At 38.9% G+C, this 72,089-nt stretch overlaps 2 protein-coding genes across 2 annotated transcripts; one reads left to right on the top strand and one right to left on the bottom strand.

Moving 5' to 3' along the window:
* Positions 1 to 19,532: 19,532 nt before the first annotated feature.
* LOC121795615 (trafficking protein particle complex subunit 8-like) lies at positions 19,533 to 38,956 on the top strand. The gene is made up of 28 exons (XM_042194156.1): positions 19,533 to 19,868; positions 19,962 to 20,056; positions 20,381 to 20,480; positions 21,046 to 21,150; positions 21,290 to 21,452; positions 22,005 to 22,125; positions 22,197 to 22,259; positions 22,342 to 22,422; positions 22,504 to 22,598; positions 22,701 to 22,851; positions 23,250 to 23,336; positions 23,766 to 23,885; positions 23,959 to 24,087; positions 24,168 to 24,265; positions 24,354 to 24,477; positions 25,257 to 25,364; positions 26,205 to 26,346; positions 32,784 to 32,894; positions 32,978 to 33,041; positions 33,135 to 33,210; positions 34,363 to 34,548; positions 34,676 to 34,786; positions 35,937 to 36,101; positions 36,195 to 36,353; positions 36,636 to 36,878; positions 37,393 to 37,560; positions 37,993 to 38,105; positions 38,225 to 38,956. The coding sequence occupies exons 1-28, from the start codon at positions 19,706 to 19,708 to the stop codon at positions 38,766 to 38,768; spliced, it is 3,885 nt and encodes a 1,294-aa protein (XP_042050090.1). The 5' UTR covers positions 19,533 to 19,705; the 3' UTR covers positions 38,769 to 38,956.
* A 781-nt stretch (positions 38,957 to 39,737) lies between these two features.
* LOC121795622 (syntaxin-121-like) lies at positions 39,738 to 40,903 on the bottom strand. Its single transcript, XM_042194166.1, has one exon. The coding sequence runs from the start codon at positions 40,668 to 40,670 to the stop codon at positions 39,750 to 39,752; it is 921 nt and encodes a 306-aa protein (XP_042050100.1). The 5' UTR covers positions 40,671 to 40,903; the 3' UTR covers positions 39,738 to 39,749.
* Between the last annotated feature and the right edge of the window lie 31,186 nt (positions 40,904 to 72,089).

Below are 72,089 nucleotides of genomic sequence, written 5' to 3' on the forward strand. Positions count from 1 at the left end.
CAAAAGAAACCCACATACTAAATACCCTACCATTTGTCTTCTTCCCTCATTTACAAACACAATGAAAAACAGCAGCTTCTCCCTCCTCTCCTACTCGGCGCCGCCACCCGCCCCCGCCCCCTCTTTCTCCATCTTCTCTCTCCCTCTCCTCTCTTCTCTCCCTCTTCTTTCTTCTCTTCACCGCACCGCCGCCGTTGTCACTGCGGATCCGCCACCGCCGCGGATCCTCCTCCACCGCCGTCATGCAGAGGCAGCGGCTTCGCCGCCCTCCTCCGGCAGTCCGGTCATCTCCGGAAAACGGTAGATCGGTGCTCCCTTCCTCCTCATCTCTCTCTCTTCTCTCCCCTCTTCACCGTCGCGCCGCCATCCTCCTCCTCCGTCGGTCCAGGTTCGCCGCCGCCGCCGCGCATGCACGGGCTGCGGCTTCGTCGCCCTCCTCCCGGAGGTCCGCCGTCGGTATGCTCCGTCTTTCTCTCTCTCGGTCAGCCTCTCTCTTTTCAATATATATATATATATTTTTAAAGATTTTATTACTATTATTTTTGATAACTTTGTTATTTGCATTCAATTTTCCAGATTTTTAAAGATATGGAAACAGTGGCTTTCGGAGCAAGGGTCGTCGTTGGTTGGCGTCGGAGTGTCAAGCTTACTGCCGGAAACCGGCAAGTTCATAAAGATAAGTATTCGTCCCTTTTCTAGTTGTAAAAGCAGTAGGATCCTAATTGTTTTTTTTCTTTTTTTATCTACAAATTTTGGTGATTTTGGTGAACTAAGAGTGTATGGTTGCTATGTGGATGAATAAGTAGTGAAGGTACAGTATGATTGAAATTTCTAGGGAGGGCAGATTTTAAAAAAAATGCATATACTTGTATGTAAAAGTAAAGCAAAAAGGATGGTTTGAGATTCACCTTTTTTTGTGTGCAAAGATGTTAGATTGTAATGAAGAAGTTGTGCAATCTCCTTCGTACTCTTTATCTTTTGTGTGGGTTGTGTGTAGAGAAATGGGTTGTATATTTGAATATACAAAAAGTGGCAGCAACCTGACAAATCTAGAGATGTTATCTCAATTTTCTTTTATTATTAATATTTTTTTTTGACAAGGAATGATTGTCCTTTAGAACTTTGGTAGTGATGTTGCAGCTTTAAGTGAGGTGTAGGAAAATAATTAAGCCCTTTTGGTTGCAGCATTAAATGATATGTCGGAAGTGACACATTAAGCCTTGGGACTTGCCTCTCCTTTTAATTATTAATATTACATATATATGTATATATATGTTTATCATTTATTTATTTACTTGTTTATTTGGTGTAGGTATAATCGGCTCAAGTTGGTGGCCGACCTCGTTGAAGTACCCGATTTTCTCAAATCGTAGGATGTTATAAATTCTGTTGGATGTATCGGACATTAAATTTTTAATTTTTTTTTTCTTCTTTATTTATTTGTTTTAAATTTATTATATTTATGCATATGTAATATATCTACGTGTTCTATTCATTTACTTGACGTCAAACAAAGGACGATGATTTCGTAGCTCGGATTTAATTACATAAAGGTCAATTATATATGTAATCAAGCTAATAATATTGTTTCTAATAATATCGGCTTAGCGGGTCGTTACATACTATCCCTCTTAAAAGAAATTTCGTCCTGAAATTTAGGAAGTACTTCAGCAAAAAGTTCGGGGTACTTCTCCTTCATTTTCTCTTCTAGCTCCCATGTTGCTTCTTCCTGTCCGTGGTTTTTCCACAAAACCTTCACTGTAGTAATCGACTTATTCCGAAGCTGCTGCACCTTTCGATCTAATATTTCTACCGGCTTTTCTTCGTAACTCAGATCAGGCTCTAGAGCGATTTCTTCATGACGGATCACATGTTTTGGGTCGAATACATACCTTTGGAGTTGGGAAACGTGGAATACGTTGTGTACGTTCCCAAAGTTGGGAGGTAAGGCCAAGTGATAAGCTACTGGGCCCACTTCATCCAGAATTTCATAGGGTCCAATGTATCGTGGTTTTAGCTTACCCTTGAGTCCAAATCTGGTTATTCCTTTGGAAGGGGATACTTTCAAAAAGACCTTCTCCCCGATGTTAAATTTCAATTCCGTTCGACGCTCATCGGCGTAGGATTTTTGCCGGTCTTGCGCTTCCTTGATTCGACTCCGGATTCGTCTCACGATTTCAATCATCTCCGCCACTGATTCCGGGCCTAATATTTTTCTCTCACCCACTTCATCCCAATAAAGTGGAGACCGACATTTTCTTCCATATAGTGCCTCGTAAGGCGCCATATCGATGGTGGCTTGATAACTATTATTATAGGCAAATTCTATCAGGTGCAAGATAGATTCCCAGTTTTCTCCTCTATCAAGTACGACGGCTCTCAACATATCTTCTAGGGTTTGAATTGTCCTTTCGGATTGTCCGTCGGTCTGGGGGTGGAATGCGGTGCTGAAATTTAATCTCGTGCCCAATTCCCTTTGCATGCTTTGCCAGAATCTGGACGTAAACTTTGAGTCTCGGTCTGACGTGATGGATACAGGCACTCCATGCAGGCGCACGATTTCCCGTACGTATAACTGTGCTAGCTTCTCGTATCCATACGTGATAGGGATTGGGATAAAATGAGCACTTTTCGTGAGTCGATCAACGATTACCCAAATGGCAGTATTTCCACGCTTGGATCTGGGCAGGCCTATCACGAAATCCATGGCAATGTGTTCCCATTTCCATTCGGGAATTTCCAAGGGTTGTAACTTCCCGTAAGGTCGTTGGTGCAATGCCTTGACTCGTTGGCAAGTTAGACATCTCTCGACAAACGTTGCGATGCTTCTTTTCATGCCGTCCCACCAAAATTTTCGTTTTAGATCCTGGTACATTTTTGTGCTTCCAGGGTGAGCGGTATATGGGGTATCGTGTGCCTCGATCAATATTTCGTTCCTTAGGTCTGGGTCGGCTGGTATACACAATCTTCCTTCAAAAGTGAGGGCATTGTCCGCCTCTTCCCTATAATTGCTTTGCTCACCGGTTCGCACTTTCATTCGTATTTTCTCCAGAGCTTCGTTGTGTCTTTGGGCATCAATTATTCGTTTTCTCAGGTCGGGCTGCAGCATCAAGGTTGCGATTTTAACTTCCATCGTTTCCGGCGCTTGTACTATTTCTATCCTCATCTTGGCGAAGTCATGTATCAGTCCTTCCTCCCGGGTAACCAGACTAGCCAGTTGTGGAGACTGTCGACTCAGTGCATCAGCTACCACACTTGCCTTGCCAGGGTGATAGTTTATGTTGCAATCGTAATCCTTCACCAGCTCGAGCCATCTCCTCTGTCGCATGTTCAGGTCCTTTTGTTCGAAGAAGTACTTTAGACTCTTATGATCAGTGAAAATCTCACATTTAACCCCATAGAGGTGGTGCCTCCAAATTTTCAGTGCATGAACTACGGCTGCTAATTCCAGATCATGGGTGGGGTAGTTCAATTCGTGGAGTCGGAGTTGTCTTGACGCGTAAGCTATCACCTTCCCGTTCTGCATTAGGACGTACCCGAGTCCATTTTTCGAAGCATCTGTGTAGACCACGTAATTTGTTCCTGGTTCTGGCACGGCTAACACGGGAGCGGTAGTTAGTTTCTCTTTTAGCAGTTGGAAGCTAGCTTCGCATTCAGGGGTCCACACAAACTTGATGCCATTTCTGAGTTGTTGTGTCATTGGCCTGGCAATCTTTGAGAACCCTTCGATGAATCTTCGGTAGTAGCCAGCTAGTCCTAGAAAACTCCGAATTTCAGTCGGGTTGGTTGGTGATTTCCAGTTTTGTACGGCCTCTACCTTTGCTGGATCTACCCGAATTCCTTCTGCCGTTACTATGTGTCCAAGAAAATTAACCTCGTTGAGCCAGAATTCGCACTTGCTGAATTTAGCATAGAGTTTCTCGGTTCTCAATGTTTCGAGGATAGTTCTTAGATGCTTAGCGTGTTCCAGTCTATTCTTCGAGTAGATGAGGTCGTCGTCTATGAAGACCAGGACGAAATTGTCGAGATATGGGTGGAATGTGCGATTCATCAAATCCATGAACACCGCAGGGGCATTGGTCAATCCAAAAGGCATTACTACAAACTCGTAGTGACCGTATCTGGTGCGAAAAGCTGTCTTGGGTACATCTTCAGACCGGACCTTCAGTTGGTGGTACCCGGATCTTAAGTCGATCTTAGAAAATACACTGGCCCCCTTAAGCTGGTCAAACAAATCATCTATCCTTGGCAATGGGTATTTATTCTTGAGTGTCATCTTGTTCAATTCTCGGTAGTCTATGCACATCCTCAATGTCCCATCCTTCTTCTTGATGAAAAGTACAGGAGCTCCCCATGGCGACACACTGGGTCGGATAAAACCCAGGTCTAAAAGTTCTTGCAGTTGTAATTTGAGCTCTCCCAGTTCCTTTGGGGCCATTCGGTACGGCGCTTTTGAGATTGGCGCGGCTCCTGGTTCTAAGTCAATGGTGAATTCCAGTTGTCTGTCTCGGGGTAACCCAGGCAGCGAATCAGGAAACACGTCTGGAAATTCACGTACGATTTCCACAGCTTCAATCTTCTTTTCTTCTTTCTGTTCTTCGCATAAGTAGACGAGGTAGGCGGAACACCCTTTTCTTACAAGCGCGGCTGCTTGTAGGACCGAAATTATGGATTTGCGCTTATTCATAGTGATTCCACGGAATTCAGCTTGCCCTTCTCCTGGAGTTTGGAAGGAAATCTGCCTTTCACTACACTTGATTGTGGCGTGGTTCTTGTCCAACCATTCCATCCCTAGTATAATATCGACATCCTCCATTTTCATGACCCCCAAGTTATTAGCAGTAACCTTACGTTCCCCGAGTATGATTTCTAGGGTCGAGCATTTTTGTGTGATTTCTATAGCTCCCCCTACTGGTGAGGACACCGTTACTCTAGGTTCGGCTGGTTCTGGTATGAGTTCTAAAGTGCTTACACACGAAGTTGATATAAAGGAGTGCGAAGCACCAGTATCAAACAATAGGACAATAGGTATGTTTAGTAGGGTGCCCATACCTGCTAGGTTCCATGGTTATTGCTCTGCTGGTTTCGTCCCAATGCATATGCCCTGGCTTGTGTTGAGAGGCTCGGGCGTTGTGGATGCGAGGCCTGGTGGTCCTAAGTGCCTGACTGTAGAGCTCGCAGTTGTTGCCGTTGTACTGGCTGATTGGTTGGTGCACTTCTTCCCTGAGGTCCATTTCTACAATTCCTGGCGATGTGGCCATACTTTCCACAAGTATAACAAGTTATCTCTCTGGCCCTGCAGATTCCGCTGTGGGGTTTGTTACATTTGGGACAAAGATTAGGCCTTGGTTGAGTAATTCCTGTCGGTTTAAAGGTAGGCTGCCTTGTAAGGTTTTGTGGGCAGGGTGGTCCATGTCATGGCTTCTTTTGTCCCCACTGGTTCTGGTTCCCTTCCCACTTCCTTTTGTCCCTTGGGGCTTGGGAGGAGGTCTGAAATGACATATTTGTAGGGTTGGGTGTCAGTCTTTCTTTTGGCAATGCAGCTTCGATATCTAGGGCCAGTTTTAGAGCTTCGGAATATGGTAGTCCGCCACGGCTAGCCAATGCTACTCTTATTTCGTGGCTCAAGCCAGCACAAAATTTCTCGGACATCTTTTCATCCGTGTCCACTTGATCGGCTCCATACCTGGACAGGTCAAAGAAGGCGCGATCATATTCCATCACTGACATTCGTCCCTGTTTCAAGTTGTAGAACTCTGTTTCTTTTTGCTTCTTATAGCTCTTGGTGATATACTTGTCATAGATTCATGTCTTGAATTGTTCCCAAGTTAGGCCCTCTAGCTGATGCAGGGTCATTGTCTTTTTGCGGGCCTCCCACCAGTAATCTGCTGACCCTGTTAGTTGGAGTGAGGCAAAAATCAAGCGCTCATCATCTATGCACTGCAGTAAGTCAAACAGGCGCTCTAGTGCTCGTATCCACGATTATGCTTCAGCGGGGTCGCCTTTTCCGTCAAATGTTGGTGGTTTCTTTTTCAGAAAGGTATTAACGACAGTTCTATCTACTGTCGGAGCAGGTGGAGGCGAAGGTGATCGAGGTGGGGATGGTGGCGGAAGGTTTACACGTTGTCCCTCGGGCTCGCGGTGCGGCCCTCTACCACGTCCTCTTCCTCGGGGTCGTCCAACTATCCTTGGCTCCATTTTCTATTGATAAAACAATTTCTTATAAGTTACTATTATTGGAAATAAATTTAACAATTAGGAGAGTAGAGAATTTTAATTTATTTTAAACAAGTATTATCAGACTCTGCTAGAGACAGAAAGTAAAACATGTATATATTCATATAAAAGTTTATGTACAGGGAAAAATTGCCTCCACCGAGGACTTTCGTACAACCAGATGTAGCAAAATATCAGATCTGTTACTAAACAGATCTTAGTCAAAATATGTCAAGCCACGGAACACTCGCACGAATGTTTCCGTGATGTCAAAATACTATAGCTAGTCAAAACATAATCCAGAACGGTCTCATAACGGATCCGTTTCTGGGATACACACATATATACAAAGCTCACATCCCTATCTAGTCAACGATCAGGCTGATGTCTCTGTGGTACTCGCACCGGTCCCCGGGTCCCCCTCATCTTCCTCTGGCTCCTCTTCGTCCGAACTCTCATCTAGGAGAATAGCTGACTCAATAGTGCTACCCGGAGGATGTGGTCCACGGGTCACAGCTCCCCAATGGCGTACAACCCGTGCGACGGGTCCACGCTCTGGTGATATAAACTCGTGACGACTAGGAATGGTAGGAATCGTCGCTCCTGGCAGTGCGTCGGAAGTTGTCTCAGAAGGAATAGGCAGTGGCTGTAGGCGACTGGTGCCTACTATGATCTTCTGCTCAACTGACTCGTCCTCATCTGAAGGAGTGGCGGGGGCCTTGCCCCTCCTACGCCTCTCGGCTGCTGCAGCTCGTAACTCTCTCGCCTCGGTGTTAGCCAACCCTACTTCCTCTAGGCTCGGTGCGGGGTCGGGGATGGCTGAGTAGGGGTCCTCCTCCTCTCCCACAGGGTGACGAGATGGTCCCACCTCAAACTCTCCGCGAGCTCGACGCCTCGGCGTAGAAGGCCGGGGTGGGAGGATCAGGTCGGGTTGAGGATCTACTGGCTGCGGAATGACCAGCTCGGGCTGAAGGTCTGCTAGCTGCAGAAGGACCAGCTCGGGCTGAAAGTCTTCTGGCTGCGGGACTCCTGGGTCTCCTACCGGGACTAAATCGCCTGGTCGCATGTATGGTCCCCTCGGTGCCTGGCCATGTAGGATAAAACACGAGTGAATTTCCCCGATGAACTCGGGAAAATCACCATAAGAGTCGAAGAAAGGGGCTACAGAAAATATATAATCACGGGATCGGTCGATGACAAAGCCTACCCAATCCGAGGGTAGAAGCTTGATAAGTCGCTGGATACCGTCATAGTGGGTCACTCCTACTGGGTGCGCTCTCTCCCAAAGCCACCTAAACTGTGCTAGAAATATCCCAAAATCCTCTCCTTCGACCAGTACAAATGTGAGGTACTCAAGGAGAATGTCCTCGTCTGTAGGATAAACCATCTACAAGAAGGCATGTCGATCAGATCCTCGTATCCCCATACATAAATACGCGTATAAAATAACACATAAAGAAGTAAACGTGATGTGATGCAAATGCTCGGTCATTCCTACTAGTCGTATCCAACTATGTTACACTTCGATACTAGGAGCAGTTCCTAAAAGTCACTTCTACGTCACCTCATACATGTTCACTATCGTTCGGAACTACTTGTTATAACGTTTTTAGTATTGTTTCCTAGCTTAGGAAACTGTTGGCAAATTTACGATTACTGTTCTATCAAGGCTGTGTATAAAAATTCAATACACAATTCAGTAAACATAAAATACACACTTGCGTTCAAATTATAATCAATTACCGTTGCTTTGGTTTAGCGTGTTGGGGGTGGGTGCTGGGAGTCTCTTTTGTTAGATGAAAAGTCTAGCGGAACAATGCTAAACCCAAGATTTTCAAAGAAGACTCTCGGGTTCAGAGCGAGAAGGAATGCTCTGATACCACTCTGTCACGACCGCAGTTAGCTAAGGATAGCATAACCCGGGAAACCGTGACTAAGGATGGATTATAAGAAGCGGGGATAGAATTTAGGGGAAATAAAGCCAAAGCAGAGCGAGAAACACAAAAATGAAGTCAAGCAGGGAAATTACTTATAGCAAAATACACTCGATTATACATAATCGAGTGACTGTTCATACAACTCCTGTTTATCAGAGTCAAAAGTAAAATAGGCATTCCCTTTTTATTTGGCATAGCGGAAACAAAAGAACACGGTCCATGTGTGGAGACATGAACCTCCGAGAGTTTTATTCATAGTTAGCTACTAGCTTGCTCTTCACAGCACTTGTCCCTCCCCCTTTCCACGACTCAACCTGCACATTTAGAAATATATGCAGGGCTGAGTACAAAAGTACTCAGTGAACACATTGCCGAAAATTACACATATACATTTGAAAATATTGTCAAGCCATCATCACAGTAATACTCGGGGCTTTATTGAAAAGACCCGAGCTTACTAAAAATATTCACATTGGGCCCTTTTTTCTGTACTTAGTCGTATCTGATCACATTGTGCCGTCGAGATGGTGTTCTCGCACGGTCACCTTCTCTGCCGTTCACGGTCAGAGGTTCCAAGTAGGGACACCATCCTACCAGGAGTCACAATCGAATCGATTCACATATATCATCATTCATAATTCACTTGGCCTTAGCCAAACAGATAGGCATCATACACAAAACATTTATGGCAAGACAACTTCTTTAAAGATCACGAACACGTGTTCGTGTGCTCATAAATTGCGATTTGTGTTTTAGTATAGGAAGCTCACCTTGTTCGTTTAGCTCTTTTAACTTGAACCTTTCATTCCAACGTTACTTGCGAAGGTAACCTTTTGAAAAAAAAATATCACAATAGGAAATACTAATTTAGTTTTAAACTGATATAATTAAATGAGAAAGAAAGATCTTAAGGTCTAACCCTATTATTATTACTATTATTATTATTATTAGTGGGATTATCCTTCATTAAGATTTTTCTTACATTATTTATTTTTACTTTGTTTGCAAATTCTATTCCAACTAAAATTGGTGTTCTATACTTTACTAATTATTTTAGCTTAACCATTTTATTCTTAGGCTCACAAATAATTAAATTTCGAAATGGGCTTCAAAATACCCTATGCATTGAAATGCCTTGAAGCCTCTAATTAAATTGAAGTAGTTGGGCTCTAATAAATTATATGGCCCATTTAATTAATTCATGAGCCCACAAAAGAAACCCACATACTAAATACCCTACCATTTGTCTTCTTCCCTCATTTACAAACACAATGAAAAACAGCAGCTTCTCCCTCCTCTCCTACTCGGCGCCGCCACCCGCCACCGCCCTACCAGCGCCGCCGTTCCGGCGGCGCCCCTTCTTTCTCCATCTTCTCTCTCCCTCTCATCTCTTCTCTCCCTCTTCTCTCTTCTCTTCACCGAACCGCCGCCGTTGTCACTGCGGATCCGTCACCGCCGCGGATCCTCCTCCACCGCCGTCATGCAGAGGCAGCGGCTTCGCCGCCCTCCTCCGGCAGTCCGGTCGTCTCCGGAAAACGGTAGATCGGTGCTCCCTTCCTCCTCATCTCTCTCTCTTCTCTCCCCTCTTCACCGTCGCGCCGCCATTCTCCTCCTCCGTCGGTCCAGGTTCGCCGCCGCCGCCGCGCATGCACGGGCTGCGGCTTCGTCGCCCTCCTCCCGGAGGTCCGCCGTCGGTATGCTCCCGTATTTTTAAAGATTTTATTACTATTATTTTTGATAACTTTGTTATTTGCATTCAATTTTCCAGATTTTTAAAGATACGGAAACAGTGGCTTTCGGAGCAAGGGTCGTCGTTGGTTGGCATCGGAGTGTCAAGCTTACTGCCGGAAACCGGCAAGTTCATAAAGATAAGTATTCGTCCCTTTTCTAGTTGTAAAAGCAGTAGGATCCTAATTGTTTTTTTTCTTTTTTTATCTACAAATTTTGGTGATTTTGGTGAACTAAGAGTGTATGGTTGCTATGTGGATGAATAAGTAGTGAAGGTACAGTATGATTGAAATTTCTAGGGAGGGCAGATTTTAAAAAAAATGCATATACTTGTATGTAAAAGTAAAGGAAAAAGGATGGTTTGAGATTCACCTTTTTTTTTGTGCAAAGATGTTAGGTTGTAATGAAGAAGTTGTGCAATCTCCTTCGTACTCTTTATCTTTTGTGTGGGTTGTGTGTAGAGAAATGGGTTGTATATTTGATTATACAAAAAGTGGCAGCAACCTGACAAATCTAGAGATGTTATCTCAATTTTTTTTTATTATTAATATTTTTTTTTTGACAAGGAATGATTGTCCTTTAGAACTTTGGTAGTGATGTTGCAGCTTTAAGTGAGGTGTAGGAAAATAATTAAGCCCTTTTGGTTGCAGCATTAAATGATATGTCGGAAGTGACACATTAAGCCTTGGGACTTGCCTCTCCTTTTAATTATTAATATTACATATATATGTATATATATGTTTATCATTTATTTATTTACTTGTTTATTTGGTGTAGGTATAATCGGCTCAAGTTGGTGGCCGACCTCGTTGAAGTACCCGATTTTCTCAAATCGTAGGATGTTATAAATTCTGTTGGATGTATCGGACATTAAATTTTTAATTTTTTTTCTTCTTTATTTATTTGTTTTAAATTTATTATATTTATGCATATGTAATATATCTACGTGTTCTATTCATTTACTTGACGTCAAACAAAGGACGATGATTTCGTAGCTCGGATTTAATTACATAAAGGTCAATTATATATGTAATCAAGCTAATAATATTGTTTCTAATAATATCGGCTTAGCGGGTCGTTACACTAACTCTAGTGACTATCGAGATTTTAACAACTTGCTTGTTAAATAGCTTGAAAGTCAAGTAAGTCTGGTTGGATGCACTATAAGTTAGAATCCGTTGGTGGTTCAAGGGATTCAGAATACTTATAGAGATGCAACATAGAAACACTAACAAGTCTCAATGGTCTACACCATAGGAGATGAGCAATGAGTTAAGATCAGTAGTGAGATTTAAATCTAGTTGACTGCTCCAAGCATTCTTCTAAAGAATGAGATAGTCATATAAGAAGATATATAAGTCCCTCTAAGACGAGTTCGATAAGTGAACAACTGTACTCAATAACACCTTATCATTGATGGGATATACGTTGGAAACAACGAGTTATACCTTAAAGAAACTACCATAACATCAGTACCTTCTACAACACACGAGTTGTGGACTATAAACAAGTCTAGTCCAACATATCTCAAGGTATGGAGTTATTCCAACATATGTTTTGGAAAAGGTATCCAAGTAATTGGAGTTGCGTACTGAGGTATGTTTTAAGGTTATCCCGAATGATAGAAAATGTAGATTGCTAGATAGGTGTTTATTTACACGAATACTAGATTCTTGGATGAAGATTATGAGAAGAACTACCAGCCTAACAAGCATGATAATTTTCAAGATAATGAGAATATCTATTTTCCATCTTAACCAAGAAGTCATACCATTAGATACTTAAGCACTAAGAAAATCAACATTTGTACCTAAGATTGTAAGAGTCATGTCGTAGTGGGAGCGTTCCTTGCGAACATAACAAGTTCATAGGTCTAAGAGAGTCTTTAGACTCAGTTTTAGATCACCTTGAACCTAATCCATGTAACTACAATGACGCATTGGCTCATTCAGATAATCATTCTTGATAAGATGATAGATTCTGAATAATAATCTAAGATAGACAAGAATGTTTGCAAGACTTGCGATACTACCCATAGACTATTTTATCCAGTGGAGCTTGAGGATCTGCAAGTGTGAACGTAGATCTTAAAAGGCTAGAATAATGACTAAGGGTTATACCCAAGGAGAATAATATTCTCACCTACTATTATGCCCAAGACGATCTGCATCATATTGTCTATTGTAGCTTACATAAATTAGGATGTATGTATTACGATTGTCTAGACAGTTCTCTTTAGTAGAAGTTTTGAGGAGATCATCTGCATGGAACATCTTAACGGTTATGTAATGTCGAGCAAGAAACACGTGATTTGGAAGCTTATGTAGATCATTTATGGTCTTAGGCAAGCATCAAAATCATAGAACATGTGTTTCATCCACATTGTCAAATCTCTTGAATTTGACTAGTGCCCTTAACATAGCTACAAGTACAAGAAAATTGAAAGTGCACTATATATGGTATTCTTGGTACTCTACGATGATGATGTCTATAAAAGTTGATAAACAACTGAGAGGATTATCTAGCGTAGGACTGGTCGTCTACCCAGTTTAATGATGAAGGATTTAAGATAAACTAGTTACATTCTGAGCATCTAAGTCTTTAGATTGCTAGAAAAGAATGTTATGTTTTCTTAAAGAATCCTACATCTACACAATACTTAGACATTTTAACCTTGAAAATTCCAAGAAAAAGTTTTACTTTACTGGATGGAATTATCTTGTCTCTAGTCAAGTGTTTTTCAACACTGAATGAGATCAAGAAGAATGAGACAAGTTTCATAATTGGAAGTCTCATGTATCCTATGATGTGTATTAAGTTAGATATTAGCTTTGCTATTGGCGTAGAAGCTTTATATCATTTTAATCATGGCCAAGGACATTGGATTGGGTAAAGAATAGACTATAGTACTTGAAAAAGACTAAACGTTATGTTCAAGTTTACCAGATATCCACGTAATGTCTTTTAGGTTACACCGACTAAAGTGATCGGTGATCGAGTTATCCTTTGACTATGTGTTCACTTTAGGAGTTGAAAACTAAGTCCTAAATGAGTGTGATTACATCACAGGCTCTATCATGATAATTATAAGTGTGGTTTCGTTAGAAACTGCTAAGGTAGTTGTTACTCTCAGTAACTTCCTAATAGCTTTGACCGTGATTCCGAGTATGCCTATGAGTATTTTATATTATTATTAGGGTTGGAACGGTACGGTATACCGCGCCAAAATGGCCATACCGCATACCGTACCGTGCGGTATGACCAAAAACCATACCTTTACCGTACCGCTTCGAAAGTCGGTATACCAAAATTTAGATATCGTTACAGTACCGCTTTTGTCGGTATACCGTATCGTGATTTCGCGGTATACCGTGATTTTTGGTATATACCGCAATTGCGGTATGATGCGGTATAACGCGGTATACCGCGGTATATACAAAATGCATACCTTTACCTTACCTAAAACTGTCGGTACGGTATGATACCGTACCAAGTACGGTATACCAAAAATTTAGTATTTTCGGTAGTTTTTCGGTACGGTAAGTGCGGTATTTTGGTATTTCAGTATTATTTCCCCAGCCCTAATTATTATAATTACTCTAGTCATGTGTCTAACGCAAGGGAAACACGATCTGATAAGGCTAAGCAATCACATAGAGAGGAAGTATGAAATTAATTAAGGATTAAATGCGCAGCGATACATTATGGTTACCAAGATATCATCAGAGAACAACCTGATAGAATTTTTTACAAAATGCCTATATGGCAACATGTTTTACACATGAGGTGAAAAGTATGGTAGTTCGATGTATCATGGTCCGAGACCTGCTTAGAGTATAAGTGAGAGAGTTTTGGCAGTGGGTATACTCAAAAGCATGATTTTGAGTATAAGTGAGAGATTGTTAGGATTGATATACTGAAAACCATATTTCGAGCATGTTGCACGGATAAGATGTAATTTTATCGCATTGATATTTGCTTGTGCATTTATAAGATGTTTCTCAAACATTTAAATATATAAGAAGCAAATAAGTCTAATTCTTCTACATAGTAGACTGTTTGTGAACGACGTTCACAGAAGGTGATGCAGTCGGTTCTTTGTAGAAGAGAAATAGAATTTCACAACCTAGATAGGCTTTGGCTACCTATCGTGAAAGGTTGCAGTGTCAGTCCGCATGTTTCCTTACCTTAACAAATAAACGACACTGGTGTGGTATAGCACTGAAGGATCTAACAGTGGAGATAAGTGTTTCTTGCTATTAACTGAAAGACGAGGTCTCGGTGATTGTTATTTCTTAATCATTGTTGACATAATATTGAGCATACGATATTGATTATGAATTACTTTGATTTATCAAATGATGCGGATTTTTCGTAATTCAAGAATCCTGATATCTTGGGTAAAGGTGATCAATGTCTAGAGGTGCTAGTATTGTTATTGCAATGAATCGTGTGCTGGGTGAGTCCAGTTTGATAATATCCTCAAGAGGTGTTCAAAAAAAGTTTTATTATTCAGAAACCCGGCCGGTTGGAATTTATTCCAGAATAATAGATAAAGATTTTGAACTAGACAACTCTAGGAAAAAGATATTAATTAATTAAAGTCAAATAGAAGACTTAAATTAATTAATGGATATTTATATCTTAAACACGGGAAATAATAAATTAAAGAGGTAAAGCCCGGATTACTCGTAATCTGGGATTGGACGGGCAGTCAATATTGTTATACTATAGTGGATGATAATAATATTTTGTTGGACTTGTATTAAATTGGGGCTCAATTTAATTAGTAAAAGTCCAGCAGATTTGACCCAAGTCCAACCTCCATGGATCCCTAATCTGGCCCATCATAACTCTATATAAAGGAGATTAGGGATAATACAAATTAATAAATTTTTATTAAAAATTTCGTTCCTCTCTCTCTCTGGGATTGAACGTATTTTTCAGTTCTCTAAGGAACTGAATTTTTGTCTTCTTCTCTAATTAAGTCATTTTAATTCTGACAAGCTTTGCCCACCCAAATAGATTCTTAGTTCGGGATACAGATTAGAAGGTTCGTGGTTGAGTACGAAGAACATCACGTGGAGAAGGCGTAAGCAATCGACGATTCTTTGGAGAACCAGATCGTTAATTCTAATCCGTAGGAAATTCATGTTTTAGGTTTTAATTTCTTTTACATGAATTATTTGCGTTCTTGTATGCAATTTTGTGTTTAACATGTGTATCAATTAATCCCATAATCGGTCAAATAGATTTGTAGATCTGATTTATTTGTATATGCATGACTTTCGCTGTGCAAGGGGCACCAAACCCCAACAATGGCAAGGGCTAAAGAACAACGGGCTGAAGGAACAGAGAACTCGGATCCTGAAGCCATCAAAGTCCAGAAGCTACGAAATGTTGGCCAGCTACCGCTAACCTTGTCCAGTGGACCGCTGGGAAAACGCGGCACATGGAATTCGCTCTATTTTCTCTCCAAGACCTAACATACTATGCTGAAAAATTGTCATATCATCATACACGACATGGAGACTATAAATACCCATAAAGATTCATCAATGGAACCTTTTGCTGCATATTACACCAGAGAATAACATTTGAGAGTTCCTTCCACCGTTCATCATCGTTTTCAACCATTCAAGGTGTTTGAAACGTGGATTGAAGAGAAGATCAAGGCTACGCGATTTAACCTTTGAGTTTTATTGTCTTAGTATGTTTTCTATGTTTTCCCTACAAACTATGGGTTTAGTTTATTTGTCCATGAGTAGCTAAATTCATAGAATTCTAGGGATGTGTTAGTAACGATTTTGGTTTATACAGTTCCTATTTATTTATTATTCGTTTTGTTCATTATTTGCTTCATTATAAGTGTGAGATAATGCTTCATGTTTGAGTGACACATTCTGTGATGATTAATTATTTGCAAAGTAATTGAGAGAGGATTTGCATGTTCAAATAACTTAGTTGACACTACAATTATTTTTCCTTGAAATGGTACTTTTAATTGAGAGTGAGAACAATAGGAGTCTTATGTACTTTTGGGAGTTACAAATCTAGGATTGACGACCCTAGTGTGTAATCTACTTTGTGCCGTATGAGCAATATTTATGTGACTCGTTCTAGTAAAGTATGAACTGTGATAGGGTGTTGTAGTTGGAACTTGTATAAACCATAACTGTGAAAGCACATCCCTGGAATTCCCTTATCTCATCTGTTTTAGTGTTTTTCACCAAAACCAACTGTGTCTCCCTGTTTTGATATCCGGTACTGACCATTAGCTATACTAGATCTACATTGTATACTTGCAGGTTTGTTTAGTGCTAATAAATAGTGCATTAGTTCACCAGTTCGCAGAGTACCAACAAGCACTTGGAAATTACAAAAAGAAAAATGCCAACGAAGAAAATATCGACCACCTGAAGTGCTCGATAAAATGGGATATACCGAGCATTTTCCCCTTTTTCTAAGCACTTTGGTGCCCTAGTAAACAACTCTTTTTTTGTAGTGAACGCCCTATATAATGGGACAGAATCAACCCCTTACCCTTTATTTTAATTTTTCTTTTGGTACACATCATTATTAGTGTTTGTTAATGATGTAAGTATTTTGTATCCATGAAATAAAATACAGTATAAGGTATAATAGAATGTTGGATATTACTCCCTCCGTCCCGCTTTAGGAGCCCCGATTGAGTCGGGCACATGTTTTTAGAAAGTGTTTGAGTGTGTAATAAATAAATGTTATGGTGGATGTTGGGACCCACTTTTAATTGAGTGTGTAATAAATAAATGTAGTAGTGGATGTTGGGACCCACTTTTAACACCTTTTTACTTACTTTGTAGGCATTTTTTATTAGTTTATCCCAATCGGTACTCCTAAAGCGGGACGCCCTAAATTGATCAACCGGAACTCCTAAAGCAAGACGGAGGGAGTATTATTTAGGTCCATAATTCTGCTTTTTTTTGGTAATTACCAAGGATATCCACCGGTGAGCATTATTCCACGTGCTAATTTTGTAGGCACCTCGATGGGTGAGACAACTAGCTCAAATATTTAAGGCTGCTCCATATCTAAAAGCAAGAATCAATCTCCTGACCATTTGGTTAAGAATGAACGAGTCTCAAGCCACTCGATCATACCCCTTGTATTTATACTTCTGATTTTGATAAAGAATCATACATTCACATTGTTAATTAATACTCCATGTGTCCCTACTAAGTTGAGTCAAAACTTTTGGGCACAGAGATTAAGAAATTGTGTTGAAAAGTATAAGCGATGAATAAAGTATGAAAGATAAAGAGAGAGTAACGTAGGTGATGGAATAAAGTAAGAGTGATTGGATGTTTTATTTTTTATCAAAAAAAAAAATAACTGAACTTAGTTGGGATATCCAAAAAAAGAATACAACTCAAACTTAGTGTGCATGGAGGGAGTACATACTAGCTTAATAAATATGTCACGTTATATTGGAGTTATGAGTGATGTTATTTTTGGTTTGATTTAGGCGGATTGACCCACGTATCCAAATTTTTATGCCATCTTAACCCAAAACTCTATCACAACCAAATAATTAAGATATGTTACTTTATGCATTGATAAACAATGCTGATGATTTGATTAATTTTAAAGAAAGACATTGCGGTAAGCTAGCCTTGCTATTGGCGATACACGCTAACTCAAGTGATATTAATGTTAATCCTAGAGCATTCATGTAGATGGGTTTTACCAAAAATTACTTATACATCTAGATCAAATTACATAAAAAAATTACATAAAAGATAGATGATCACATAAAATAGATAGAAAAAGAGATGATAAAGAGTTGTAGTATGAATTAAATTGTCCTTGGAAATCCTTGGCTCCATCCGTCCCATAGAAATAGACCATATTTCATTTTTCGGCCGTCCCATAGAAATAGTCCATATCCATTTGTGGAAACTTTTTTCTCCTTCTTTTTCCTTTATTATTTATGGGCCCCACAATCCACTATACAATTCAACTATTTTTTCTCATTCTCTCTTACTTTACCAATTACACATTAAAACTCGTGCATATCCCAAATGGCCTATTTCTATGGGACAGATGGAGTATGAAGAAACCCCAATACATACTTTCACTATAGGCTCCGACAGTGGGTTTACTGCGTACCCGGATTGAACCCCTCATAATACTATCGGGCCAGGATGTGGGGGGCCCTTGGGGTTGGAAGCTACTATGTACCCTGATTGAACACCCTCATAATACTATCAGGTCGGAATGTGAGGGGCCCTTGTGATTGGGGTTTCAACCTTTTGCAAGAAAGAGTAAAGGCTCCACCTAATTAGAAACACTGAATCTAATAGACAATACATACAACTACTAATGTAGAATTCATACAATCCTTACAAAGAATGAAGGCTTTAGCTCCTAAGAGTCTTTCCAAAATAAAATCAAACATAGAATAAAATTAGGGAATTAATGGGAAGAAAGTTACATTCCCGGATAAGTGACTCGTGCGAATAGAATTGGACAAGCTAACCACTCAGCCGAGTAAGATCCGCTAGAGCATTTGTTGCTACACTTCACTCGATCGAGTGGAATCAGGCAAGCTAATCAGTTGATTGAGTGGAATTAGGCAAGCTAACCAATCTGGTAATTGAATGTACTCAATGCCCGAAATCTGATCGAATCTAGTACCCGGTCCAGGTTGTATCCTATACTCCATGATTTTCGGGATGGATCGGGTAATACCCAAGATCCAATAGAACACCTCTAGATGTATATGCAGTAAGTCTCCTACCCAGTGACCAAGCCACTATGGGGCCTGGGGGGCCACTGACCCCCCAGCATATGTAATTATTACTATGTATATCCTATCAATTTATATTGCAATCGAGTAGTGCAGACAGTTTGGCCCCAAGGCAGTACACATATTGTCTCAAGTTCGATTCCTCCTGCCAGCAAGTTATTTGTTTTCACTGTTTTTATGTCCAATTGTTATGTCTACTTCTTCGATTTTTTTTCTATTCATTGTTTTATGTCCAATAGTTTTATAATTTAAAATATGAATGCATCTGTATGTCCATCATTAATTTGTCCTTTGCAGTTTAATACCTAATCTTTAGGATCATTACAACTTTAGCAATATTTGCAATTAATTAGATCCTTCCGATTGATTTCTATATGAAATTACATTTGAGTCTTCGTTTTATTCTTACACTCTTATGTTTAAGAGGTTTAATCGGACTGCTATTTATTTACATAATATCTGATTTTTAGTCTTATTTTCTTATTTACTTGCACCTTATTTTCTAAGCATGACTAACATATCTATATATAGTTTCTTAGTATGCATTCATTAATTTATTTCCTCTCATTATTCATTTATATCTTTTACAACTCTCCATTGCCGATGCTGCAACAAGTTTCGACTGTACCGATACCTAAAACTTGGCCCCCCAATATAAAATTCCTGGCTTCGTCCCTGCTCCTACCTATGAAATTAACAAAAAAAAAAAAATTATATATTCTCAGTCTAAAATAAAAAATTACAGTAGGAATTACTCATAGAGATGGTAAATGAAAAGTATCTTTATGGCCGAAGCCCATTTTGATGTAATCGTCGCATCATATTGAATTGGGCCTTACATAAGCCCAGAAGCAGTAGAGTTACCTTCCCACGCGCGCAGAGCTCTTCTTCTACATCCTTTCTTCTCTCTCCCCTCAAAGATCTGAGTCTGAAGCGTCTCTGTATGCAAAACGAGTCAACTCAGCGAGTGAGCCCGCCCAAGTGTATTTGATACAAGCTCTTTTTGGCTCAGAAATCCGGCTCGAATCCGAGGAGGATGGTGGATCCGGCGAACACGAAGCTCGGCAGGATGCTGTTGGACCAGATCAGCCCGGCTGTGATGGTGCTTCGCACGCCGCTCGTGGAGGATTCCTGCCGGAGAAATGATTTATCCCTGATTGAAATGTTGTCCCCCTACAGCACTTTCAGTAACATCGACGGTAACAATCTGTGAAGTTTGGGCCACAATTTTGCCGTGCTGGAGAATGTTTAGTTTATTTGGTTATATGCGTTTCTGTTTATTCAATTTTCAGTTCCAGTCAGGACGGCTAGTGATCAGCCGTACAGATTGAGGAAATTCAAATTGAGATTGTTTTATAATTCGGATATTCGGCAGCGGAGTACTGAGGTACGTTCAATATGAGTATTTTCTCTTGCATTTGCTTCGGATGAAGTTGACTTTGTGTACTGAATCATGCTTCGTGTCTGTGTTATTTGTTTATATGTATGCTTGAATTTGCTCATGGCTATATATCTATACAGTTCTTAGACATAAATTAGAATAAGTGATGCTAAAAGATATGTAGGAGGGGATTCGATGAGATGTCCCATTTTAGCAAAAATATTACAACTGAAGAGATTTTTTTGCAATTTTTAAATTGTGATGCTAATAGGGAGATTTCCAACTCGGTGTTTCATAGTCTTCCTCTGAATCTTATCTTCCTCAATCCAGGCTGCAAAGGAGAGGTTAAAACAAGTAATCACTCATGCGGGAGATAAAGAGATATCCGAATTGTGTTCACGTCAAGCAGAAATTGAGTCTGTAATTACAAGTAAGCTGGAACCCCCCAAGTTTTCATGCCGAGGTCCTCTTTGACTCCGTTGAAAACAAAAGAGACGAAATTGTTTCTAAGCGGTTATTCAACCGGGTTTTTGTCATCACTATGTCCATGGATTCCTTATAATCAATTTGTTGGGTGTAGTTCCCTTTTAGTTTCACTGTCTCTTTTATTTTGATTTTTGATTGGTAATCCTCGGCCTGTTGTAGCATATTCACTTTTCAGTTGAAAAGAGTATCTCTTTCTTATTTTACAAAAAGTGACAACATTTTATATAGTCTCCGTCCCATATTGCTCGCACTTTTTATTTTAGGTCATTGATTTGGGATTGATTTTTTAGTGTAATTAAATTAGTATTTTAAGTGTAGTGAGAGATCAGTTAATAATGAAATATTTAATTAACTATAATATATTATTTAAATTCCCTAATTCTAACTTAAAATATAAATAGTGTAAGTAGTTTCGGACGAGCCGAAATAGAAAAGCGCGAGTAACATGGGATAAAGGGAGTAGTAATATTAGCTAAGAGTTTTGAGTACTGATATTAGTTTTTTTGCAGCGTCAGCGCAGGAGTTGGTGCCGTCATGGTTTCAGAATTTTAACAAAGAGCTTATAGATGCTGCTGCCTTCTCAGAACATGAAGCTTTTGATCATCCTGTGGCTTGTAAGTCTATATTCTATTGTACTTGGACTGAGTGTTTCTAAACTCAGCTGGTATTTGATCTTTTTTTTCAATATGCTGTATTGAGAGTGATCCTGGAGGTATTAAGTGATGGTTATGCATTTCAATTTGATGTAAATAGGCCTTGTTGCCGTCTCTACAAAGGATAAAGATCCCATAGGAAAATTCGTTGACCTTTTCAACACAACTCAGTTGCCTCATCTTCTGAACGATGGCTCCATGGATCCTAAGATTCTGAAGTATTACTTGCTGGTACATGATAATCAAGAAGGCATGCAGGAAAAGTACGTGATGGTCATTCTACTCTTAAGTTAAACTACAGATATTTTACTTGTATGGATAGAATCCTGGTTCTAAATGTGATTCACATATTACATTATTAATCACATATGAGAACAATGAGTTTATGTATATCTATGTCTAATATATGTTCATACATGATATTCAAAGGGGTAAACTTTACTGTAATTGTAGCATACTTGTACTCTTTATTTGTGGGGCAAACACTGCAACTTTAATGGGATGCACTTATCCTTCGATGGGACAGTTGTATTTAAATTCTTCCTTAAATAATACTATATATCTACTGCAACAATTGTATATTATGCCTTTATCATCTACTGTGACGAACATTGATTGGTAGATAGATATTTCATTTATAAGAACATACTGGCATAAATGCTGTCCTGTTCAAGAACATTCATAATAATTTCTGGTAGAGATGGTGGGTAAATGAAAGCAACAAGGAATGACATTGTTATTGTCTTTGATTTTCTTTTAACAGCACCTGACAAGTTTCAAATTCTGATATGAGTTTGTTCATTCTCTCTGAGCAGAGCTACTGGAATTCTGGCAGAAATGAGGAGTACATTTGGTGCAAGTGATTGTCGTCTCTTGTGTATAAACTCTTCTGTTGACGGCACGGAAGAACATCAACAAAATTCATGGGCATCTCATGTGAGGAAGATTGATGATTGTGATTTTTCCTGTCCTAATAAACTCATGTATTTACATCTTTTTTGTTTCAGGAAAATGGTGCTTCAAATGAAAAACAGATCGGTTGCTTCCTCAACAAGGATGATGTAGAAGAGGTATTTATTTGCAGCCTTAGATCCCCATACAGAAGGATATTATCTTTAACATGAATGTGATCAATCTTCTTGTATTTCACAGCTGAGAAATACCATGCACGATTTCTCATCTAAACATATAATCCCTCTTATGGAGCTGAAAATTCGTGTTCTTAACCAGCAGGTATCTTCATCAGTTGTCTGATTTATATGTTTTTGTTAGTATGGTCTAGCTCTAACCTAATATAATATGTTGTTAATTCAGGTTTCAGCAACAAGGAAGGGCTTTAGAAACCAGATAAAAAACTTATGGTGGAGAAAAGGGAAAGACGATGTACCTGAGAATCCTAGTGCACCTATGTATGTTCATTATTTGTATCAGTATAGAATATTTCTGCTAATGATATTCTTCTTCCTTTTACCTTACTTTCTCTAACTTGTCTTTCTTAAACTTTATTATAGGTACACCTTTAACTCGACAGAATCTCAGATAAGAGTGTTGGGTGACTATGCTTTCATGTTGCGAGACTATGAGCTGGCATTATCGAATTATCGACTTATTTCTACTGATTACAAACTTGATAAAGCTTTGAAGCATTATGCTGGTGTTCAGGTATTTCAGTTTTCCTTTTAAATTATTCCACCCTTTTCTTCTGGTTGGTTGCAAGCATGACCTTGAAACATTCTGTCTGTGTGTCTGAGTACAGGCATTGGGGTGAATTAAATTTTAATCAAGTGGAATATGATGTAATTTTCTGTTTCAAACCCACGGCTTGCGTGTTAATCTGTTTCTGTAATAAGTGAAGATAGTTAAGATTGGCTTACCAGAGGCAATTGTGCATGTTTTGTTTCCAAAATTTTTGTTATTAGTATGTTCATTTATGAGTGTGGTGGCACTATGAGGTATATGCCTCCTGTAATTTTCTATTCCTAACCTATCTAAATGGCTGGATATTCTTATACAAATGTCTCTGTTTTTCTTACATTCCATGGAGTGTTTTGATTGCACAGGAGATGATGGGACTGGCTTATTTTATGTTGGATCAGTCAAGAAAAGATGCTGAGTACTGCATGGAAAATGCATTTACCACATATGCGGTAATGATAAACTCGACAAGCTTTTCTCCCCACCTTTCCATCCCATTTTTTGGTTCATGCATCTGAAATTTATGATTTTCTCAATAAAGCATTGTACGGATTCCAGGAAAAATGATGTTATATTATCACACCAGAATATGTAACTCCTAGAATCTTATGGTGCTATAAAGATAATAGGACACCAGCCACTTGAGGAAATAATGGTTATGTATGAAATTCTCATTGGAAAATGGTTTAGTTTTGACTTCTTCAACAATCTGAAATCTAAATGACTTAATGAATTTTGATGCTCGATCTCTTAATGGAGTTAATTCCTTGATTTATTTCTATTTGATATCAAAATGCAAGATAAAAGAGCTGTGCTCCATAGGCATTTCTTTTGTCTGTCCAGCTAGAATTTCTTCAATTAATACATACCATTAACTTCAGAAAATTGGTTCATCATGTCGGCGGAACGTCACACGCTGCGGAATTTGGTGGGCTGAGATGTTAAAGGCTAGAGATCAGTACAAAGACGCTGCTGGTGTCTACTTCCGATTCTCTGGTGAGGTAATGACCATAATTATGCACACTAAACAGATGGAAAATTATTATGTTACTCTCTGAAACCTATCATTGTTAGGAACCCTTGAATTCTGCGGTGATGCTTGAGCAAGCCGCGTACTGCTTCTTGATGTCTACACCAGCCATGTTAAGGAAATATGGGTTTCACCTTGTTCTTTCTGGCGATCTCTACAAGAAATGTGATCAGGTAATGATTATTCTTAATTTTTTATCAATCTAATAATGATACTATGATGTTAAGAAGTTTTTACCTTGCATTTTCATCAGATAAAACATGCAGTGAGAACATACAGAGGTGCCCTTTCTGTCTTTAAAGGCACAGCTTGGAGCCACATCAGGGATCATGTCCATTTCCATATTGGAAAGTAAACTCCTGACAGTTCTAATTTTTGCATAAAAGCATATGGCTTTGATCACGAGAGTTGTTTGCCAATAAATTGAGGAATGTTTCAGGTGGTATGCATTACTTGGAATGTTCGATGAGGGTATCAAACATGTGTTAGAGGTCTTGGCCTGTGGTCATCAAGCCAAGCTCACTCAAGAGTTGTTCCTGAGTGAATTTTTTCAAATTATTCAGGTCTGAAGCCAAGGGGCTTTTTTTCATTCTCTAACCTTTGACTTCTTTATATTTATTGTCCATAGCTCTGGCCTCATATAAAAAAGTAAATAAATGAGATTAAGCCGCCAAATACAACGAAATATGGATCGAGACGTACACCGAATAAAAAACATTGAATTATGTTATGGTTTTTCTTTTTCCATTAACTGCACTGTAAACACCTGGCAGTTTTACTCTTGCCTTACGGAAGCTGCTTTTGTTATTAATCAAAATGCATCTGAATTTTCCTCTACTATTGGTATTTTCTGTTTCTATCACTTCTAGGACAGGGTTCTAAATTGATAATTCATGAATTCTTCCTTTTTTATTTGAATAAATTGAATTTGAAAATGAGGGGCAGTTTATAGTCCTAAATGATGTCTCCATTGTCTCCTTCATCCTATTCACACTTTGTGACAGCAAGGGTTTGTCAACCCTCTTGGTTCCTGTCAATTGTAACATCAAATCTGTGTTGCTCTTAAGCTGTCATATCCTTTTAACTGCTTTCACTAAGATAGAAACTGAATTAGTTTGTATTCCTATTATAGTGCAGATATAAACCTAATTAGTTTGAATTCCTATTAGAGTGTAGATTGAGACATACTCAGTTTGACTTCCAATTAAAGTATTTTTAACCCTTGTACTAAGTGTTAGTGTTCTATAATCTTCTAGAGATTTTTGCTCACCTTATCATTTTCGTGTTATGTTCAGATTTACCTTAAATGTCTCTAATATCTATTGTTTACTTGATAATGTAGGAAACAGGGAAAACATTTGAGGTGTTGAGACTTCAGTTGCCTGTGATAAACTTTCCTTCAATCAAAGTCATGTTTGAAGATCATCGCACTTATGCATCTCCTGCAGCTGTAAGTTAGTTCATACTTTTCCTTAATTGTAAGCTTTTGGTGCGCACATTTGTTTTTAGTGACATTTGACCATCCATTTGCATCAAGTCTTGTTTATTCTATTTCTGCACGACCTTAGTAGTTACTCCCTCCGTTCCTTGTTAATAGAGGCATTTTTTTTCGGCACGGAGTTTAAGAATAGTGTGTTAAATGGTTGGTGAAAAAAGTAAGAGAGATGGAGAGAGGAATAAAGTAAAAGAGAGAATTACTTTTTGCCAAAAATAGAAATGACTCAATTAACTTGCAACTTCCCAAAATAGAAAAATGACTCTATTAACATGGAACGGAGGGACTAATACTTACCAAATATTTGTTATTTCTCGAAAGTTTTTGGATCCATATCTGTTGTTATTTTTTTCATTTCATATCTGAATTAGCAAATTTGTACTTCTGGAGTTTGTATGCCAGATTGTTTTCACTCCTTTGTGGATAAATTGTTGCATTGTTGTATCTATAAATCAATTATGCTTTATGTAAATGCGCATGAACTGCCTTTAAATTCATAATATGCTTATTTTGTGAGATTGTGGTGTCAGTTTGATCTCTAGTGCCACATGTTTCAGTGGTTCAAATATCAGTGCTTTTATAGTGACGACGTTTAGATTTCTTTTAATTCAGTTTTGTTTCTTTGAAAGTTGGTCATTTTTTCAGTTATGCCAACTTTGATTTGTTAATGTACCTGTCAATGCAGAACTTAGAGAATATCCAATCACTTATTCTGTCATGAAATTTATTTTCCACCCCTCCAATTTCCACACATAGATGTCTATTTGCACGTCAATTGATACTTACATATTTCAGGCCAACGTTGAGGAAAGCTTGTGGCAGGCGCTGGAGGAGGACATGACTCCATCAGTCGCAGGGTTGAAGAGTAACTGGCTTGAGTTACAATCAAAGGTTTTACCAAAGAAGTACAAAGAATCAAATGTCTGCATTGCTGGAGGTATGAAGGTGATATTACATTTAAGTTAAAAATTTATACTCCCTCCGTCCAAAAAAATAGACTAAGTTGTAAATGGCACGGTTTTGGTGTGAAGGTGGTATTACATTTAAGTTAAAAATTTATACTCCATCCGTCCACAAAAAATAGGCTAAAGTTGTAAATGGCACGAGTTTAATGCGCAATTTGTAAAGTAAGAGAGAGGGGGAAAAGGTGGTGGAAGTAGTGTTAGTGGATTGTGGGGTCCACATTATTAGTTAGTACTGTAGTACTGTATTTAATTGTTTAAAACTTTCCATATTTAGAAATTTAGAAATTGGTTTAATTTTGGTGGACGGTCCAAAATGGTAAAACTAGTCTATATTTTTGTGGACAAAGGGAGTATGATAAAGTAATGTGCATCTTTGCCTGCCATTGCCCCTAAATTCCAGTTGAGAAATTCGTATGGTTAACATTAGCAGCAAAATTTGATAAAATGACAGAACAACCATGGCATGACATTGACCAACCCTTTCTCTTCGTAATTGGACAACAAAAGTTCCACTTTAGAAACGATATATGTTGAGAAATTCATATGGTTTACAAAATTTACATACTCCCTCCGTCTCAAGTTACTTGAGTCATATTCCATTTTGGATTGTCCCAAGTTACTTTACTTGAGTCATTTTTTTTTTAACTAAAAACAAAACATCTAATCTCACATACTTTATTCTTTCTTTTACTTTACTCTCTCTTATTTCTCTTACTTTATTTCTCTCTTGCACTTTATTTAACTCACTAAATACAACTTTCTTAAATCTCGTGCCGGAAAGAAACGCCTCAAGTAACGTGGGACGGAGGGAGTATTATATGTTCTGGTTTTGAAGCTACATATTAGCAGAAGAATATGATAACATGCACAAAGTAACTGTGGCTTAGTATTGCGAACTTCCTCTTTATGACTGGTGTTAGGATTCACACACAAGGCTCACACACACTAGAGTATATCACACACACTCTCAGCAATATGAAATACTCACACTCTTTATGCAGAAACACACACTAACACTTTTGTATTGAAAGTAGGCGATTTCTTGGAGAAATTGGAATCTCTTTATTGAATGAATACACTCTAACTACATACAATCGAGTTTGAGCTATTTAAAGCTCTTACAACTGAGTAGCAACTGCTACTAACTGACTATCAATCAGAATCAAGAAAACAAGAAAGCTAACTGTTACATTTAACAAACTAACTGTTATTCCAACGGCTAGTTTCTCTAGGCTTCTTCTTTTCTTCATCAGCCTCTAACTTTACTTCTTTCTTCCTTTCTTGTAACTGAATGAGCACTCCCTTTTCTTACAATTCTCCACCTGAGAGCTCACTTCAGTTCTTACAACAAACATTGATCAATTTCTTGTAATGATCAAACTTATCTCTACTTAGAGATTTAGTTAGCATATCTGCCGGATTGTGCAAGGTGTTAATCTTAATCACCTTCACCCTTCCCCTTTCAATCTCATCTCTAATAAAATGTAGTCTAATGTCTATGTGCTTGCTCCTCTCATGGAAAAACTGATGTTTAGCCAAGCACATAGCTGAGCTACTGTCACAATGAACCACCATAGCCTTTTGGTCAAAACCAAAATCAGAGATCACCCCTTGGATCCAAAAACTCTCCTGTACAGCTGCAGTGAGAGCTATATATTCAGATTCTGTTGTTGAAAGAGCAACAACACTTTGTAGACCTGACTTCCAGCTAATCACAGTTCCAAACATGGTAAACAAATAGCCTGTTTGGGACTTCCTGTTGTCCAGGTTTGCAGCATAGTCTGCATCACAATAACCCTGCACAACCTGATCAGATTCACCTTTCCAGCCAGTGAAAACCAACCCCCAATCACTGGTGTGTCTCTTGTGTCTCAGAATCCACCTGAGAGCATTCCAATGCTCCTTCCCCGGGTCAGCCATGTATCTACTAGTTACTGAGATAGCATGTACAAGATCTGGTCTTGTACAGATCATAGTATACATAACACTTCCAACCACACTAGCATAAGGGATAGACTCCATCTCCTCAGCCTCTTGCTTAGTTTTAGGAGCCTGTTCCTTAGATAGCCTAAAGCTTTGGGACAATGGAGTTGATGCAGACTTGGCATTCTCCATCTTGAATTTCTGCAAAACTTTTTCAATATAATCAGTTTGCAGCATCCATAGCTTCTTGCAGCCTCTGTCTCTCTGAATATTTATACCTAGGATCTTCCTTGCTTCTCCTAGATCCTTCATTTCAAAGCTAGACTTCAAATCTTCCTTAACTTTCTGAATTTCTGCCATAGAAGGCCCTGCAAGTAGCATATCATCCACATAGAGTAATAGATAGGCAATAGGAGTCCTGCCTGCCTTCTTTATGTAAATGCAATCATCAAACTCTGACTTGGTGAAGCCAATCCTCTTCATCTGTGCATCAAACTTTTTATTCCACAGTCTAGGGCTTTGCTTAAGCCCATAAAGACTCTTCTGTAACAGGCATACCTTGCTTTCTTCTCCAATTTTCACATAGCCCTTTGGCTGTTCCATGAAGATAGTCTCTTCTAGGTCTCCATTTAGGAAAGCAGTCTTCACATCAAGCTGCTGTAGTTCCCAATTTAGCTGGTTCACCACTGCCAACAAGATCCTAATTGAAGTGTGCTTAACAACTGGAGCAAACACTTCATTAAAATCAATTCTTTTTTGCTGTGTAAAACCTCTAGCCACTAGCCTTGCCTTGAATCTGATTCTGTCCTTGTCAGTGGTCTCAATCTTCTTTTTAAACAACCACTTACAACTTACCAGCCTCCTTTCCTTACCATCTGTAATCAGCTTGGATTTGTCCACCAAAATCCGTGTTCTGTTCTTGAGTAAAGAATCTATTTCCTCATTCATGGCTTCAATTCACCTTTCTCTGTCTTTACTCTCCATGGCTTCTTTATAAGTGAGAGGGTCTGTACCATCAATACTCTCTGCAGCACATAGAGCATAGTAGACCACATCAGAGAATTTTTCAGGTGGTTGCATTTCTTTTGCCCCTATACCTTGCAATTTGGTATTCTCTGGTAGAATCTGATGTAGGCTCATCATTCTTCCTGCCTTGAGCTGGAGCCTCATCTTTCTCTGGATCAGACTCACTTCCTGAGTCAGTAGCTCCACCTGCTCATAGGCCAAGTCCCATAGGCTCCACCCTGAAGAAATCACTCTCAGCTTCACTGGAGTCCAGCCCTTCTTTCAAGTAGGGCATCTGATCCTCCAAGAACACCACATCCCTGCTCACCACCACCTTCTGCTTGCCAGGCTCAACACACCAGAGCCTATACCCCTTAACTCCCCTCTGATATCCCAGCAATATACATTTCAGAGCCCTAGCTTCAAGCTTGCTTTGCCTAGCATGAGCGTAGGCTGCACACCCAAACACCTTGTACTTTGAGTAGTCACTATGAGCTCCATGCCACATGTAATCAGGAGTCTCGGATTTAAGGGCAGTAGATGGACATTTATTGATGAGATAGGCTGCTGTATACACAGCCTCACCCCAAAATCTGCTGCGACCAGAACCGAGTAGTAAGCACCTTACCCTCTCTAGGATAGTCCTATTCATCCTCTCCACAACTCCATTTTGCTGAGGATTACCAGGAACAGTCATGTGCCTTTTCATACCCTTCTCTTTGCAAAACATATCAAATTCAGCAGATAAGAATTCTAAGCCATTGTCAGTTCTCAAGCATTTAACACTCCTTCCCTTCTCTAGCTCCACCTCTTTACACCATATCTTGAACTTTGTGAGTGTTTCTGACTTTTCTTTAAAGATATACACCCACAGCTTTCTAGTATAGTCATCAATGATAGCTAGATAATACTTTCCTCCACCAATTGAACACACAGGTGAAGGCCCCCAAAGATCACTGTGTATATAGTCTAAAGGGGCAGTAGAAGAGTGAATACCTGTAGGATAGGATGCCTTCTTTGCTTTTCCAAGTATACACTGCTCACAGGGGTCCATCTTGTTGAAATCTCCAGAGATTAGGCCTTTCTTGATGAGTTCTTTCATGCTTCCTTCTGCTGGATGTCCCAGCCTCTTGTGCCATAGCATTAGGGAGTCCTCTGACAGTGGTGCTGGGTAACAACCTGGTTTCATGGCCTTCAAGAAGCATCAGGTACTGTGGTGCTGGGTAACAACCATGTCTGTCAGATAAGAGGGATAGGGAAGGTAAAGCTAAGCCTACAAGATGGCTCTATAAAGATCCTGACTGGAGTGAGGTATATTCCTGAAGTGAAGAGGAACCTCATCTCATTTGGAATGTTGGAGCAGAAGGGATTCACTATACTGATGAGTCAAGGAAAGTTGCTTGTGAAATCTGGGGATGCAGTGATGATGGAGGCAGAAAGAGAGCATATTCTCTACTATCTAAATGCCAAGGCTGTAAATGGGGAGAGCAATGCACTGTCAGAGGACTCCCTAATGCTATGGCACAAGAGGCCTCTGCAGCTTGAACATTGGAGCCTGCAGAGCCTCTACTGGTAGTCTTCTGGAGTTCTTTGGCCATCAAGGCTGAGTAGACTTCTGCATAGGTAATAGGCTTATCTCTTCCATAGATAATTGCATCACTCAGTTGGTCATAAGAGCTAGGCAAGGCATTCAATGTGAGAATAGCCTTGTCTTCATCTGACACCTTGACATCCACTGAGCCCAGATCATCAATGATCTTGTAGAATTCTTCTAACTGCTCTATGATAGATTTCTCTCCAGAAAAACTGTAGGCATAAAGCCTCTTCTTGAGATAGAGCCGGTTAGCCAAAGATTTGGCCAAGTAAACTTCATCCAACTTGTCCAAGATCTCCACTGCAGTCTTGGCCTCTTGAACATCCCTCAAGACTTTGTCTCCAAGGCACAAAATCACTGCGGAGTGTGCCTTGAGCTGCATCTCCTCCATCTTTGTCTGTGCTTTATCATCAAGCACTAGAGCCTTTCCCTTCTCATCAGGTTTTGAAAGGACTGCAGCCAAGCCTTTTTGTATCAAAACCGCCTTCATCTTCATCTTCCACAGGCCATAATCATTCTTGCCTGTGAATTTTTCTGCATCGAGCCTTGCTGCCATCTCTGAAACCGTTTGATCTTCTGCAAATCAGCTTCAATCTTCCCACAGACAGCGCCACTTGTTAGGATTCACACACAAGGCTCACACACACTAGAGTATATCACACACACTCTCAGCAATATGAAATACTCACACACTTTATGCAGAAACACACACTAACACTTTTGTATTGAAAGTAGGCGATTTCTTGGAGAAATTGGAATCTCTTTATTGAATGAATACACTCTAACTACATACAATCGAGTTTGAGCTATTTAAAGCTCTTACAACTGAGTAACAACTGCTACTAACTGACTATCAATCAGAATCAAGAAAACAAGAAAGCTAACTGTTACATTTAACAAACTAACTGCTATTCCAACGGCTAGTTTCTCTAGGCTTCTTCTTTTCTCCTTCAGCCTCTAACTTTACTTCTTTCTTCCTTTCTTGTAACTGAATGAGCACTCCCTTTTCTTACAACTGGATATATGAGAGAGTTTCAATGTAGAAGCCTTGAAGCTTTGGTTCGTCTGGAGATGATTAAAATAAGTATGCTTGATATGTCTTGATTTTGCATGAACAGAACACCAGCCTGTCACCTGTAATTCCAAGAGTGCAGAATAATGACAGTCTCAACATGATGTACTTGTTTAAGTGATGTTACCAGATTGTTTGGGAAAAAACGAAGCAGCTCCTTGTTGAGCTAAGCAATTGGGAATGTTTGCATATCACCTCATGCAGTGCTTTAGAACATGTTCATTAAGAGTTATGTTTGCCATTTTCTAAAGGAGTAGGTCCCACATGCAAAGCAGTTATGTTATTTAAGAGTTATGTTTCCCATTTTCTGTCCAGCCATCTTTAATGAGTATTCTCTTAGGTCCTTGAAGAGAGTTACTTCATTATCTTGTTGCATCAAAATTTCAATTTGTCAACTCCAGCACCACAGGAATAATTCTTCATTCTCAACTATAGCAACAACATACTCCCTCCGTCCCCAAAGAGTATGAACAATGGGTTCGGCACGGGTTTTAATAAATAAGGGGAAAGTAAGAGAGAGAGAGAGAGAGAGGGTAGTGGAAATAATATTAGTGGAGAGTGGGGTCCATATTATTATAATGGTATAAGTTGTAAATAAAATGATGTGTAGGGGTAGTTTGTTGTACTTTTTCCAATTTAGAAAGTTCATACACTTTAGGGACGGACGAAAAAGGAAATAGTTCATACTCTTTGGGGATGGAGGGAGTATTAAGTAAAACATGACAAATATATTAAAAAGATTGTTACTTCAAATGTGCTACCAATTTCTGCTTTTTGGGCTTGCTTACATTCTTTTGCTCTCTATGATATTGCAGAGGCTATCAAGGTGGAAGTTAGTTTCAGGAACCCACTTCAGATCCCTATATCAGTTTCAAATGTTTCTCTGATATGCAAGCATTCAACAGAATGTGATAAAAGTGACCCAGGTATGTTATGCTTAAATAAGTTCTTTGATTGATTTTCAATACTGATCCAGCATCAGCGTCATTACTATGTTTTGTGATTGCAGCCTCGAATGGATCTTTAGATGAAGATAAGAATGACACGGGATTGAGAACTGTCTCAGTTACTGGGTATCTCTACGATGCTTTCTGGATCTAGTTAGTCTCATATTTGTTTTCTAGATATTTCAATCATGCAGTGATACCATTACTATCTGAATGTAGGGAGACTAGCACAGATGCATCGTTATTCGATTTATCAGAAGTCAACATTTCAATGCAAAGTGGAGAAACCGTATCGGTGAGCTTTAAATCCTTGTATATAGTTACTAGCTATCAGTGATAGCACCCTTGAGGTACATTATATGAAGGGGCTGATTGTTTTGATGCTGTATATATCTCTCTCTCATGGAAATTTGTCTTACAATGAGGAAGGCTGGACGAAGATGCATGCAAAGTTTTGTACTAAATTGGGAAGAAGGATAACACCCTTGGTGTTGCTTATCAAGAAGCAATAGATTACATACTAGATACCAGAATCTTCTTTATTTTCTTCTTCACTGAGTCTCAGAATATTACAGGCGTTTCTTTTTTATACTCCCTCCGTCCATGAAAAATAGTCCTATTTTGCCATTTTGGGATATCCACAAAAATAGTCCATTATAAAAATGAAAAGTTTCTCTCTCATACTTTACCCACTTTTTCTCTTCTCTTCCATGCATTACTTACTCTTTCTCCATATCTCTCTTACTTTACTTACTTTTTCTCATTCTCTCTTACTTTACGAATTTCTCATTAAAACCCGTGCCGTCCACAAATGAGACTACTTTTTGTGGACGGAAGGAGTACTTTGTATGGTGTGACAATTTCTTGGTCGTCTCGGTTATTTTTGCTCGATAAGTTTCTATTTCATTTAGGTTATTTTAGAGTAAAAGTCAATTTTGGTCATAAACTTAAGGTCAAAATACGAAGTTGGTCCAAAACATTCACTTTGGGAAAATCGGGTCCATAACAAATAAAATCGTTGTCGATCCGGCTTAATATGGGATTATTAGTCACCTAATTATTTTGCTAATTAAATTATTTTCTTATTATTTTTCCATTCCTAACAAAAATTCGCTAATCCACGATTGACAGGCAGAAATTGACAGAACCGTAAAAAAAGGACGGGAATGACAATTATTTTATTTGTTATGGACCCGATTTTCAATAAGTGAATGTTTTGGACCAACTTCGGATTTTGGTCATATGTTTAGGACCCATTTTGACCTTTACTCTTTATTTTATGTCTTGAAGCATGCTCATAAATTGTCAATCTGGTAAATGTCAATTTACTTTCTTTTATTAGTTCTTTTGTCAAGCATAAAGTATGTACTGTGATATACCCTTGGTAGCCTTATCATCTGCTGGTATTCTATAAGCACACTTTCTCTTCCTTTTTCTTTCTTTTCAGGTTCAGCTAACAGTCACTCCCAAAGTAGAGGGAAATTTAAAATTAGTTGGCGTTCGGTGGAAACTTTCTGGTTCGGTAATTGGAATTTGTAACTTTCAGTCAGATATTGTCAGAAAGAAAGTTGCTAAAGGGAAAAGAAAGCCAAAAAAGTCACTGAAAGATAACCTCGAGTTCTTGGTGATAAAGGTATCCCCACCCCTCTTCTCGAATTTATTGCTTTTCCTGTAGGAACTTATCTATGATGTACTTCATCTGGATTAGTTCTTGTTGATAAAGATATAATGGTTCTGCTACAACGCGTTTGATGTTCCAGAGTCTACCAAGGCTTGAGGGTACCATTCACAACTTACCACAGACAGTTTATACTGGAGATCTTCGATGTCTTACCATGGAGTTGAGGAATCCATCAAAAACTCCTGTGAAGGTAAAAGTTTTATCATGTTTTATGTAATTCTGGACCTTTTTTTGTTTTCCTTTTCTTGATGGTGTTATTGACAATTCGCATCATGTAAAATGTGACTATGCTATTTTCTTATGAAAGATGCATTTGATGTTTCATTGTATAATGCTAAAAGGATAAGTAACTGATACATATTTGGGAATAAGAGACCCAGAGTTTATCAATCATCGAATATTTCTCCAGTTGTATGGAACGTTCCCTAGACATGGGACTTCTTTGGATATAAAATTGACATGAGGGTTTTAGTCATTCTATTTTTTGTGATTATTAATTTAGTGCAATAGGAAGAGTTTAATTATGGTATTCCATATGTCCCTCAAAACATTGCCAATTTTAGTATGTTCCCCAAAGCGTTGCCCATTCCATTTTTGGTAACTACCCCACCACTTTAACGTGACACATTTCCTTTTTAAACACCAGTGTCACTCAACTTTAAATCTTACATATCACTCTCACCACATTACACCACTTTTCAACTCTCCTAAAATATTCATGCCCAAAAGGAACGTCTCATAAATAATGGGATGCAACGAGTATATTTGATCCTCAATTTATCAACTTATATTTACATAAAACCCAAGCATGGTTCACTCACTTACCTAACATTTGCAATTAAATACAATAACCCTACAATAAATATGGGCCCCTTTTCCCACTCATCTATACACTTACATTTGTTAAAACTCGTGCTGATAATAAATGGGCTATGTTCTAAGGGGTGGAGGGAGTATTATATAGTAGCATGATTCAAGATCATACAAGCTTAATTCTTATGGATTTATCATTTGACTTTCTGTTTGTAGTCTTAACTCTTAACCAAGAGAAAGTCAGGAACCTCTTTTTTTCTCTTATTGGCCACTTTCTCTCATAATGTCTGAGATCTGTTAGATTTGTCAATTTACTCAGTTTCATGTTATTTCAGTGAAGTGCCTGCTTCTTTGCCTCTTGATACTCATTTAATGCTTGTTGACATAGTCTCTGCAATCATTTGATATTTGTCCTCATGACCAATAAAACAGCATTTTTTGTATAACATCATCTCTTCTAACATGGCTATGCCTAAAACACCACATGGAGGAAACTTTTATTCAATTCACGTCATATATGTTGGCAGAACTTGAAGATGAAGATCAATCATCCAAGATTTCTAGACATTGCAGATCAGGAAGTTATGAACTTTGAATTCCCTACTTATCTGAAAAAACAGGCAATTTCATCACGAAGCTGCACTACCTTAGACGCATCCAAGACAGCAAAAACTGTATTTATGTTCCCCGAGGTCGATGCGCTCCACCTATGTGCTAGTATGTTTTACTAGCAGTTTTGGCTGTTCAGTGCATTTAACTAATTCTATTATTTTTCCTATTTGCAGAACATAGCAAGTTCTTGGCAAACACCCATTAAGTGGCCCCTTTGGTTTAGGGCTGCTGCTTCTGGAAGCATTTCACTGTATATAACAATATATTACGAAACAGAAGATGTGTCATCAATCATAAAATATCGAACTTTGCGCATGCATTACAATGTGGAGGTAACTAGGCGATGGAGCAAATTATCTTTTGACTATTTTTACCAAGCATATGAAACAGAAATTGTATAAGACTTCTCTATGCAACCTTGTATTTTAAGATTTGATCTTAAAGTTTGATATTTACTTTCCTAATCTCATAAATGCATCTTCATGAAAAATGTAAGCTTGCTGATCAGATTTTATTTTCTTGAAGTACTCCATATTGAATTAGGCATATAATATGGTGAATGCATGGAAAAATTATGTCTCCACTTTGACATGTCTTGTATTTCCTGAAACTAGGTGCTGCCATCTCTGGAACTGTCATATCGAATCAGCCCCTCTCCATCCCGATTGCACGAGTTCCTTGTTCGTATGGATGCTACCAACAAGACCAGTTCACAGAATTTCCAGGTGCATCAGTTATCATGTGTTGTGGACCAGTGGGAACTTGCACTGCTGCAGCCAATGCAGCCAATAGGACCTAACTTATCCTTGGGATTTTTGATGGCTGGTCAGTCACTGTCGTGCTTTTTCAGGCTAAAGGTTAGTAGCAAAATCAAGAGTCTTACTCATCTTATTTGTGGGTGCCTCGTCAGAATGTTATTCCTGAGATAACTCTCCTTTGCAAATGCATGTTGTTCTGCAATATACGTTGCATAACCATCATCCACAAGACACTCGTTTCCTCCTTCGAGTTAATTATCGTGTCTCTCATTCTGAAAAGATCGTATGATCACTCTTAAATCAGCTACTTCCTTTGGGACACTTGTTTCCTCCTTCAAGTTAAAGACACTGTATTATCATTCATATATCAGTTACTTCCTTCTTCTCCTCTCTCTGTACTCGGAGAAGGTCATACATGTTGAATGAACTGTAGTTATGAGGATGTTTGTTGTTTTCTTTGTTATGACTTTGGGTATTTTAAGGAACTAATATGCTACGAATAGGTCTAGATACTGTTTATTTTATTTTCGTACTTGACTTAACTGTACCTCTTTTCCACATCTTGTTTGAAGTTATATCCTTGCTTACATTCTTAAGTGACTTTGTGCTTCAGAATTGCAAAACTCGAGGAAGTACTGAAGATAAAATGTCTTCTCTTGCCAAGGGAATAGCAGATGTGAGACTTGTTGATAGCGAGTCCAGTGGATTGTTTGATACATCTGTATCACCTTTTGATCTTTTTCATCATCAAGAAAGATTGCATCAAGAAAGGCATGACAAGGTACATGTTTGCTTCATTTTCCCTTGTTTTGAATCCCAAACTATGATCTGGTAGACATTTCTTACTGATATTCTCGATTGTTGATGCTCCTGTAGTTAGTGGATTGAGCTTATTAAGTTGCATGAATATGAATAACTTTTCACTCCACATGTTTTGTACTTCCTCTATCCCATAAAAATAGAGACATTTTGGGATGATACGGGGTTTAATGCATAATTGGTAAAGTAAGAGACATAGAAAGAAAAAGTAAATGGAGTACCTCATTGAAGAGAAAGAAGTTACCAAGAATAGAAAGGGGCTATTTTTATGGGACGGGCCAAAATGGAAAGGTGTAATAAAATGACTGATAATAATTCTGATCAATCATTTAGTTCTGTTTTGGTCTCCCTCATAATCCCATATTTATAATTAATCTTATTTGGAATGTCATAGGGTGATGGGAACACTGTTGATTTCATCTTGATAGCTGAGTCACAGGATGATAGTGATGCTGAGCCACCAAGAACCACTGCAGAAATTCTCTCTCACTATGCGTGCCACTGCAGGTAAAATTACATTTCTTATAATGTCTTCTGCTGAAGCTATCAAGTTTCTGCATATACTAGCTGTTGATTACAGAATCCATATTTTGGTCTTCATTTTAATTACTTTCCTGTTTACTTAGAGTTGGAAGTAGCAGCCCGGTCTGGTGGTCAATGGATGGTCCTCGGTCAGTGAGCCATGACTTTTCATCTGGTTTCTGTGAGATAAATCTGAATATGACTGTATACAACTCCTTAGAAGATGCTGTGTCAGTTCGAATTAACACCCTTGATTCCTTACCTCGGTCGAACTCAATCACCAACACTGCTTCTGTATCTGGGTACGAATATGGTTGGCACGATACATCTCATTTAACCGATGCTAAAGTTACACCTGATTCCATGGGGGGGCGAGTTGGGAAGGCTCTATCACCTGAGAGCGTTTCACCATTCATTTGGTCCGGATCATGTTCAACGCGGATCAATCTTGAGCCGCTGTCTTCTGCTGAAGTTCCTCTCCAGATTTCCGTGTTTTGCCAAGGTACGTTTGACGTGTCGAACTACTCGTTGCAGTGGAATTTACTGCCAGGTGACGGAGGAGACGATGGAAACGAATCAAGAGTGCGATCTGGTTCGTGCCATGGCCGCCCTTACCATATTACAGTGCTGCAAAAAGAACAAAGCTGAAATATTAAATTATTTTCGTGGTATTAGGCAAAGGGAAATATTGTTTGTAGTGACTTTACAAATACGATCTGTAAATGAGAGTGATTGAATGTATTGTTGTAGCAATAGAGAGAACACAGCGAAAGAGTTCATTGCAGTTTTTGAAGGATCCTCCAAATAATCACATGCTTTTGTTTCGAGGGAATTTATTCATGCGACGTTTCTCCCTATTTCTCATACCAACTTGATTTCACAAAGCACCATTTTCTTTTCGCAGAATCTTATCATCTAAAATTTCTATATTTGATCTTTTATGATATTTCACAAAGCACCATTTGAGACCTATTCAAGTTATTACATTTGGCTCTAATTTCTTCTTAAATATTTTACATGTATATATGTACGATTTAATTTCCATGCATCAAATTAAATGTATTCTAGCTATAAATATATTTGATCAAATACATTATCATGAATCTTAGTATTTCATTTATTTTAAATCGATCCAACAGATAAGACAGTTTTTTTCTTTGAATCGGCAACCGTCCCACACATTTAAATCAATTAACATAGATATTTTATCGAATGATTGAACCTTGTATGACCCACCTAAATATGCAACTTGGCATTAATAAGAATATACGGCAGCATAAATTTTTAAAAATATTAAAAAAAGTGGTTAGGAAAAAATTAATGAAATATGAGTCTCATATATATTAATTTTAAATAAAATAGAAGTATAATGATTAGTGGGATGTGAAACCCTATTACTATTTATGATAAAAATGAACCGGGACTTCTATTCGCGAAAACGGAGAGTCTATACAAAAATGAGGGACAAATTATGTTTTGTTCCATACATCACCTAAATATATTCACTATATTTTTCTCGTTTCGTAATCATAGGAAGAAGAGCTGGTAAAAATAGATGGATCCTTGTGAAAAATGCATAAAAAACATAAAATATGTATCAATGAAGAACAAAAAAAAAGAAAAGAATGATCACTTCTTCTTGTTGTTGTTCCATGGCTGGAGAGAAAGCACAATGATCAAAATAACAATGAGCAGCAAAATAATCCCAAAACAAGTCCATTTCCTTGTATTCTTCTGATGCTTCCTGGCAACCTGAAGCTGCTCCGTCCCACCCCTCACAAACGAGCTCGCTCTATTCACCTGGCTCTCGATGTCATCCAGCTGCTCCCCTTGGCTCTGCACCAGCACCGCCATATCCATAAATACCTGATGCAGCTCCCTCAGATTCCTCTCCATCTCCTTCACCGCGTCGTGCCGCTCCTGGATCTCCATTATCGTATCCATCACCTGCCCCCTCCCCTGCTCCTGGATCGCCTTCTGTAGAAACGTCTCGCTCTCCCCTGTCTCAATTAGCCGATCTAGAATCTTCTCCTCCGGATTCTCCCCCGTCACCGTGTAGTACCGCCGCTGGACGGTCTCCCGGTACTCCCCCGACATCCGATCGCGGAGCTCGCTGAACCGATTCATCGCCTCCTGGAGCTTCTTCCGGAGCCCGTTCACCACGGAAGTCCGCGTGCGGTCGGAGGAGCTCCCCGGCCCGCACCCGGGGACGCTCCGGTTCGAGGCGTTGGACCGGTCCAGCGCTTCTAACCGGACTTTAATTACCTTCGCCTTCTTCAGCGCGGCGGAGACGTCGGCGTCCATGCGAGATCGGAGGTCCTTGATCGCCTTGGCGTTGTGTAGGGTTTTGCTCTGCTCGTGGGAGGTCTGGAGCTGGCTGTGGAGCGATTCTAGGTCGCGGAGCTCGTCCTTCACCGCCTCCACGTCGGCGAAGAAGCGGTCCAGATTGACGCCGCCGGCGTCGGAGAGCTCGATGTTGTGGCTCGGAGGCGGGGACTGGTCGCCGCCGCCGCGGAAGCGGGAGAAGGATCCGGAGAATAGATCGTTCATTTAGTGAGGATTGAGTGATAGGATTTGGAAATTGGAAGTATAAAAGGGGGAATTGGTTGGTGAAGAAGGTTGAATGAGTGAAGGAGTGGTCAATGAAGTGTTGAGTCGTGCGTGCGTGCTGGTTCAACTACATAAATAAATAACCCTTCTTCTTCTCTTCTTCTTCCTCCTCTACAAGTTGTAGAGAGAGACCAAGAGAGAAGAGTCAACCGATGTTGATAATTAAAGAAGACGAGAAAGGTCACGGAAGCCGCCTGCGTTATGAGCAAAAATTTAGTGGTAGGCATACCACATGGCAATGTGACGTGGTATGTCCCACTAATAATACTTTGACAAATGGATTTATAGAAGTCCAACTAAATATTTTCATCTTTTTCTAAAAATTGGACATTATTATAAAATTCGGAAACTATCCAAAAATTAAGAGTACTTATATTTAATACTCCCCCCGTCCCGCACTACTCGCACTTATTTCCTTTTTGGGCATCCCAAGTTACTTGCACTCTTTCCATTTTTAGTAAAAAATTTCACCTACAGCCGTCATTTTTTACTTTCCTATACACTCATTCCTTAATCTCCGAGCCGAAAAGGAAATGAGTGAGTAGCCCGAGACGGAGGGAGTATAATGAATGCATTTATATTTGACCAAAATACTTCCACTATGAACTAGCAAAATTTATTTCGTCCTTTTATATTTCTAATTCTAAGAATAATTTAATAAACAAAATATATGTAGTAATTAACTTATTATATTTTGATTTTTAGAGTTTTTTATGGTATGTCAATGATAATTTAATATAATAAAATTAACTTTTATGTCATTTTCTTATTATTAGCTACTTATATATTTAATATAATTATTCATATAGTCTTTAACAATGGTAAAATAAGTATAAAAATGAAACTATATAATCAATCATAGTTACATACGTTTAATATAATGCTAACAAATTTTGTTTATGATTTAGTTTAAGGTTATGGTAATCATTTGTAATTTTTTGCATACATATAAAACAAGAAATAAAGTAAACAACAAATTTAAGTTAGCATTACACTAACTGTGCGAAAAATCACAAATAAAAAATGTAACGTATGTAACTATGATTGATTATATAGTTTCATATAGTCTTTCATCCATTTTTGGAAAGTCCAAAAATTTTGGAGTTTCCAAATTTTATAATAATGTCCATTTTTAGAAAATGATGAAAGTATTTAGTTGGACTTCTATAAATCCATTTGTCAAAGTATTATTAGTGGGACATACCATATCACATTGCCATGTGGTATGCCTTGACCACTAAATTTTTGCTCCTGCGTTATGTTTTCACGTTTGTTAAAACCGCGTTTTCTGGTGAGGAGATATTTCTAGGATAAGAATAGAATAAATGCCAAAACTGATACCGAATATAGGGCCATTTTATGATTTTGGTTCTATATTTTATCTTTTGAATTTTTGCATCTTAAACATTTCAACTCGGATCACAATTGGTCCTAAACTAACAATTTCGTCAATTTTTAAACGGTTTTAACCCGATTTTGATCGATTTTTAAACGGTTTTAACCCGATTGGGACTGTTAAAACCATCAAAATTGGTCAAAATCGGGTTAAAACCGTTTAAAAATTGACGGAATTGTTAGTGTAGGACCAATTGTGATCCGAGTTGAAATGTTCAGGATGCAAGAATTCAAAAGATAAAGTATATGATCAAAATCATAAAATGGACATATGTTCAGGACCAGTTTTGACTTTTATAAATGTTTCTTATAATAAGAATAATCATCATCGTAATAAAATTTTGAAATAAACTCTAGAAATATTTGAAAGAAGAAAGGTTACAAATTCCTATATTATTGATCATGCCATATAGTAATTGATTTTTTGTTGGTTGGAGTAGGGTCAACTATTTGTTTATGGTTTTATTTGGTCAATTCTTTCGTCCTCGCTTTAATTAATCTAATATACTCTCTCCGTCAGTGAACAGGAGTCTCATTTTTCTATTTTAATCTATTCACGAATAAGAGTCTCGATTCACTTTTACCATAAATGGTAATAGAGTCTCACATTCTACTAATTTATTATACTCACATTTAATTCAAAACTAATACTATATACAAGTGAGATCCATATTCTACTAATTTTTTTTCATCCACTTTTTTTAATATTTCTTAAACCAATGACGTCAAGAAATGAGACTCCTAATGGCGGACAGTGGGATTAGATAACAATTTTTAACAGAGATGAGATTGGATCAATGCCTCAGATTTCGAGTGAGCCACATGGTGCAATTTAATTGAGTTAAAATGTTTTTAAGTAAAAAGTTCAACTCTATCTCTTAAGAGCATCTCCAATGGCGGACGTCCGGTCGGACATCCGCGATGGGCGACCGGGACGTCCGCCATTGTGGCGTTTCAACTCGGATACGAACGTCCCGTAAGGACGTCGGATGTCCTCGGACTTGCGGGCGACGGGCGGGTGGACGTCTGCCATTGTGGCGTGGGTCGGACGTCCGGTATATTAATTTTTTTTTAAAACTCTATATATACGGCTCGTTGAACTTCATTTCATTCGCACCACTTGTGTTAACAAGTTTCTCTCTCTACATCTCTATTTTCAAGTATATCTACAATGGCTAGTGACAGTGATAGCGAGGATGAATTGGAGGTCGCTGTGGAAGGTGCGATAGATAGGCTGCTACACCAGAGGGAGCAGCGGCGGCAGCAGGCGGCGGTACATCGGCCGATCCGTCGTCGAACTATAATACCCCGTGACCACATTGCTGCACATATTTGGTTGTATCAGGACTACTTCGCTCCGCAGCCGCGTTTTGGGGATGCCTTATTCCGGCGACGTTTTAGGATGCATCGTCCGTTGTTTATGCATATCGTGGGTGCTTTAGATAGAAGATACCTATATTTTAGGATCAGGGAGGATGCAGCTGGCAAACCCGGACTCACGCCCTTACCGAAGTGCACTGTCGCAATCAGACAACTGGCGTACGGAGGTGCGGCCGACATGTTCGATGAGTACCTCCACATTGGCGAGTCGACAGCCGTCGAGTGTCTGTAGAATTTTTGCGCGGGGCGTGAGAGCGATATTCGGTGAGCGGTATCTTCGGAGTCCGAGCCCCGAAGACTGCCAGAGTCTGATAGATATGCATGGGTCGGTGAACGGGTTCCCTGGGATGTTGGGCAGCATAGATTGTATGCATTGGGAGTGGAAGAACTGCCCCGCCGCCTGGAAGGGGATGTACACTACTTGCTTCAAAGCCAAGCATCCCACGATGATCCTTGAAGCTGTAGCTGACTACCGGCTGTGGATATGGCATGCTTATTTTGGAGTCGCCGGGTCGAACAACGACATCAACGTTCTCCAGTCGTCGCCCCTGTTCAATGCTCAGTGCAATGGCGTTGGTCCCGCCATCAGTTTCGTCACAACGGCAACCAGCACAATATGGGATACTATTTGGCGGATGGGATATACCCAAACTGGCCCGTCTTTGTGAAGACAATCAAGCATCCGCTCGGACAAAAGAAGTCATACTTTGCGAGCCGTCAGGAAGCAGCGCGCAAGGAAGTGGAGCGGGCATTTGGTGTGCTCCAGAGTCGACGGGCGGTAGTCAAGGGTCCTGCACGACAGTGGTATATTCCCAACATCCGCGATGTCATGTACGCATGTATCATAATGCACAACATGATTGTCGAAAATGAAGCTGCGGAACTGACTCAGTGGACCAATGAAGATGATACGGGTGCAGGTCCAAGTCACGGCGTGGCCACCGCGAATGTGAATATGGGGGTACCTCATGGAGAGGTCGAGCGGATGCGTGCATTTGCCGACATGCGGCAAACAGATGCCCATGTTCGACTTCAGAATGATATTATCGAAGAGGTTTGGACGCGGAAGGGTTGACGTTGATGTTAGTACTTTTTTTTGTTTTATTAATATGTATTTTTTTTTTCAAATCATGTATGTTTTTTTTAAATGTTGTTAATTTTTCCCGTTCGTATTCGTGTTGAAATTTTATTTCCGTAAACGTAAATTGCTTTATTTGTGAATTTGTGATTTTTTTTATTGCGGGAAGTCCTAGTGGGAAGGGCGATGGGAAGGGCGGATTGTGAAGGGGATGTCCTAGTGACGTGGCAGTGGGATGGGAAGTCCTAGTGACGTGGCAGGAGGTGTTTTTGGGAAGTCCTAGTGGATGTCCGAGTGGGACATCCGCCCACTGGAGATGCTCTAAAGTTTGGACTTCCGGAGTAGTTCATCAAAATTTAAGCTAACCCGATAAAAGTTAATAATGAAAATCAATATTTGTATGTACATTTTAAAAAATCATATATTTATAAATTATTAATATATAAACATTTATAAATATTTATAAATCAAATTATATTCTAAAATTTAATATCTACAACATTCCAAAAAAGTCCAAAGAAAAATGTTAATATCTCCAATACATAAAGAGAAAAACATAATAGGAGTACTTGATACGGCCACGGGTGGCGAGCCACGTCCATTGAGGGAACCAAGTTGAACCTGAATTCATATGATGACGCACACCTGTACAACACTTTTGATTGGTTAATTGATACGCTCGGATTTTGCACTATTTTAAGGTCTTTATTTGGTCTATTTTTAATGTCAAAATCACAATTCATGTCTATATTTTGCATATTTGATCTATTTTAGTATTTTGACGTGTTTTGTGAGAAATGTGCATATTTCAGCCTAAAAAGACAACTAAAAGTCGAAGTTGGAAATTTGGAGCATTCGAGACGCCCAACGGTCCGCTGCAACCCATACAACGGCCGCTGGGGCCCAAGGACCGCTGAGCCAGTAGCGGTCCGCTCTAGAGAAAGATGTGCTGAAACGAAGAACACGCCCAGCAGTCCGCAGCGACCGCTCCAAATTATACAGAAGCTACGGGACGATTTCCAGCGACAGCTAGAATCAAGTGTAGCGACCGTTGTTCGAGAGGCAGAGACTACGGACGTCCCGCAACGTCCGCTGGCTAAGGTGCAGCAGCCCGCTGGGAAAACGCGGTGCACAGAATTGACCTACTTTCTCCCCAAGATTTACCAAACTTAGCCACTTTTTACCTTATTTACTGATGCTCGAAAATACCACTATATATATATCCTTTCAAACCTCTTCATTAAGGATCTTCTTTTTCGCCAATTAATTCAAGACCATAAATTTGAGGGTTCTGATACGCTCGGATTTTGCACGGTTTTAAGGCCATTATTTGGTCCGTTTTTATTGTCAAAATCACAATTCATGTCCATATTTTGTATGTTTTATCTATTTTGGTATTTTGACATGTTTTGTGAGAAATATGCATATTTGAGCTTAAAAAGGGAGTCAAAACGCGAAGTACAAAATCTAGAGTTTCAGGTAGCTTCCAACGACCGCCGGCGCTCAACGGCCGCCACTTCTGTAGCGGCCCGTTTCGGGAAATCTGTGCATGGTATGAAGATACGCCCGGCGACCGCCGGGCAATGCGTGGTGACCACCACCCAAGAGTCAGAAGCCTCGTATCAATGCATGGCGACCGCCGGCCAAGGTGCTGAAGGGGTTGGCTGCGGAAGCATGCGTTCTAACGGATCACATGTATGGATCTATTTTGCAGATTATTTAGACAAATTCTATTCGCGTAATTATCACATGTATCATGCTCATAACTTGAATTTCAAACATGCTTTAGCACAAAAAATCCCTAAAACATGCTTGCTACGGAGTTAGCCTTTTACCTCGTTGATTCTCCAAAGAATCGTCGATTGCTCGCGCCTTCTCCACGATGATCTTCAATACTAGACCACAGATCTTCTGACTGGTGTCTCGAACTGTATCTCGACATCAGGGTGGGCTGATCTTATCGAAACACTAGGACTCAAATAACGAAGACAGAAATTCCTCACGGAGGAGGAGAGAGAATTTTCGAGCTCCTCTCAAAATAGAGGGGGACGAAAATTGTATTATGAAATCCATTAATTTTCTGTCTCCTTTATTCTCCTATTTATAATAGTTACATATTGGGCCAAGTTAGGGATCTATGGAAGGCTTTGGATATGAGCTCTCCCAATTAGCTTTTTACTAATTAAATTGAACCCACAATTTAATACAAGCTTATATTGGAATATTACGAGCAGCCACTACAGAAGTAATATTGAACTCCCCATCCAAATCCGAAATTATAAGTATTCCGGGTTTCCATTTTATTTATTATTTATTTCCCGTGCTTAAGATATAAAGGCCCATTAATTAATTAAAGTCTGCTATGGACTTAATTAATTAACATCTTATTAATTCCAAGAGTAGACTTAGCAAGAAACACTTATTTATTATTCATAGAGTAATAAAACTTCAACTGGCCAGTTTTCGAATAATAAAACCTTGTTCAAGCTCCTCTTGAGGACATTATCAAACGAGACTCACCTCACGCACGATTTAACATAATAGCAATCCTAGTACCGCTAGATAATGATCACCACTACCCAATATACATGGATCGTTGGGTGACGAAAAACCCGCACCTTTGGTAAGTCAAAGTAGTAGATACTCAATGTCGTATGCTCAATGCTAACGTATGTAGATTAAGAAATTAATTATCAAGACCTCGTCTTTCAGTAGATAGCATAAAGACTCGTCTTACTGTTAGATCCATTCAGTGCTATACCACACCAACGTCATCTTATTTTAATAAGGCTTAGAAATAATCGGACTGACATTGCAACCTTTCACGATAGGTAGCCAAAGCCTATCTAAGTTGTGAAATTCTTCTTTTCTTTTGCAAAGCATTGCTTAGAACCGACTGTAGTACCTTAAAGTGAGCGCAACCTACGACCAGTCTACTAAGTAAAAGACTTAGGCTTTGTTTACTTCTTATGCATTTAAAGTTTATAAAATATCTTATAAACGCACAAGCAAACATAATGTGATAATATATTGATTTTATTCGTGCAAACTGCTCGAATGATACTGAATCGGGCCAAAAGTGGATTGTAGAGTTTTTCCGTACACAAGCAAGATTCTATTCGTGCGAACTCGATTCTATTCGTGCGAACTCGCTCGAAACATGCTTTTCAGTATACTAACAATCTCCCACTTATACTCAAAACATGCTTTCGAGTATACCCACTGCCAAAAACTCTCCCACTTATACACAAAGCAGGTCTTTGAGCTTGATATATCGAACTACCATTCATTTCACATCATGTTTGAAACATGTTGCCACAAAGGCATTTTCTGTGAAAAATCTGCTTGCTTGTTCTCTGATAATATCTTTTCCACTACTATGTCTTTGCTGCGTACTAGATCTTTAATTAATTTCATCTCTCTATGTAAATTCTTAGCTTATGATCTTGTTTATCTCTTGAGTTAGCCTTTGCTAGAGTAAAATTACTCATAGGCATACTCAAACTTACGATCAAAGCTACTAGGAGTATACTCCTAATGTAAACACATATAACGAGGATGACTTACTCGATCACTGATTAGTTATGAGACTTAAAAGTGTAACCCCAAGGACATTACATGAATGACTGGTAAACTAGAATATAGCGATTAGTCTTTCTCAAGTACTACAGTATATCCATTACCTTAATCAAAGTCCTTTGCCATGGTTAAAATGATATATACTTGCTATGCAAAAGCACAACTATTATCAAACTTAGTACACAATATAGCATACATGAGACATCTATCTGCAGAACTAGTCTTATAATTCTTGTTCTCACTAAGTATCAAACGACACTTGACTAGAGAAAAGACAATTCCATCTTGAATGGTAACAACCTTTTCATGGAATTTCCAATGCTAAAAATGTTCCAAGCTATGTATAGATATAGGATTCTTAAGAGAATCTCAACATTCTTTGTAGCAATCTTAAAGAATTAGATGCTTAGAATGTAATTACTTTCTCTTAAATCCTTTATCTTAAACTGGGTAGACAACCAGTTTCCTACGCCAGATGCCAATCTTAGTTGTTTGTAACTTTTATAGATTTCATCATCGTAGAGTACCAATAATACCATATTCAATGCAATTTCAACTTCCTTGTGCTCACAACACGCTTAAGGGCACATGTCAAATTCCAAACATTTGACAATCTCGCTAAAACACATACTCTGATTTAGATGCATGCCTAAGACCATAAAGGTCTTCATAAGCTTCCAATCATGTGTTTCTTGCCCTTTATTACATACCCATTAGGATGTCTCATGTAGATGATTTCCTCAAGACTTCTATTAATAGAAAGCTGTCTTGACAATCATCATACATACATTATAATTTATGTAAGTTCCGATAGACAGTAGGATCGAACAAATCTTGGCACAAAAACAGCGAGAAGAATGTTCTCGTTGGGTAGAACCCATTGTCATTGTCAAGCCATTTGAGATCTATATTTACACTTGCAAATATACTAGCTCCCACTGACTGACACAACCTGTAGGTAGTATTGCAAGTCTTGTAAAACATGTTGTCTATCTTAGAATGTAGTTTGGAATCTATCACCTTTCCAAGGATGAACATCCAAATGAACCAATTCTACTTTGTAGTTAAAGGGATTATGTTCAAGTTAATCTAAGACCGCGTCTTGCAATATTCTTAGACCCATGAACTTGTTATGTTCCTATGAACGCTCCCACTACGACATGGTTCTAACAATCTTAGGTGTTAAAGTTGATTTTATTAGTGCATAAGGTTATAATGGTATTAGTCCTTGGTAACGTGGAAAATTCAATATCTCTCTTTGTACTGAGAGTTATCACACTGTTAGGCTTTTAGTTCCTTTCTTGATCTTCATACAAGAATTCAATCTTTGAAGATTACAGAACTTATAACCTTACATCATTTGGGAAAACCTTAAAACATGCCTGATCAGTACTCAACTCCAATTACTTGGATACCTTTCCAACATGCATTGGAACAACATTATACCTTGAGATGTGCTAGACTAGAGACGCTCTAGTCCACAACTCGTGTTTTGTAGAAGGTACTGATGATGGTAGTTTCTTTAAGGTGTATCTCGTTATATTTAACGCTTGTCCCATCAATGATAAGATTTTCATGAGTACAACTCATCATTTGATCAAACTTGTCTTAGAAAGACTCCGATTCCTTCTTACATAACTATCCCATTCTTTTAAAGAATGCTTGGATTCGTTAATGGAGATTAGACTCCCACTACTGATCATAACGCTTTGCTCGTCTCCTCATTGGTGTAAACCATTGAGACTTGCTAGTCTTTCTACGTTGCACTTATATAAGTATTCTGAATCAAATGATTCTAACTCATAGTGCATCGAATAGACATTCTCGACTTTCAAACTATTTAACAAATTGTTAAAATCTTGATAATCTAGAACAGTTTGAACAATAACCAAGTATTTTCTTGGCCTTAAGACTAAGAGCCATAAATACTTCATCATTCATTGTTTAAGAAGTTGATGTGTTGTTTAATACTCAATCTTATTGCATCTATATTGTTTCAATACTATGATGCCTTAAACATCAACCATAAAACAATAATTGAGCATTAACAGCTCCCACTGCAACAAAAACCTAAATGGATCAAGATCTCTTACTTAGAAGTTGCATTGTTATGTAAGTCATTGTCCTTCTCTAAAAGAGGTCAATCCAACTTACTAAGCATCTTCACTCGCTTTAAACAAACTTTGATGACAATTCAGGCTCTCTCATTTCCATATCTAGTCTTTTGTTCAAATGAACTAGGACTTAGGGAAAATGCAACCTTTATGAATTCGTCATCTATCATGTTACTTTCCTCGAAAAGTAATATAACAACTAATATTCTAAGGGTTTTCTACTTTTCAGTTAAACCTTCTTGTAGTCATTTCTTATTACTTTAGACGATGACTTGAGTCAGAAAACTATTTGAGTGATCAAAAGATTCCTCAAAACATTCTGTCCCTCTAGGATATTCCAATCGAATCATCTTGACAGATTCTATTGATATCCATCTTTCATCGTCACTAACCAAGACTTGCCATGCTACTTATAAGAAAATAGTTTGACCTTATTCCTCAAAGAACTTGTCAAGTACATGCAAAAAGCATTCTCGAACAATCTTCGTGGAATTATGTCGAGGAAATGGAGGACATGAATCATTGAGTATAAACTCCAAGTTTTAGCGATGAAAATCTTATCCATTTTCATTTCCAGACTACATAATTTTGGCATTCGAGTTCATTTCTTTAAGGATCGCAGACAAAATATGAACGACATAATGAAGATTTGGCATATAAACTTATTATCACATACTTATGATCAATACATAATCGCAAATAACCACAAAACAATTATGTATCTTGCAAATGTAAAATTAAAATTTTGTATCCCCCAGAGGAGGTTAATACGCATTAAAATCTTACAATTTTACTGGTCACAATCATCGACGAATAGTCTAGAGACCACAGAGTGGCATGGACGCCTAATGCTGCCTAAGCAAGACCACCGAATTTAGCATTACAGAGTCTCATTTCTACAACACACTCCCATAACAATGCTCATGTGTTGCTAACAAGATCAAGCTATCTCATAAATTCTGTGTGAACTTCTGAATCTCGTAGTTTCTTAGGATTATTGTCCCCACAGAGCAGGTGGCGATAATATTGGAAACCACATTCTAGTTCATACTATTTATTTTTTAGAAGTCCGCCCTCATGAACTCGCTATTTCTTAGGATTATTGTCCCCACAGAGCAGGTGGCGATAATATTAGAAAAAAACTTCATAAATTGCAGACCAATTGATGGGGACCATATACAACGCACTTGTTGTAATTATCGCTTAGATATTTTATATGGTTTTTGCATAATTATCACATAAGCAGATAAAACAGATAATCCACTTATAAAGATAAATACCAAATAAACAGATAAATCCATTTAATGCATGGCATTTAAACACACTGGATAATTAATGACAACTATTTAATCTAGACAAGGGAGAATCAATTAAATAACTATGTTTTATCTTGGATAATTATTATCCAAATTCATTTAGGATTTATCAAGATAGTGTTAACTATGTAAATCCATTTAGGATCATTCTAGATTTTATTTCGATAAAATCAAATCCTCCAATTCAAGATAACGTTGATCTAAGATTATCATTATTTAAATCGTTCTAGGATATTACTAGATAGAAACGATTCCATCATAATCCATACGATAAATAAAATCCAATCAACCAATATTTATACAAATCTTAATTCTATATAGAATAGACATCTAGAATATATCATAGAATATATCAAATATTACACAGGATTTCTTTGATAAATTAATTTATCTAAATCCAATTAAATACGGATTTTCTTATATATTATCTTTATCCTAATCTATCTAGGATATAAATCCAAAAGATAAGGACAATCATGGATTAATAATTATTTTAATCCCTCTAGGATTTGTCTTAAATCTATTCAAATCCATAGGATAAAATAAATTAATATTAATATTAATCCTAATCCATCTAGGATTTATTCTTGGAGTAAATCCATATAAATTCATAGAATTAGATAATATTATATTATAATTATTCAAATCCATCTAAGATTTATCTAGGAACAAATCCATATAAATCTATAAGATAAGAATAAAATATAATATTATCACTATCCAAATCCATCTAGAATTTATCTATGAATAAATTCATTTAAATTCATAGGATAAGAATAAAATAATATTATTATTATCTAAATCCAACTAGGATTTGTCTAGGAATAAATCCATATAAATCCATAGGATATAGATAAAATTTAGATTATTATTTTCCAAATATAACTAGGATTCATCTAGGAATAAAATCCATACAAATCCAATGAATAAGGAAAGAATCTAATTAATCCATGATTTGATATTAAATCAAATCTTATATAATACATAAAATCCATAAAATATATATTCAAATCTTATTTCCAAATTCATCTTGAATATTTTCCAAAATAAAATCCAAGAATCTAGGGAAATCTTCCCAAAAGATTTTATTTCCATTAAAAAATAATATTTTAATGATATCTTTTAATAAAATAATTAAATAATCATTAAAATAATCCTTCATCGTTATCTCATCGTACGAGGTTCGCAAAAACGATGAACGATGAAAATCCGACGAGTTCTTCGTCGGAATACGACGCACACGGCGTCTCGGCCACCGGCGCGCAGGTGGCGCGCCAGCGTCTCGGCCAGTGGATCGTCGGGAGTCACCAGCGTCTCAGCCAGGAGCGTGCGCGTAGGCACGGCGAGCGTCCGTCTCGGCGTCGTGTTCCGACGAGTGTCGACGCTTCTCGGCCAGGCGCGCACGCGGCGGCGCGCGCCTCTCGGCCAGCGTCTTGACGCCCGTCTCGGCCATCCGAGCCGTCGGGTGGCGCGAGCTCTCGGCCAGCGGCGCGCACGGAGGTGCGCCTGCTCTCAGCCATCTCCGACCGCCCGTCTCGATCCTTCCGCCTAGCGTTGGAGCTCTCGGCGCCTGGTGTCTCGGTGGTTCTCGGATGAACCACCGTACCTCGCCAGCTTCATGCGTCGATCTTGATGCGGGTGCGTCTGGGGCTTGCGGTCTCGTCCGGTGGCGCGTGTGAGCCCTCGCTTGTCTGCGCGTCGCCCCGTGATCGTGGCTCCCCGACTCCCACTGTCTCGACATCCCTACCTCGATTGCGCGTGGTGCGATCCGTCTCGGCGCGAGCGCCGACGGATTGCACGTCTCGTACGATCGAGTAATTCAAGTTCTTTGATTCGATAGTTCTTGAGTTCATCATGCATAATAAATTAAACAAAACACCAAGAACATGCTTCGAAATCAAATAATACATGCATACATGAATTTCGCGAAATTTAAATCCAAATTATCATAGCCAAAACCTGGCTCTGATACTAATTGAAGGGGTTGGCAGCGGAAGCATGCGTTCTAACGGATCACATATACAGATCTATTTTGCAGTATTTAGACAAATTCTATTCGCGTTATTATCACATGTATCATGCTCATAACTTGAATTTCAAACATGCTTTAGCACAAAAAATCCCTAAAACATGCTTGCTACGGAGTTAGCCAATTTACCTCGTTGATTCTCCAAAGAATCGTCGATTGCTCGCGCCTTCTCCACGATGATCTTCAATACTAGACCACAGATCTTCTGACTGGTGTCCCGAACTGTATCTCGACATCAGGGTGGGCTGATCTTATCGAAACACTAGGACTCAAATAACGAAGACAGAAATTCCTCACGGAGGAGGAGAGAGAATTTTCGAGCTCCTCTCAAAATAGAGGGGGACGAAAATTGTATTATGAAATCCATTAATTTTCTGTCTCCTTTATTCTCCTATTTATAATAGTTACATATTGGGCCCAATCAGAGATCTATGGAAGGCTTTGGATATGGGCTCCCCCAATTAGCTTTTTACTAATTAAATTGAACCCACAATTTAATACAAGCTTATATTGGAATATTACGAGCAGCCACTACAGAAGTAATATTGAACTCCCCATTCAAATCCGAAATTATAAGTATTCCGGGTTTCCATTTTATTTATTATTTATTTCCCGTGCTTAAGATATAAAGGCCCATTAATTAATTAAAGTCTGCTATGGACTTAATTAATTAACATCTTATTAATTCCAAGAGTAGACTTAGCAAGAAACACTTATTTATTATTCATAGAGTAATAAAACTTCAACTGGCCAGTTTTTGAATAATAAAACCTTGTTCAAGCTCCTCTTGAGGACATTATCAAACGAGATTCACCTCGCGCACGATTCAACATAATAGCAATCCTAGCACCGCTAGATAATGATCACCACTACCCAATATACATGGATCGTTGGGTGACGAAAAACCCGCACCTTTGGTAAGTCAAAGTAGTAGATACTCAATGTCGTATGCTCAATGCTAACGTATGTAGATTAAGAAATTAATTATCAAGTCCTCGTCTTTCAGTAGATAGCATAAAGACTCGTATTACTGTTAGATCCATTCAGTGCTATACCACACCAACGTCATCTTATTTCAATAAGGCTTAGAAATAATCGGACTGACATTGCAACCTTTCACGATAGGTAGCCAAAGCCTATCTAAGTTGTGAAATTCTTCTTTCTTTTGCAAAGCATTGCTTAGAACCGACTGTAGTACCTTAAAGTGAGCGCAACCCACGACCAGTCTACTAAGCAAAAGACTTAGGCTTTGTTTAATTCTTATGCATTTAAATGTTTATAAAATATCTTATAAACGCACAAGCAAACATAATGTGATAATATATTGATTCTATTCGTGCAAACTGCTCGAATGATACTGAATCGGGTCAAAAGTGGATTGTAGAGTTTTTTTGTACACAAGCAAGATTCTATTCGTGCGAACTCGATTCTATTCGTGCGAACTCGCTCGAAACATGCTTTTCAGTATACTAAACCTATCAGGTGGGCAGTCCGCCACAAAAGAGTGGCGAGCAGATTTGCCCTCAATTTCTCTCCAATATTTACCACATTTTGCAATCCTTTTCCTTATTGGAGGAGCTCGAATTTGTCCCTATAAATACCCCCTCAAGCTTCATCAAACCAATCCTTTTTTGCAACATATTTTTTAGAGATTAAAAGTTAGAGTGCTTCATTGTGCAAGGAGTTGAAGAAGGATTCAAGAACATCAAAGCTACAAGGATTCAAGAACATCAAAGCTACAAGGATTCAACCTTTGGGTATAATTTGCTTTAGTTTTATGTTCCAATTATTTTCCCTTCAATCTATGTCTTTAAATTATTCTATCACGTTTAACTAAATTCATAGGATTCTAGGGATGTGTTAATAACGACTTTGGTTATACAATTCCTTTTCTATTTAATATCCGTTTTGTTCTTACTTTGTTTCTTCCTTAAGTTAATGGATAATGCTTCACGTTTGAGTGACACATTCTGTGATAAATTAATATAACTTGCTACATAATCGTGAGAGGTGGTTGGCGAGTTAGATCCAATTAATAGACTCTACAATTAGCTTCCTTTAAAACGACACTATTAATTGAGAGTGCGGACTTTTCAAGGGTCTTAGAAGCTTTTAGGAGTTACGTATTTAGGATTGACAACCCTAATGTTTGTAACCAACGTTTGCATCGCATGAGCATAAACTAGGTGACTCGTTCTATCAAAGTAAGAACTCGTTCTATCAAAGGGTCTTAGAAGCTTTTATCTCCACGATTTATCTGCAATCAGTTGTTTATTGCTTTCAATTGTTCTTTGTTTTAAAAAATTCTCAAAATCTTTCAGTTCTCCAAATAGTAATTGACTTTTAGTAGAGGATAGCCAGTTTGTGTCTGTTTTCCCAGTGAACGATATCCGGTACTAACCTTTCGCTATACTATTCCTACTCTGTATACTTGTAGGTAGTTATAGTGATAATAAAAAGTGCATCGGGTTCTTCATAGTGCAAGGGGTTGAAGAAGGAATTAAGAGAAGATCAAGAGCTATAAGAATTCAATCTTTGGGTTTTATTTGCTTTATCACTTATGTTCACTTTGTTTTCCATACAATTTATGTGTTTAGCTTATTCTATCATGTGTAACTAAACTCACAGGATTCTAGGGATGTGTTAGTAACGACTTTGGTTATACAATTCCGTTTTCTATTTAATATCCGTTTTGTTTTTTTTTCGTTTCTTCCCTAAGTTGTTAGATAATGCTTCACGTTTGAGTGACACATTCTTTGATGAATTAATATAACTTGCTACATAATCGTGAGAGGAGGTTAGCGAGTTAGGTCCACTTAGTAGACACTACAATTAGCTTCCCTTAAAACGACACTGTTAATTGAGTGTGAGGACTTTTCAACGGTCTTAGGAGCTTTTGGGAGTTACGGATCTAGGATTGACAACCCTAGTGTTAGTAATCTACGCTTGTGCCGCATGGGCAAAATTTATGTGACTCGTTTTATCGAAGTAAAGACTGTGCTAGGGTATTGTAGTAGGAATTTGTATAACCATAACGGTGAAGGCACATCCCTGGAATTCCCTTATCTCTCACACTTTATCTCTGTGATTTAATTGCAATTAGTTGTTTACTTGCTTTTAATTGTTTTTATTTTCAAAAATTTCAAAATCTTTCGGTTTTTCAAATACTAAAAGAAGCTTAGTAGAGGATACCAATTTGTGTCTGTTTTCCCTGTGTTCGATATCTGGTACTGACCTTTAGCTATACTATATGTACTCTGTATACTTGCAGGTTTATTTAGTGCTAATAAAACGTGCATCAAGTTTTTGGCGTCGTTGCCGGGGATAACATTCACTACGTGATTGATATCTTCAAAAGGATGAATTTGCTACTTTGGATTTTAATTGCTTTCTATTTTTAATTTTTATTTTGTTTCTGTCTCTTTCAGGTTGTGTATGCGAACACTTTCTGGGAAGAACATTTTAGATCCGCTCGATCTCGAACTTGAAAGGACACGTAGGAAAATAAGAAGTGACCGAAACACAATAGAGAACGAACAAAAGTTGAGTTGGAGAAACTGCAGATCTTGGTGAAGTAGTAGATAGATGAAAAGACTGTCTGTGAGGAGCAAGAAAAGAAAAATGGAAGATCTTACCCGTGATGCATATGTTTAATCACGGGAACATGATTACTTTTCCCGAAGGTCCTATAATTAATGCTAACAACTTTGAACTGCGAATGCCCCTTATACAAGGGTTGAGCATTATCACTTTGCAGGTAGGGCCACGGAAGATGCCAACCGCCACCTCGCGAAGTTCGTGGAGATTGCGAACACCTTAAACTTGAATGGTGTCGACGACGACGCCATTAAGGTAAGACTCTTTTCCTTTTCATTAATTGATTCTGCTAAAGAGTGGTTTGAGTGTCTACCCACAAAGCAAGTCTCCACATGGAAGGATATAGTGGCAGCCTTTCTCGACAAATACTACCCGTCAGGCACCATCTTAAAGTTGAAGAGTGAAATCTTCCAATTCATGCAAGGCCACGACGAGCCCCTCTACGAGGTTGTTGCTCGCTTCAAAGGCCTCCTCCGCAAGTGCCTCAACCACGGTTTCACCCTGGACCATCAGGTAGGCATACTTTATAATGAATTTAATGAAAAGATTTGTGCCCATGTTGGATTCAGGGGCCAACGAAAGATTCTTGCGGAAAAGTGGAGCGGATGCCATGGCGGTGATAGAGGAGTTCACCACCAATATGTTTTCGGTGAGGAATTCCTTTGGGCACCCACCACCGATGATTGCCAACGGTTGCTTCGTCTTCACGAAACAGTCCATGGTTTTCCCGATATGTTTGGCAGCATTGACTGCATGCATTGGAGGTGGAAGAGTTGCCCGACTGCTTGGAGGGGGCAACACTTAAGCGGCCACAAAGGCGGCGGCCTAACACTTATCCTTGAAGCGGTCGCCGACTACCGCCTATGGATTTGGCATGCATATTTTGGTATTGCCGGATCCAACAACGACTTGAACGTGCTCTATTCTTTACCACTCTTCAATGATGTTTTGAATGGTGTCGCATCGGCGATCGACTTTACCGTCAACGGAAATGCATACCACATGGGTTACTATCTCGCCGATAGTATCTACCCAAGGTGGTCGACTTTCGTGAAGACGCTCAGCAACCCGCAGGACCCGAGCCCACATTAAGCTACAAGAAGACCTAATCAAACACATTTGGGTGAAATTTGGCCACGAGTAGTGGGTTTTTTTAATTTTATGAATTTAATTATGTAATTTTTAATTTTTAGGATTTTAATTATGTACTTTTAAATTTTTAGGATTTTAATTATGTAATTTTTAATTTTTTTGTAATTTGTAATAGTATTCCGGATATTTTTAATGCATTTTAATTTTGTGGAAATGTTTTTATTTAAATTGAATAATAGAATGGTGGGACCCTTGAGCTTGTCCTTGCGGAAGAGCACAGATGTGAGTATTGTGCTCTTGCCTAAGAGCAAGGAGTAAAAGTGAGTTCGGGCCCACATCCATGCTCGTTGTCAAGAGCACGGATAGTGATGCTCTAACAAAAACTTTTCACCTAAATTTTATACTCCATATAGCACCAAGGGTCCAAGAGTACTTTTCTCTTAGGGTGTGTTTGATACTAGCATTTATGTCCGATTCTCATTAGTTTCTGGTCAAAGTCAGGTATTTGATAGCTGAAAATGACTTCCTAGCAGGCCGCGAAAATACAAATTTTCCAAAAAAGTTCAAGATTTATTACATGTGTAATCCAGTTACTTTATCGGCATTTATGCCAGTGATATTAATCTGACTTCATTGCCCTCATCCTTTCTACGCTGCTTTGCCCTGCCATTTTCATTTCTTCCTCTAAGAGCATTAGCAATGGGGCGCCCTAAGGGACACCCTAAAGCCCGCCCTATGCACGTCAGCATTTTATCCTCCTATCCTTTCACCTGCAATGGGGCGCCCTATAAGCCGCCCTAAAGGCCGCCGTATAGATTTCACTATTGTTTTGTTAATTAGTTTAAATGTTTTCAAATATGTCAATGCAAAATAATTAAAAAATATCACGATTAATTAAAAACGGCAAATCCTACATTGATTAAAAAAAAGTTTTACATGAGTTAGAAATGAAAAAAAGTTGACTACTCTACGAAAGTCCAAACTTGTGAAGGTGGGGTAGGGATATTTATATAAATAAATTTTTCGAAATTAAAAAATAAAAAATAAATAAAAACGCATTGCATCGTCCGTGTCGCTCACAGTGGGCGGATGATGGCGCGGACGATGCCCTATCGTCCGCGAACGATGCATCGTGGGCGGACGATGGCGCGCCCTAGGCATCGGGCCGCCTATCGTCCGCCCATTGCAAATGCTCTAAACCAGTATACAAAGATTGTGCGCGGCGGGTGAAAAAGGTTTTGTCTCGTTTAATATTTTTCTATCTCGTTGAATCATCTTGTTGATGTAAATATTAGGGTTGGCAACGAGTTAAAAATTTCTTCCCTCTATGCACTGTATCTCGTTTAATCATCTCTTTCGATTTGCGTTGATGTGTTTTTTCCTAAATTATTATGTGGTTTATTTTGCATTTTTCGTATTTGGCTTAAAGTATTGACACGTTATATCCTTAAATCTTCTTGAAATCTAGATGTGATTACTCATTTAGAATTTGTTCATCATTGCAGATTGTATCTCTGGTGTTTTAATTGAAGCATATTTATAATTTTTTTCATATTTATTTGATTTAATTGAATTAAATTATATCTTGGTTGAAGTAGGATGTTATTACTCATTTAGAATTTGTTCATCATTGCACGTGTATATTGGGTCTTGAGCTAATTGAAGAAGATTGATTCTTGATTGGTTTAACTGAAAATTGATGTAGAATTATTTTGGTATTTTGGTAATTGAACTAGATTGGAACTTGGTTGAAATTGGATATGATTACTCATTTAGAATTTGTTCCATCACTGCAGATTGTATGTGGCTTAACTGATAAGGCTTGCATTGATAACCTCATAATGGATAGGAATTATTTTGGTCGTCTACGTCTCCTATTACGTGAACGGGGTTGATTGGATTATGGTAAGGGTCAAGTGGCTACAAATACACTTGTTTGTGTACTAAGGACATGCGCGGATGCTCCGTGATGCCTTGACACGACCAAGGGGTATCAAAGTATTTAAAGGTTTAGGCATTCTCCTTTTTTCTTATCTTGCTTCCATTAGAAACCATATCAACAAATTAACTAAGACATTATTTGAAGCTAGGCCAATATTACCTATATGATAATGGCTACGCAAATAGTGATGGATTCCTAACCCCATACAAGGGTGTTCGTTATCATTTTAAGAAGTGGGGACCCGCCCCACCCGCAACTGTGGTGCCGTAAAATACTCGAGAGATGTCCAATATGCGACACACGAAATCGAGAAATGTGATAGAGAGAGCGTTTGTCGTCGTCAAAATGAGATGGGATATCTTACATAGTGTATCATATTATCCAAATAACACAGATTAGGTTAATCCTTTGTTGTTTCTTGTTGCATAACTTCATTCGTGTAGAAATGATAGTTGGTCATATTGAGCAAGAACTAGATGGAGACTACGAAGCACCGAATATAGGATTTGAGAACATAGCACCGAATTAGGTTAATCCTTTGTTGTTTCTTGTTGCACAACTTTTTACCCATACACGGAAACCTTCATGATTTAGATGTGATCTCATTGCACTATGATAGAATTGAGCACTCAATTGGTCACTTGAAGAAATATACAAAGTTCTAAAATTGAGGCTTTCAATCAATCGATATAACACTCAATATTAACAATCAATTGATATAACACTAAATCGTTATACGGTTGGAAAGAGACACAACATTAATATGCCGTCCAATATTCATTATGGAGAGTTCCTAAGTGATGCATAGTTCCTAAGCTTTGTAGAGTACCAATTTACATTTATTGATGTACTAGAATATTCTCATTCACCCTATAAATACTAGGGTGATGAACATTTGGAATACACAAGAAAATACAAACTTTTTCCTCTCTACTCTCTACATAAACTATGTCTTACCAATCCTGCTATACCTCTCTCGATTACCATCTTTAAGATGGTATCAGAGCAGGAAATCAACAAAAAGCCTCAAATGGAGGTCAGTCAAATACACACTCTCGAGCTATTGATCGAGTCTATCTTAAATCTAATTGATTTGTACAAAGCCAACACAAATCAAAACCAAAAATCCTACCACCCGAAGAACTTCGGCGTAGAGTCCATTCATACTACAGGTACACCCACGAACCCTGGCTTCCCAAGAAATCACAAAATCTAAATCGAGTCCCTACTCCGAAGAAAACCATCGGCGAATCTGCCACTACTCCGAAGAAGACCAGCAGTGGCGTTGCCTCCTGCTCGCGTAACCACCACAACGGTTCTCCTTCCAATCAACGTCTCGGAGTATTCAGTCAGCAGCTGGCGGTGCCGACACTAGAACTCTCAGAGGGTGAAGGAGCGTCGGCGGCTTTGCTGTGGAAAAGGATGAAGAAGTAGAGGAGGCGCGGGGCCAACGCACTGACGGACAGCGCCTATCCATCGGATATCTTTGAAAAGAGCATCGACGGCGGCGACCGCTTTGCGATGGGAAACGGGGAAGAAGTGAAGGAGAATGAAGGGGAGACGGCTAATATCAAGGAGTGTCCGATTTGGGGGTTTTCTAAAAACACCCCCTTCATTTTGCAAATAAGCCCCTCAAGTCTGAGAAAATCCCAAAAATAAACCCCACCCCAAAAATCCTTACCAAAATCCCCCCAAGTTAATTCTGATATTACCAAATCCGCCCCAGTTGACCAAAAAATTGCAGAAAAAACCCCCTTTTGTCTGAATTTCCGAGAATACACCCCGAACTTTCGACAAAAATGAAAATACACCCAGACATTTTGAATTTCAGCCTTCCACTACTTGTACAAACACATTCCAAGCTTTAGCGTACTCATCTTCCTCAAACATAGGACCTAAAGACTACCATTGGATTTTTTACTGTGGGGCAACCGATACCATGTCCTTTGATGCATCGGACTTTCTCGATATTTCTCAATCCACAAAAAAATTTGTCCAAACAGCTAGTGGGGAGTTAGCACAAGTAAAGGGGGCGGGAACTGTCACTATCTCACCAACCCTTCGCTTCTCGAACTGTCTTTATGTTCCTTCATTGTCCCACAAACTTTTGTCTGTTAGTCATGTAACAAGAGATCTCACCTGCAAATTGCTAATGCAGCCTCATTTTTGTATGTTACAGGATATCAAGAAGGGGACGATAATTGGGCGTGGCATTGAGCGACATGGATTGTACTACGTGGATGAGATAGCCCAACAGAGTACTGCGATGCTAACTCATAGACTAACTGACAGACAGATTTGGCTCTTGCATCACCGGTTAGGGCACCCATCCATAAGTTATCTTCGCCTACTCTTTCCTGAGTTGGTTTCTTCTATGCATGTTTTGAATTGTGAAACTTTTGTTTTAGCAAAACTAGTATTAACCTCCGTGCTATGCACGGGACATAAGAGTTTCAAATAATGAATACAAAATATAATAAAAATATAGAAAAGAAGAACTCAAAGCAATGTGAGATTTTAAAAAAATGTAGTTATCTTCTCTCACTTTAAATGAAGAATTTACTACTCCTTAATGAATGTATTATTTATATACAATTTTAATTTATGATCCAAGTGGAGTAAAAACAATAAAATTAATAACAAAAAGAATATGTGTAACTAAGGATCAAAGAATATAAGTTAATTAGAATAAATATACAAATAAAGAAAATATGTGTGAGTAAAGATCAAAGAGTAGAAATTGGAATAAGAAACGTATAATAACAGTATACTCATATTAGATAATTCAAAAAATATTTTAATTAATTAACTATACATTTTTAAATAAATATTAACTAAAACACTTTAAAATATATAATACATATAGAGCAAAAACACTTCAATGACATACTACAACTTCGTATAAAAATAGCAGTATTATTTTAATATTCAGTTAAACTCAAGAATAATTAAAATTAATTTATGTACTTTAGTTTAATATTAAATTTATTATCATAAAATTAATATTAATGTGTAATATTAATTGAGAAATTAACTAAGTTTATTATATTATTCAGTACAAAACAAATTATTATTGCATGGAGTATATTTTATTAACAATTATTTTTGGCCATGGATATTGCTTAATTTATTAAAACTTTGACAGATATAAAATAAATTAATCGTCCCAAGTCCCAACAACCAAATTAAACCCCCTTCACTAAAAAAGAGAATATCAATTAGTATAAAATTATTATATCACTATTATTATTTATTATAGAAAATACATAAAAAGGCCTGAAATAAAGCCCAAATATTTAACTACATAAATTAATATTTAATCTAACCCTAATACTTCTTCACACACAAGAGGCGCCCCCATTACCCCCTCTCTCTCTTTCTCTCTCTCTCCAATTGAATCTGCTACTACCGCCGCTCCTTCCACCCGCCTCGTCGCTCCACCGCCCTGCATCGCCGGTTCATCCGCCGTACTTCACGCCTGCTTGCTTCTCACCAACCTCGGCCAGCCGCCGCCTCCGGCAGCTCTCTCGGTCAGCCGCCTACTGTTTTCCGCTGCTTTTCTTTTTCTCCTTCGTATACTTTTCTTCTTCTCGCCATTGTGTCATACCTCTCTCGGTTTCACGCCCCACCCCAGTTGTTGCTGCTGCGGCCACCGACAACCACTGCATTCGGTGGCTGGGCTTGCTGCCGTCACTCTCTGTTCCTTCATGCCGGCGTTGTCCTTGTTCATGGTGAGAAATCTTTCTCTTAATTATATTCATGTTTTACAGAATTTGTAAAATAAACTTGATATTTTGGTGTTCAAATTTTCAGAAACGGGTAGATTGAAAAATACTACCTTTGTCTATCGCCGGAGTGATCGACGGATTCCGGGCTGACTCACTCCCATGAGATAAGCTGCAATCAAAAAATTAGTTTACATTAGTTCACATGAATGAATAAATGCAGTCTCAATAGATTGTATACCTATTTATCAGGATTTCAAAATTTGCTTGGGTAGTCTCTGCAATGCATTTGATTGGACCATTAATTTGGCCACTGTTTTTTCTGTCCAATAATATGTGTCTCTTTTCTGTCCAATGTTGATTTTTTTAAATGACCATGAGGGTAAAAAAAATACCTTCACAATTTCCCGCCAAAAAGGACAATATTGACTTTTCATCAAACTGTCACTTTAGATTAGTATGGAAGTCACAAACATTCCTTCAAATTAAACAACACTAGAGAAAAATCACCTTTTGCTTTGGTTCACTCTGATGTGTGGGGCCCTGCTCCGGTTACTGGAGGACAAGGTTTTCGATATTTTTTGTTGTTTATTGATGATTTTTGCGTATGACTTGGATTTATTTTTAGAAAACAAAATCAGAAGTTTTTGAGAAATTTACTAGGTTCTATCGTCTTGTCCAAACCCAATATAACTCTAGAATTCAAATCCTTAGATCTGATAATGGGAGGGAACGTGAACTCTAAGATGACATCTTTCTTCACTGAAAATGGCCTTGTCCACCAAACTTCATGTGCCTATACACCAGAACAAAATGGGGTAGCCGAGCGGAAAAATCGATATATCCTAGAAATAACCCGTGCCCTCCTCATTGAATCAAACATCCCAAAATCCTTCTGGCTAGAAGCCATCGCAACTTCCGTCTATCTCTTAAATCGTCTTCTCACAGGGATCTTTAACTTCAAAACTCCTCTAGAGGTCTTCTCTTCCCAAAACTCGGTACCATCGTCCCTCCATCTCGACCCCAAAATTTTTGGTTGTACCGTGTTTGTCCACATCCCCAAACATGACCGTGACAAATTCTCACCTTGTGCAGTCAAATGTGTCTTCTTGGGTTATGGAAAAAATCAAAAAGGGTATCGATGCTATGACCCTTCGACAGATCGTATGTACACAACTATGAACTGCGACTTAGTTGAAAGGGAATATTTCTATAGCCACTCTAGCGGTCACGGGGAGAGTAAGTTAGAAAACTCGAGTACTGACCAAAATCATGTCACAGAAGTTGGTCCAACGGAGGAAGTGAGCAGTACCATCGGGCAGTCAAATCCCCAAGAACATAATGTGTCACTTCAGGATCCCACCGAGCTATCTGACCAGTCTTTGAATCCTGAGCTAAACACTTCGGATCCCAATATTGGTACCCTACCTGAAACCACTAACGAGATGTGGACCTCTATCTTCAAGTTCAATATTTCAATTTCTCAAATGTTGTATCGATTAAAGATGATTATGTCGTGCAAGGTTTTCTTTGGTGATAAAAAAAAGATGCTTACGAGTGCTTACTATTATGAAGATGAACCCGAATTCAACCGATAATCGGTTATGTTTGACCCAAATGAGATTAAAGAAGAAAAAATGAATGATGTGATTGTCTTATCTGATAAACGATTCTTGCTACTTCTAAACAATTCCAGAGGGCATTGCAAATGTGGCCAACGGACCTAAGTCTCATAGGAAGCTATTCGATGAAACTACTCGTGTTATGGATTGCTAGACTACTAACACGATCATCCAACCCACTACTATATTATGGGCCCTAACGGGAAGTTAGAGTGTAAGATAATTAGCCCAAAACCACTCAAGAATGTGTGTAGCTCATGTGCCTCATCGGCGAGCCCTGTCGGATGGCTGAGGAAACATATGTAGTAATTGTTTGATGTCCTCTTGATGTCACCTCTTTTATCAGGCTACCCGCCATTCCATTCCATGCCATGCCATGCCATTCCATGTTATGTGCATGGAGATCTACTTCTTCTAATGTCTTTCAGTAGTTTGTTGTGTTTAGCTCATGAAAACTCTCCTGTGGACAACTAGGATGTTGTTCATTTTCCGTTGAGTTGCATGTAATTGAGAGGGCAGTTAAATGCATGTTTATTTTTATGTTTTATTTAATTTCATAATTTGATAAACTACCAAGAGGTGGGTGAAAAAACAAACCTTATTGGTATATCTCATCAATGCTTCAATTCAATATATTTATTCACCAACCCGTGAAAGCTAGCATTATATACTCACCCTTGAATTCTATTGCTTTCATTGAGTTTATTTTTCTTTTTTCGAAGTATTACCTACATACAACCAAATGGCCTAAGGAAACGTAGGTGACGCTCCTTCGCTGTTCCTAGGACAACTCACATACTCTTGTAAGAACTCATGAATTTGTGTTGTCATTTTCTTATGTGTCTGGCCATTTATTATTACATTTTGTTTGCAATGTGGAGCAAATCCCTGAATATTTTATCGTTCAACTAGATAGACCACTTCCATGGATTTTTTCAATCGAAAACCACCATGGGGATATATGATCGACCGCTTTTGAAACCATAGATGACAATCACTATTTCACACATGGATGGTTTCATTTTGCAAGAGATAACACACTCTGGCGAGGTGGCTTGCTCATATTCACTTACAGGAGACATGAGTTTCTTTCGCTTAAACAATATTGAGCTGGAACTCGTTTCCCTCTCTTTGATCTAGTTGGTAACTTCTGCACAAAAAAGCACTATAAATTTAGTTATGAAACTCAAAACTCTCTCATATAATGGATTTATGGATGTTCATTATTCTTGCTAGTTTGTAAAGAAGCTTTAGGCATGAAATCCGATGAAAATGATAGGAGCGATGATGATGATGATGTTTCGGTCAGCCGGGATGTGAATGAAGTCACGGATGCCGGAGCTCCCTAGTTCTCTTGCATTTATTTTATGGAACTAATTAACATGTGTTCAACATGTTAATTATATTTGGTTATGCAAGTGTTCAATATGTTAATTATTTTTTTTATGCAAGTAATGAGACTCCTTTTGTGTTATACATATGGGAGTGAGATTGACGAGAATGCCAAAAAAAGAAGAGTAAGCAACGTATTTAGTAAGTTACAGTAATATAATTCATAAAGTTGATGCAGCAATACGTAAATTAAAAAATAACCTTAAGTTAAATGATAGAATTAGTCCATGTAATGTCTAAGCAAATAACAAAAGCAAACCAAATCCACTCATGCTTATGAAATATATAAAGTTCATTACATCACAAAAGATCACCTAAGTTCTACAGACCGAAAAGTAAAGCATCATTCGAAGTTAAGCTTCAGAGGCAGATCAGATCTTAAAAGGCAGCCCATAGACATAATGAAAGCCTCATACCGCACCATGCTTTTCAAGAGCACACATCACGTAAGTGAGCCGATGTTCTTAAGCAGACACAAAAACAGATCAATGTGCTCCCCTTTCTCAAGGATAATCTCCGCAACGTCGATCTATTGCATAGATAAGCCAATAATTGTAGCCAATAACTCAAACACTTTCTTTCGGGATTTGCTAACATCAAACTCATACCCTATACGGCTGGTCAGCTTGTCTAGTCGTAGATTAGTATCATCCTGCATCTTTCCAAGCATTTCAATCAATCCGACATAATCACAGGTTACCTTGCGTTTCTTTCAAGTTTTTTTTTCTTCGCTTGAGGCATGCGTGCTTTGTCTTATGCTAATTTCATCCGGTGTCCTCGGATGCACTTGCTGAGGGCTTAGGTTGGCAGTACAGTACTCTTTAGCCCCTCCGTTTTTCATAGACTGACCAGCACTACTTTTGTCGACCTGGTTCTGATTTTGCTCCTCAAGAGCGTCAAAGGCGTCATTTGTGTCCTCAACCACACCACGTTGGCATGGTCTTTGCCAAAAACTATCTTCCAATCATTCCAAAGAGGCCATGACTTATATCTTATGAAGCGAGCATTACTGCCTTGTCGTAGTAGTAGTTAAACTTAGCACATTCATACTCCCTCCGTCCCAACTAAGTTGACTCGTATTCCTTTTTAGATGTCCCAACTAAGTTGAGTCATTTCCTCTTTTGACAAAAAAACAGAATATCTCATCACTCTTACTTTATTCCATCATCTACTTTACTCTCTCTTTATTTTTCCTATTTTATTATTCTCTCATACTTTTCAACACAATTTCTTAATCTTCGTGCCCAAAAGTTTTGACTGAACTTAGTTGGGATAGAGGGAGTATTATTTACTACTCCATCCGTCCCCAAAGAGTATGCACTTTGGGTTCGACACGGGTTTTAATGTAAAATTGGTAAAGTAAGGGAGAGGTTGAGAGAAAAAGTAATTAAGGTATTATTGGTGGAGAATGGATCCCACCTTATTAGAGAGAAAAAACTTTTCCAAATTAGAAAGAAAGTGCATATTCTTGTGGGATATTGATAAGTCGTATTCTAGGCCTTGGTTACTGGTCACTATGATGTGCGTAATTGATTATATCTGCAAAACAGTTGCTCAAAGTGTGCAGGTTGAGTGTTCTAGCCAGTAGGCAAAGCTTCAAATACTTCAGGTGAAAAGGGCGCCAGGACGATTACGTACTGACCAGTATACATGCAAAAGTGGCTCGAGATGGAGAAGAAGGATAGCTGGGACGATCAACCACAATTAAGGGCAAAGAAGTCATCTCACCACAAGGTTTTACCCTAAAATCAAGGGTAAGCCTCCCTATAAAAGGAAGCCACATGGAGAAGGAACATATATTCATCATAATCACTCTTAGGTAGAATTCTCTCGGTAGTTCAGTCCTTCAGCCCAGTCCAGAGTCTCGTTCCTCGCCACAGCTATGGTCACTTGAAGATCAAGAAGTTCCCGGAGTTCCAGACGTTCTCATCTAGTCAGCAAGATCGTAGTTAGAAGTTCCATCGCCCGGCGTGGCAAAACACTTTTATTTCGCTTTCGTAGTTAAATTGCTTATTTTTCCTTACGCTGGATCTTTGTTTGCTTTTGAATTTCACTGCCTAGAAGTACTTTGTTTGAAGATCCAAACATGTTTTATGCTATGAAGTTGTTTTCTGTTCAGTTTACTTCGCCGATCTCCTTTCCTTCTACCTAGTTAGCTTAGATCTAGAGTTTCTGGTCGTTTTGAGTATCGAATCGTGTGTTTCCAGTTCGTAGTTTATTTCTTCGAGTTAGCATAATCTGTTTACTTTTATTTCATAGAGGTTTGTTTCATGCAAGGTGCAGTTATGTGTTTCCTGTTTTCTTCCATGCTGGCCCGTAGGCGGAATTTCAGTTTCGATGTTTGATTTTCGATTTGGAATCTTTGATTGTAGATCTATGTTCATGAGTTATTAATATGTGTTTTAATGGTGCTGAATCTGGTTTATTTTCTGATTTTAGTTTGTGTTTGTTGAAGAAGATGATGTCCATATCCAATGTTGGGGACCACTTTGCTTTTTAGATGCTTTTTTGCTTTTTGTCCTTCACTTTTAGTTATACCCTGCAGACCTGTCAGCCTAGTCACCACAACTACCACTACCTTCTGATATTCTGTTTAGCCCAAAATAGAAACCCAGTACCTTTCGAATATTTTCTGTTTCACCATGTCCACGTACACAGCTGCATATCAGAATCCTCTCACACCTCCTAGCCAGTAGGATACCACCTTCAATTTCTTGCCTAGGTAGAGACTCAACCCAAGCGTGGTAGCTAACCAGACCTTTCCAGAATATCACCACAATTCCAAAAACGCATTCATCTCTGTGGGATTCGACCCTACCTTCACTATACTACTCAGTAGAAGAGGGTTGAGGATTTATTGATACCAGGTTTAGGCTTAGCAGGGGATTGTTTCATCCTGATCAGTAGGATACATCCTTGCTTGAACGACACCTACGCAAACCTGCTCTTTCAAATGGCGCCGTTGCCGGGGATGAATGGCGTTATTTATTGTTATTGTGTGTGATACTTTGGCGTATATATTGTGGATAATTTTTCTCTTTCTTTCTATTTCAGTTTATGAGAAGCAGTTCGGCTCCTGACCAGTGGAGGCCGAAGATACTTAAGCGAGGATCTATACTCGTAACCACTCGATCCGGCTTGTCGACGGCTTTGCCTGACTTAGGTTCGAGTAGTGACGAGGAGCAATACACCATAGAAGGACCAATGCCGGAAGAGATACCAAGGATAGAGGGAAACCCGAGAAGGATGGCCGCTCAAGGAGAAGAAGACCCTGAGATCGGGACGCTGAACGCACATACCGAGGGACAACCACCTCAAGCCATAGTTATGACCCCAGGGTAAACTGCCTGTGATGTGAAGCCTCATGTGATCGCAATTCTGCCTACATACTACGGGAAGAGTTACGAAGGGCCTTACGAGTTCCTTCATGAGTTTTGTAAGATTTGTAGGGCGCAGAGGAGGCCAGCAGGGGCGACCGAGGATGATTACAGATTGAAGGCTTTGCCGTTCGTTTTGAAAAGGGAGGCAAACACCTGGTTCATGCGCTTGCCCCCCGACTCCATTGAGAGTTGGGCCAATTTCAAGTCAGTATTCCTAGGCGAGTTTTTCCCGTCATCCAAGACGAGTGCGCTAAAGAGGGAAATAACTAGTGTGAAGCAAGGGTACGATGAACCCTTAAGCGATTATTGGGCGAGGTATATGAGCCTTTTAGATGCATGTCCCAATCATCGCATGGCGGACATTGAGATACATCATACTTTCTATGAGGGGATGAACATAACAACCAAGGACCTGGCCAATTCGTCGTCGGAAGGAAGCTTCACACAGCTACGGGTCAGCGAAGCAAAGAGGGTCCTAAGGAAGCTACTGAGTGCGAAGAATGAGTATGACCATTCAAGGGATGGATACAACCGAGAAAGGGTTGCAAGTGCCTCGTCTACTGACCAGGAGCAGAAGCTTGAACAGAAGATGGATTTGAAGATGGATGAGCTGAAGAAGTCACTCCTGAGCGCAATCGAGAAGAATACACCGCCGGTTTCCTCAGTTGGGAACTACAAGGGTGCAGAACAGGGAAACCAAGGACAGAGCTATGATCAGCCAAACGACTCGGTCAGCATGGAACATGCTAATGCTGCCGGGTATTTTAACTCAAATAGGAATTGGATCCAGGGTAGACAACGAGACGCACCATGGAGGGATCACCCAAACTTTTGATGGGGAGATGGGAACCAAAATCAAAACCAAGGTCAAGGCCAGAACCAATATAACCCCCACCAAAACCAAAACCCCAACCGTGGACCAGCAAACCCGGACCACCAGTTGAACTGGTCAGGAAGGAACCAACAATCCCAAAACCCAAATCCTGTTTATGTACCACCCCACCAGAGAAACTTCCAAAATTATCAAAATCAGCCGAATCAAGCACCCCAGCACCATCAGAACCAAAATCAGTTCCAAAACCAAAATCAGAACCAATATCACCAGGACCAGTACAACCCCCCTGGCCAGTATAACCAGTACCCACCTAACCAGAACCAGCAAAACTTCCAAAATTCCCAGCCCAACCAAAGTTTCCAGTACAACCAGCACCAAGGCCCAAATCAGTCACAACACCCTAACAGGTCAAGGAGATCCATGGAAGACATGATGGGAGAACTGCTCGCGTCGCAGCAAGGTATCACGAGCGAGTTGCAATCCCACAACGAAGTAGTGCATGAGATGCAAAATGCCCAGAAAGAACATAAAGCGAACATTGATATGATGAATAAGCAGTTGGCCCAACTGGCCAATTCTATGGGTGAAATAAGAGGAAATGCAGGGAAACTCCCGTCTACAGTCCAAATACCCGAAAAGGCGAATGTGAGTAAGGTTACATTAAGGTCAGGAACTACTTATGATGGACCTCGACCGAAACAACCAAGTGGAGAGCCGAGTGGAATGAAGATAGGGGGCGACACCATCTTAGTGGAAGAGCTTAAGAGATCCATACCGCGTAAGCAAGACCCATTTCTCCTGGGGGAGACGCCATGTGGAGGAGGTGAACCTGAGAGCGTACTGGTCAGGAAGGAACCCAATCAAGAGGTAGAATCCAGAATGG

This window comes from Salvia splendens, chromosome 3 (assembly GCF_004379255.2).
Source record: "Salvia splendens isolate huo1 chromosome 3, SspV2, whole genome shotgun sequence".
In the NCBI taxonomy this organism is placed as follows: Eukaryota; Viridiplantae; Streptophyta; class Magnoliopsida; order Lamiales; family Lamiaceae; genus Salvia; species Salvia splendens.

What these genes read in the sequence shown, in the direction of transcription:
- LOC121795615 (XM_042194156.1), top strand. Translation starts at nt 19,706, where the DNA reads ATGGTGGATCCGGCGAACACGAAGCTCGGCAGGATGCTGTTGGACCAG. An exon ending in ATGCATTTACCACATATGCG is followed by an intron (nt 23,337 to 23,765) that starts GTAATGATAAAC and finishes CATTAACTTCAG; the next exon opens with AAAATTGGTTCATCATGTCG. An exon ending in CATCAAAAACTCCTGTGAAG is followed by an intron (nt 34,787 to 35,936) that starts GTAAAAGTTTTA and finishes ATATGTTGGCAG; the next exon opens with AACTTGAAGATGAAGATCAA.
- LOC121795622 (XM_042194166.1), bottom strand. Translation starts at nt 40,670, where the DNA reads ATGAACGATCTATTCTCCGGATCCTTCTCCCGCTTCCGCGGCGGCGGC.